The sequence below is a fragment of the Lissotriton vulgaris genome, chromosome 11 (assembly GCF_964263255.1).
Source record: "Lissotriton vulgaris chromosome 11, aLisVul1.2, whole genome shotgun sequence".
Taxonomy (NCBI): Eukaryota; Metazoa; Chordata; class Amphibia; order Caudata; family Salamandridae; genus Lissotriton; species Lissotriton vulgaris.
In genome coordinates, this window is record NC_141699.1 from 987,620,751 (window position 1) to 987,692,839 (window position 72,089).

The 72,089-nt window shown below is 44.9% G+C and overlaps 1 protein-coding gene across 1 annotated transcript; it reads left to right on the forward strand.

Moving 5' to 3' along the window:
• Positions 1-19,173: 19,173 nt before the first annotated feature.
• Positions 19,174-40,457, forward strand: SHOX2 (SHOX homeobox 2). Its single transcript, XM_086944914.1, has 5 exons — positions 19,174-19,595; positions 23,618-23,826; positions 29,357-29,414; positions 31,168-31,256; positions 38,143-40,457. The coding sequence occupies exons 1-5, from the start codon at positions 19,370-19,372 to the stop codon at positions 38,434-38,436; spliced, it is 876 nt and encodes a 291-aa protein (XP_086801040.1). The 5' UTR covers positions 19,174-19,369; the 3' UTR covers positions 38,437-40,457.
• The last annotated feature ends 31,632 nt before the right edge of the window (positions 40,458-72,089 follow it).

Below are 72,089 nucleotides of genomic sequence, written 5' to 3' on the forward strand. Positions count from 1 at the left end.
CGGAAGAGCTTCACATTTCTAGGATCGTTACACTCCAAAATAGGATGGTCTTAGATGTTGTCCTAGCTGACCGTGGGGGGGCATGTAGAATTATCGGAAGCAGCTGCTGTGTATACGTACTTGACAATTCTCCGTCTGTTTATGATGCCATTTCCAAACTGCATAAAATAGCTGCTGAAATACACCCGGACAATGGCACTTGGACACTTTCAGGATGGTTCTGGTCAATGCTCACCACTTGGGGTTGGAAACTGCTAACGATTCTATGCATCATTGTTGGAATACTGTTCTTTGTATGCTTATGTATCCAATGTGGCCCAGCTTTATGCTCTATGTGTTTATCAGCTTGTGTACCATCGAGACGAGCTCCTGCTCATGACAAAATGATGCTTCATAAAGAAGTAACTCAAATAATGTTGATAGATATTGAAGATGAACACCCTGACTATGGTCACTATGAGGTAGCTTCAGCTAAACGCTAAAAGGGTCGTCTGTCGTAATTTGACGATGGCCGAGTTAGCGCTTAGCTGTGCTACACGTTTTCCCGCTTAAATTGACTATACATGAAACCGCCATTTTGTATGTTACGGCGGCCATCTTAGACCATAAGCGGCCTCGTGGCTAGCGTGCCCTATAGTCCGTTGTCCGTACCACTGACCACTCAAGTTTGCCCAGCAACAGGCTATTTTTAGTATTGGTCAACTCGTACATGCGCAGTCCCCACTGACCAGTCGCCCCTCAGGAATGTGCCGCCAAACTGACCAGCGGGGTTGAAACCCTCCAATGAGCTGGCTGTGTTCCAAAAGATGACCTTATATGTACATAACGCTTTGTAACTTTGTGCCGCCTATCTTTTATTACCTGTAAACTGTATAAAAGAACGAGTCACACCGATGTTCGGTGTGATACTTCTTGCATTACCGAAGGGTGCTGTAGGAATGTACCACCACCCCATGGGGTCTTAATAAACTTGTTCTTTGAATTTTACAGTTTCCGTGCTAACAGTTCTTGAATGTAAGTGGGTTATCTTCGGAGCATGTAGGCCTTGGGAACCCGATACTACACAGCTATGAAGGGCATGTGACTCCTACACCCAGTAACCCTCACTGTCTTATGTACCACTTCCTGTGGATTGACTTACATACATGAGATTTTTTGTCAATGTGTAATTTTTACGTATGCTAGCAAGCACACTGACACTCGGCATTTGGAAGGGTAGCGCATATAACAGAAATAAAACAAAATCGTGGTATTTAAATTGTATTTCTGTAAATACTGGAACAGACCAACACATTTGACATTGTTACAGTGCGTGCATATGTCTTATATACAGGAACTGAACCAAGTCAAAAGCATGCCTCTCTTTAGTACCTGTGTAGCGACCAGCTGTGTGCCTTTGTCCCTTCCATTGCACTAGATGTCTCCCAGCCAGGATACTCGAACAAAAGGAGGCCCGATGGCCCCTAGCTCCTGCCTTTGTTTTGGGCCAGCAGGAATTTAAAATATGAATGCCCCCTCCCCGCGTACATGTTGCTACTCTGAATGAAAGCAGACAATGTGCAGGTGCTGCTAGCAGTGTCTCGGTGTCTGAAACCTACATCAGGATGAATACAGCCTATTTTAGTGGGGCCCAACTTCTTGGCAGGGAGGACAAAATCCACCCAGTGAAAAAAGTGGGTGGATGCCGTCCATTCACCTGTACCTCTAACAATATCCCAGGTGTGATCATTGGCTAGGAAGGGATTGGCAGGGATAGAGGCATAACTGGCCAAGCAGTATTGGCATAGGCAGATGGAAAGGCAAGCATGGCATAGCAAAATTACCAGAGGGGAGGTCACTATGTCCCAGGATTTTCAGAGGTGGAAGGGAAGTAAATTCACACGCTAAGCAGGATTGACAGGGGTGTGAGAAGGAGAATAAAACCGGCTAACAGGAACCTTTGCTGACCTGTCCACGGTCTACCAGTGTGATTGCTGCCTGTCTCCTGCTGACAGCGCTCCCCTTCCTGGGCGCTGCCCTGCCGCCGGAGCCTCCTGCCTGCCTCCCGCTGCCTCGCTGGATTTTCCATCACGCTAGCGCGGCCGCAGAGTGGAGTGCCGGCTGGGGACCACATCTCCCATCAGCCCTTGCGGCCCACGCATCACCCAACCGCGCCAGGAGGCGCTTAAAAACGGTGTAAGCCCCTGCTGAGTGGGGAACCTTTGCTGACCTGTCCACGGTCTACCAGTGTGATTGCTGCCTGTCTCCTGCTGACAGCGCTCCCCTTTCTGGGCGCTGCCCTGCCACCGGAGCCTCCTGCCTGCCTCCCGCTGCCTCACTGGATTTTCCATCACGCTAGCGCGGCCGCCGAGTAGAGTGCGGGCTGAGGACCACATCTCCCATCAGCCCTTGCGGCCCACGCATCACCCAACCGCACCAGGAGGCGCTTAAAAACGGTGTAAGCCCCGCCTCGCGGGACGCCGGGCGAAGCCTGGGCAAAGGGCGGGCCCTCTTAGGCCCTCAGAGGCCTGAGGAGTCTGGTCTGGGCCACGTCTCTTGGTTACACCATCAAGTCACAGCACAAGGTAATTTAACTCTGCTGAACTGCATGTGATTAGATTGCGGCTTAACATAGTACGTGCCTAGGCGCTAAGTGGCATCATGGTCAAAAAGACACCAATTTCAACTCGATCCACGTCAAGGAAATTAGCACAGACAACAACCCCACTTCCAAGCTTGACTGCGATCGATAAAATGTTACAAAAAACAATAGGGGTTGTTGTCACTGCCATAGAAAGTACCGAGAGGAGTCTTTCACTACCGCCGAGCATGTGTTTGATAACTCACCCTACGCAAGGAACTAATATACCTGCAAACACCTCCATAATAACGGCTTTGTCACAGGACTCCATTCTATTGCATTCATACGCGGACTTACCTGGGAATGATCAGAACTGTGCTGATATATTACAAAAGTCACTACCCACTGATTTTGCTGTTCGGGAGAGCAGGCTGTCACTAACTCCCAACTTGCAGCCAAGTGAGGTTCCCCCTCCTGTGATTGATGTGTCTAATATCAGAGAGGAGTTAGAGGATTGTGGTAAAATGATGCAGCAGATAAGACAGCTGATATGAGCCCATTACAAAGCATAAGCGGTAATGGACCTAGTGGACCCAAAGGCAACCGGTACCTAGTAGGAAATTGGTAATTGTAAATAGACCCGGGGGGAGACATAGAAGTAAACAGAAGAGATCAACCCAAATTTCCTCGAAACAAGGGATGGGGGGAAATAAAACGCAGCAGAGCAGCCACTCACAATTAAATGAAAACCAGGGTACTGTTCAACAAGACTCATTACCTGTTAATATGGAGGGTCTTATAACACAGCTCGAGCATTTAGTAAAGTCAGTTATTACCCCAATAGTTGAAAGATTGAGGGTCTTAACGGACAAGCTAGAGAATTTAGAAAAGCTGGGAATAGCTAATCTAGATCTGTTAGAACACATTAGCACACAGTATAAGCAACCTACAAAAAATGCCCTAAAGGGGAAGCCTAATAACAACTTGGCTGGTGGCGACACAAGAGTAGTTAGTCCTCTTGCACCAACAATTGCAGTCACCGCCCCGGAAAAATTAACTACCAACATCCCTACTATAACAGGGCAGAAATCTGCTGTGGAACAAAGGGAGAAAGGCAGCTTAGAACCCAATAATATGGACAGGGTAGCACCTGTCCGGAACATCAATAATATAATCCCCGCAATGATAAACTTACCACCGGAAAGCAGTGAGAATGTAGCTATCCTCGCTAATGTACCAAAGTTAAAGCCCACCCAATTAGAAAACCAGCAAACACTCAAGAACAAAACACTACATTATCTCACTATAAACTGTGGGTTTCCGATGCGTGGGGCAAATCAGATTATTTCAACCCAGAGAGTAGGTTGGTTGGGACCCAGTAAAAAGGAAATAAATGGTGACTGTATAGTTATAAACTTCAGGACATCTGACTGGGCCAGAGACTCAATCTTAAATGCACCTGTGCCCTCCAATTGGGAATATAACTCAACTCTACTCCCTTTAGACTATTTCTACAGGGGCCAGTCAGGGAAACACCCTAAAGCATGGATAATCGACCACCACAGAGCTACCTATTTCAATCAATATAACAGAGCCTACGACTTTGCTCCAATATATAATCCTTGGGACAACTTCGTAATCCCGACTTACAAAAGATTCCTGGTGTTTGGCTCACTGGATGCGAATGACTGACTGAGGGAACAAACCACATTATCTCAATCACTTGATGTAACTGTTACTAGGGGAATGGCTGAAACTGATTCAGGGGTGTCTGGCATAAAGAGGGTAGCCGGGTACACTGTAGAAAGGCTAGCAAGTGATGGTTTGCACACAATTGCCAAAATAGTTTAGACCGATGTAACCTCCGTCATAGATACTATCCCGGCTGAGAGTCTAGAAACAGTTGCACCTTATGACACTGCACATGATAATACTGATGAAGGCCTCAACATCATTACCTGGAATATAGCAGGTATTGCCGGTAAAATAACTACCCCTTTCTGGAACACCTTTATTACACAAGGGCATGATATAATTTGTCTCCAGGAGACGTGGCATAGAGCTCAAATACAAGTTGAGGGGTACACATCATATAGTGTGGATGCAGCAATCCCTGTAGCAGGAAGGGCAAAAGGCGGACTCTTGACTTTGGTATCAACTACCCTAACTGAGTTCAGTCTTGGTAGCTGTGTAGAGGTGGCCCGTGCGCGCAGATTCTGCGCCTGGTACATGGTAAAGGTAGGGACCTAGTTATAGTAAACTTTTACAATAAAATCATTGAAGCTAACCGGGGTATGATTGTACAAGACATAGAGCGGGCAATAGAGGGAGTATTAGAGCAACTAGGCGATCCCCCTGTAATAATTTGGGTGGGAGATTTCAACATTTAAGCGTGCAGTCATGCACAGAAGGGGATCTGTGGTCATCGAGGCGAGTACTATAGCGGAGGTAGTACTGCTTATTATCATTTTCCCCATACCAACCTCGGAAGCGCCTTGAATAATTTAGTTGCTAAATCAGATTTATTTGCTAGACTGCACAAAGAATAGAGATAATGTAGAGTACCCGTCATTTAGAGGGAGGGATGCCCACTCCAATATTGACCACATCTTGGTGTCCAATGGATCAGTCTATTCCAACTTATGGGTAGTCGAGCAGACTGTGAGCGATCACAACAGCCTATCACTGGTACTATTTGGTTGGGGGCGAAAAACCCACGCTTATGGGAGACCCGTTCAAGGGATCACAGCCGAAAGACCAAACGGCATGAGAATAAAGTGGGTTAGAATTAACCCTGCCCAATTTATGATGGAAGTTCTCTTATAATGTAGCGTGGAAATAGGTTACTGTCTAGGTTCCAAAGTGACCCCTGGCAATTTACTCATTCATTTTTTTTAAATAACTAAAGTGATTGATGACTCACTTACAGTTAGGAGTCGAAAGCTGAGGAAAACCCAAGTGGTTTGGTTTGATAAGAATTGTGCCCTGTCATTAAATAAACTCAAACTAGCTCTAGATACCAAGCCCAGAGATATAGCAAGAATTAGAGAGGAGCGCCATAATTATAAGATCTCGTTGGCCACCAGGAAAAAAGAATTACAAAATGGTCTAATCTGGACATGGCAGCTGCAACAAAAAAACCACAAATTATTCTGGGAAACCAATAACAGCCCGCTCCTAAAAAACGACAACATCCCTGAAATCACCTCCCATGTAAGCTGTTGCGCCTGGATAGCCCATTTTACTGGGATTTTTAATTCAGATGGGCTGATTTTAGATATAGATATAGTGCCCGGTTCAAAATGGCAAAAAAAGCAGTTATCTGTGACCCTAACCGAGGTCACTGAGGCAATTAGAAAGAGTAAGGGCGGCAAAGCCCCGGGCCCCGATGGGGTGCCCATGGATTTTTAGAAACATGAAATGAACTTATGGGCACCTATCTTGACACAATATTTTAATGCTGCCATAGAAGACAGGCTTCCACCAACATGGGGCCAGTCCATTATCGTACCTCTTTAAAAGAAAGGCCCCAGGTCAGAGGCAAGTAACTACCGCCCCATCTCGCTTCAGGACTCGTCAATTAAAATTCTTAGTCGAGTCCTTTTAGAGAGACTAGAAGCCTGGGTTGAGGAAAACAACATCTTATTCCCAGTGCAGTACGGGTTCAGAAGGGGGATGGGAACGATGGAGCAGTGCGTGAACCTGGAACTTATCATCAGCAAATACACAAAAGCCAAAGAAGGTAATTTATTCTTATGCTTTGCTGATTTAAGTTCGGCTTTTGATTTGGTAGAACATTCGCTTTTATGGCCAGTTTTATTAGAAATGGGTGCTCCTACTGAAATTATTTATTTCCTGGCCAGACTCTATGAAAATTTGTCTAGCAAAGTCAGATTCGGTACTGCTGGCGAATGCACTCCTTTATTTAGAATTAACAGAGGCATTCGACAAGGATGTGTTCTTGCCCCACTTTTATTCTCTTTATTTATAAACCAAATTGATCACATTCTAAGAACAATCAAAGTAGATGCCCCCATTATAAATGGTAACCCCATTTCAATTCTTTCATACGCGGATGACGCGGTCCTTCTCTCTCGGACCCAAAACGACCTGCAATGTCTAATCAATAAGTTTCAGACCTTCACAGAAAGTAGAAAACTGATAATTAATAAAGGAAAAACATTTATAATGTCATGTGGAAGGAAGACAAGAAAGAACAGGACCTTTTATTTAGATGGGGAGAAACTGGAAACTGTAAAAAAGTTCTGTTATCTGGGTATTACATTCTCAGGAGACGGAAGGTGGGCTAATGAACAGGAGAGCGTTTGTTTCAAAATGGTCAGGAATTCTAGTAGCGTTTTTAGATTTGCGGCAAAACTAGGGGGCCGTAGAATACAAGAGATGGTGTCTATTTACAACTCTAGGTGCATATCATCAGCCCTGTATGGGGCAGAGATATGGGGCTACCATACTCAGAGTGGTAACCAATTCCAGTATGAGGAGAATGCCTTCTTGAAACGATTGCTTTGTGCCCCGGCTGCGGCCTCAAATGAGCTAATACACAGGGAAGTGGGCTTAAACTAATCGCCTTGCGCCCCCTGGCCCTATGGCGATCAATCTGGTCAAAAGAAGAAACAAAATTCACTCAGGATGTGATAAATGACTGTTTAAAGCTCGATCACCGCTCAAATATACCTTGGTTATGCCATATTCAATTCTGGTATAAAACACTCTATGAATTTGATATTTTTAAAGAACCTATAATGGGGGCAGGTTTATCAAAAAAGAGCTTAAAGTCAACTTCCTGAAACATAAAAGAAGTACCAGAATGACCGAATGCAGGGCTTGACAAATCCACTCGCCTGCTCGCATTTGCGAGGGAGAATTGATCAGGCCATGCTATTTTTAGGTCCTACTCGCCCTTTCTGGCGAGTAGGAAGACAAACTAACTTTTGTCCTCTGTCTTTGAAAACGGAGCAAAAGTGACAAGATAAGATTTAAAGGAATTTTTATTGCTCACAAAGGGAATGGGCAATAAAGATGCCTTTAAATCGTGTTATCTTGTCACTTTTGCTCCGTTTTCCGAGACGGGGCTCAAGTGGGTTGCAGTTAGGCCGAGGGGATTTTTCAAGGTACTAGACCTACAGGACTAGTACCATTTTTCGGATTTTTCAAGCCCTGCGAATGTGTAAAACAAAGTACGTTCAACTTTTATCAAGAGTACAGCGTTAGCGAAGGCTTTCAATCATACCTTACTGTTGTCACCAAAAGCTTTCATCGCTTTGTATTAACTCGCTTACGCCTAGGAATTGCACACCACCTAGTAGCATTCCCACTGATTAAGCAGCATGTCACATGTTTATGCCCCTGTGATGGTATTTCCAAGCAGAGTAGCTGTCATTTTATGTTGTTTTGCAAATTTTATACTCTTTATAGGAAATTTTATCTGAAACCCATATTTTTAAAATGTGATATACGTAGTACTAAGATAGCGATGCAGCTGATGTTTAATTTAGGGAGCCCAGATATATGCTTCCATGTGGCTACATACATTTTAAAATGCATTTTTGCAGGGAAATCAATCATTGTATGAACTTAATACATGGTTTTTACTTATATGCACTTTAATATTGCCAGTTTGCACATGTATTTTAAGATGAAGGTATACATCGTTTTTAACCCATATGCACTTTGTCATTGCCATTTTGCACATGCGTCGGAAAATGAGTATTCTACATTGTGTTTGCCAATTTTGCACATCTGATTAATTCAGCTATCGTATATTATGACTGTTGTCCCTCATTGAATAGTTAACACATGTTATTTTTATGATTGAGGTTTATATCATGAAAAGTAAACCCCTTATTACGTGTTCCTCAGAACCAAGAAGGAGCACATAATGCTTGTATTTGGTACTTGATAAATTAGGGTCTGATGTGAGAGGGAGTATACCGTTGGCTAAAAGGATTATGAGAGGTGGAAGGGAAGGGCGTTCACTGGCTAAGAAGGACTGGCAGGAGTGTGAGAGGGAGAATACAATTGGCTAAAAGGATTATCAGAGGTGAAAGGGAAGGAAGTTCAATGGATAAGCAGGAATGGCAGGGAAGGAAGCTCACTGGCTAAGTAGGATTATCAGGAGTGTGAGAGGGAGAATACAGTGGGCTAAAAGGATTATCAGAGGTGGAAAGGAAGGGCGTTCACTGGCTAAGCAGAATTGGCAGGAGCGTGAGTGGAAAAATACAATTGACTAAAAGGATCATCAGAAGTGAAAGAAAAGAAAGGCCACTGGCTAAGCAAGATTGGCAGTGATAGGGGCAATTGTTGGAGGTGGAAGTGAGGGATGTTAGTTGGATGCACACAATGGACAAGAGTGTGAGGTGGATGAGTATCACTAACTAATAGCAATATTAGAGTGGTGGAAAGGAAGATCTGGCACCGTAGGATTATCAGAGGTGAAAGGAATGGAACGTTTATGGTTAAACAGGTGGATTATCAGAGATGGAGCACAACAAACGTCCCTTATCTGATTAAAAGGGTCACTGGCTTCTGGGGTGGATCCTGAATGGCGAGTGGAGAATATTGACAACCCTTAGTATGGTTGTATGACGTTACAACGCATACTTTTACCACGCATAACATTACAACGAAACTTTTACAACGCAGGATCCATTACAACGCATGCCATTACAACGCATGCAATTACAACGTAAGTATGGGTAAGTATTAAATTTAATTTTAACCCCTACACTATCCAACACATTCCCTAAGTGTTGGATAGTGTAGGGGTTCAATTTACTATTCTAACTCCAGGGGGGCGTAACAGTAGGGAATGTGTTGGATAGTGTAGGGGTTAAAATTAAATTTAATACTTACCCATACTTACGTTGTAATGGCATGCGTTGTAATGGACCCTGCGTTGTACAAGTTTCGTTGTAATGGTAGTGCGTGGTAATAGTTGCATTGTAAAGGATGTTACCCCTTAGTATCATAGCCAAAGTATTGAGGACAAAAGTATCAACAGGCACGTATGTTCAGGTTTTCTATACCTACTCCACATATGTCTACCTTAATGATAAATACCTTCAAGGTACGTAGATGTGGAGCTTAACATAATTGTAACTGATAGTGGCTTCATCAGCTAAGGAGGGTTGGCAGGCATAGTGGCATAATTGGCTAAGCAGTACTAGCATAGGGGGATAGGAGGACAATTATGGCATAGTTACCCGAGTGTGAGGGGGGGGGGGGTATTGCATCTCAGGATTATCAGAGGTGGAAAAGCGGAAGCTCTTTGGCTAGGCGAAGTCTAATATAGAGGAAGAGAATCCCAGGCTACAATGATTATCAGTGACGGCCAGTGCGGAACAGGAGTGGCGAGGCAAGGAAGAGGGAAGAGGGGAAAAAATTAAGAAAAATTAAAATGCACTTACCTCAGCACGCCATCTCTCCCACGTCCTCTCTACTCTGTCCTCTCCGTCCTCTTCCTGGCTTATATGCACACAGAAAGCACCCAGGTTCCCCATAGCGAATCACAATGCTGAAATGCAGCATTGTGATTGGTCTGAGCGCCATGGTTCAGCACTCAGACGGGAACAGGGAGCCAGTGCATTGCAGCCTGGTGGGGAATATACAAAGTGCTCATGACAGTTTGTTCGGGCCAAGACGGTCGGCCAAACTCTCATGTGCACTTTAGAAAGCAGCAACCACTCCTTTTCCCCAACGTTACGAGAACCCAGCACCACCCTAACCTGGCTGATACTAAAAATTAAATAATAATAACTTCTGTTATATCATTTTATTTTTGGCTTTGCCCTGCTCTAAGAGCAGTGGGGTGACGCTCCTCCACCTTAGCGGAGGAGCCGCCACTGAGGATTTTTGGAGGTGAAAGAAAAAGATGGTCACTGGCTTCTGATATGTTGGCCTTCAATATTTTGCCTATAATATTAATGTATCACAATATTCCTGTACTCGGTATTCCAGACTGCAACTCTGCCTGCTTAGAGAGGACACGTTAGGACCACTGGTTAAGCAGGATTATATGTGGTAGAAGAGGGAGGAGCATCAGTGCGTACCTGACAATTACAAGAGAGGAAAGGGATGGTAGACCATTGGCTAAGCAGGATTGCTAAAGTTAAGGGAGGCTGCTTTAATCGCGCAGTATTACATCCGGTAACTCCTTATGAGCCGCAGAACGCTCAGGGTTCTACACAATATTGATAAATATTGCAGTCCATATTGCCAATTAAACTGTAATGTCAGAGGTCTAGTCACTGGCTATCAAAGTGTTTAGACAAAACAACAGTCTGAGGAGAATATACTTTAGCAAGAGCTCTCTTGTTCCACCATCCTTTGTTGTCCAGGAGAGGAGAACACTTGCTCACTTGTGTTACCAAAGTTGGTACAGAAATTTTTGACATTCCTTTGGCAACTTCTCTAGGGTTCTTAATAAGAACCCAGTCTCCTTTTTGCAAAGGTTGTTCAATGGAATGTTTTCCAGTATCAAATCGTGTTTTCATGGACAATTGTTCTTGTAGTAATTTGGAATCAGGTGTGTAATCAGATTTTAGCTTGTTCTTCTCAAGTAACCAGGTTGGACTGAAATGTGAGTGAGCTCTTCTTTTTCTGAGAAGAGTAAAAGGTGCAATGCCGGTGGTTGAGTGTGGGGTAGTATTGTATGCCCATACCTTGTCATGTACAAAAGCCAAAAGATCTTGTCTGGCGGAGATTGTGGTTTGTATTCCCTCCTTAATGATTTGATTGCCCCTCTCCACCAAACCATTGGAGGAAGGTGAATACAATGCAACCTTATTATGGGAAATGTCATTTATTTTAAGGAAGGAGCAAATTTGCTGTGAAACAAAATGTGTTCCGTTATCGGTCACAATATCTTTGAGAAACCCTTTAATATCAAATATGCTTTTCAAAAAATTGATGGCATTGTCTGTTGTTGCTCTGTTACAGAAACCATAGTAAAGCCACTTAGTGTAGTAGTCAAGTAGTAAGATCAAACACCTATTTTCACTTGGCTAGACATCATAGGGGCCTGAGAAATCTACTCCCACTTTATCCCATGGGTTCTCTGGAAGAGGAACAGGATGTAGTGGAGTGGAAAGAGTTTTCCAGTGTTTGTCGGATAATAGACATTCTGTACAACTTTTAATCATTTTTCTGACTTGTAAGTCTAAAGATGGCCACCAATAAAATTGTTTGATGCGCTGGAAAGTCTTGGTAACACCTAAATGACCTTGACATGTTGAATGGATCATTGAATTGCGTAAAGACTCAGGTGGAACAAATTATTTCATAAAATCATGTCATTGACTAAGGAAAGGTCATCAGAGACATTGGCAAAAGCTCTTAAATCTTGAGATAAAACTCTACGTTCCAGCCATTTGTTTACAACAAAATTGTTAACCTTTGAAAGAGTTGCATCCTTAAGATAAGCTGACTCCATTCATGTTCAGAAATGGGAGAACATTCAGCAATGGCATCAACAACCGCAACAACACACTCAACATCATCATCCATTTCCGGTGTTTTATTTAACAACATCCTTGATAAACAGTCCGCCCTGAAGTTTTTACCACCGGGAATGTGCTTTATAACAAAATGAAACTCATTGAGTTTTGACAATAAATGGACTAATCTGGCGGATGCTTCATTTGAAGTGCTTTTAGAAAGCATGTGCATGAGTGGCTTATGACCTGTATATATCTCAAATTCTCGACCCCAAATGTAGGTTTTGAACTTGTGAATGACCCAGACGCAAGCTAAGGCTTCGCGTTCAATGGTACTGTATTTAGTCTCGGCAGGCTGAAGCGCTCTTGATGCAAATGCAACGGTGTGTTTTTTACCTGCTACCCATTGACTTAAAACGGCACCTAAGCTAGAAAGACTGGTGTCAACACTAATGAAGCACTTGAAACCATCAAGTGTGGGTGTAAGACAGGTGAGTTTTCAATTATTTTTTTGACTTGTTCAAAAATTGACTGAAGATTATCTGACCAAATAAATGTTGTACCCTTTCTTAAAAGAGTCCGTAAGGTTTCCACAATTTGTGCATATCCTTTTACAAACGTGGCATAATATTCTCCCAACCCTAGAAATGAATGTAAGGAATCTCTATCTTTGGGCGGTGTGGCATTCCTAATGCCTTTAATGAGGGAAAATGTTGGTTTTATGCCATCAAGTGATAATGTGTTTCCTAAGTAATCTAATTCTTGTACTGCAAATTTACACTTATCGTGTCTGAGGGTCATGCCAGCCTTTTCTAGTACTCCTAACACTTTGAAAAGAACTTCATCATGTTCTTTAACATTCCCTTGCCTCAGTGGGTTTAAGGTTAGTGGGGGTGAGAAGGTCTCTGCATTCCCTTTCCTTAGTGAATATTATTTTTTTGTAATGACATGTGTAGGTCTCTGCCTCTCCTCTTCCTCTCTGGATATTTTGGTTAGTAGTTATGTGAGGAGGTCTCTGTATCTGCTTTTACTCTTGATATTATGGTTAGTACTAAAGTGAGGAGGTCTCAGCATTCTCTTATCTCAGTGGATATAACCGTTAGGAGTGAAGTGGAGTGGGCTCTTCATCCACTATCCTCAGTGGGTATTATGGTAAGTAGTGGATATTGGAATTAATAAGGAGGTTAGGAGGACTCTGAGTGTCCATTCCCTCTATGGATATTATATTTAGTAGTAGTGTGAGGAGGTCTCTGCATTCCCTTTCTTCTGTTGATATTATACTTAGTAGAGAGGTAAGGAGATCTCTGCTTTTCCCTTGCCTCAATGTAAGGAGATTTCTACATCTTATTTCCCTCTTTGGATATTATGGTTAGTAGTTGGGTGATGAGGTTTCTGCATGCCTTTTCCTTAGTAGACATTGCAGTTAGTAGTGAGGTTAGGAGGTTAGGAGGTATTTGCAGTTTCTTCAATTGAAATTATGTTCGTAGTGAGGCGAGGAGATCTCGCCTTCTCCCTTACCTCTCTCGATATTATGGTTATAGGTGAGGTGAAGAGGTCTCTGCATTTTCTTTACTCAATTGATATTACTGTTAGTAGAAAGGTGAGAAATTCTCTGCATTCGCTTTGGTCTGTGCATGTTTGAGTTAGTAAGGGGTGAGCAGGTCTTTGCATGCCATTTCCTCAGCGGCTTCAAGGGTAGTAGGGTTATAAGGTCTCTTCAGCTCCCTTCCCACTATGGATATTGTGGTTAGTGGTGAAGTGAGGATGTCTGTGCACTCCTTTTCCGAAATAGATTTTAAACATTGTCCTTGATGAGCCTCTGTATTTTAAGTTCCATCTATTTCTTTGTTCTTTCTTTTTACACTCTGTATTCATTGCTTTATTTCTTTTTTCTCTATTTCAGTTTTTTCTTGATTTCTTTCTCCCCTATTCTTCCTTCTCTGTTCGTTTTTTCCCCAACTGTCTTCTTTTTAATTAACATTTCCCATATTTGAAATGTACTCTGAAGGGATGTTGTATGACATAATATTATCAGAACAAAATATTGCACTACAAAAATATAAAAAAAACAGTATTGGGAACCAAAATATTGAGAAAACAAATTTGTTCCCAAGAATATTGTCAGAAAACAGGTAAATATGCTGATTTTACTATACATATCACTGTAATTAATTAAATGTATATATTAAAATGTAAAATAATAACTATAATACAATTAAAATAATTTTAAAAATGGTTTAATGTAGTATTACAATTAATTCAAGATATATATTTATATATATACTTTGAAAAAATAAAAAATAACAATGAACATAAATAAATTAGAATAAAATGATTAATAAGGGTATATAAAACAAATAAATGTGCATTAAAAAAATATATAGAGCACATTGTATAAAAATGTAATAAAAAAGAATAATACCAAAAAATGAATACAAAAAATAAAAATATTACACATTATTTCATTGCATTAAAAAAATGTAAATTATACATTTAAAAACAATAGAACAAATATACTAAAAATAGCCAATAGTAAGGAAAGTGATCAACTTTGCAGAGGTCACATTTTCCATTCCTACTCAAATCCAAACAACAGTATGGAAAGTGTTGGACTTTGCAGCAGTCAAATTTACTACTGCTGCTCCAACATAAAGAAAAATAGGAAAAGTGTTAAACTTTGGAGGGGTTAGATTTACGACAGCGGAGAAAGCTTTAGACTTTGGAAAGGTAAAATGTACTATTGTTACTCTAATGTAAGCAAAAGCAGGGCAGTGTTGGACTTTGGAGGGGTCACATTTACTATTCCCACTCTAATCAGAGCAACAAGATGATTAGTAATGAAGCGAGGAGGTATCTGCCTCTTCCTTCCCTTCTGGGTATTATGGTTAGCAGTGTGGTGAGGAGGTCTCTGCATCTGCCTTCCCTTTTAATATTATAAATAGTATTGAGGAGAGGAGGTCTCTGTATTCTCTTTTCTCATGAGATATTACATTAGTAATGAGGTGAGGAGGTCTCTGTATTCTCTTTTCTCATGAGATATTACATTAGTAGTGAGGTGAAGAGGTCTCTTCATTCCCTATCCTGCGTGGGTATTATAGTTAATAGCAGGGTGAGGAGCTCTATGCATCCCCCTTCCCTCTCTGGATATTATGTTTAATAGTAAAGTAAGGAGGTGTCTGCACTTCCTTTCCTCTGTTATTGTTAGTAGGGAGATTACATGGTCTTTACACTTCCTTTCATCACTGGAAGTTATGGTTAGTAGTTGGGTGGGTTGGTATGTGCATCTCCCTTCCCTCTCAGGAAATTATAAGTAGTAGTGGAGTAAGAAGGTCTCTGCATTCCCTCCCCTTTCTAGATATTATGGTTAATAGTGATGTGAGGAGGTCTCTGCATTCCCTCTCGTCTGAATATTATGGTTAGTAGTGAGGTGAGGAGGTTGCTGCACTTTTCCTAAGTAGATATTACTATTAGTAGTGAGGTGAGGAGTTCTATGAATGTCCCTTCCCTCTTTATATGTTACGTTTAGTAGTGGGGTGAGAAGGCCTCAGTGGATATTCGGGTTAGTGTAGAGGTAAGGAGATCGCTGCATCTCCCTTCATTTGAGGTAGGAAGATCTCTGCATCTTCTTCCCCTCTTTGGACATTATGGTTTGTAGTGGGGTGAGGAGGGTTCCGCATCCCCTTTCCTCTGTGGACATTGTGAATATTAGTGAGTTGAGAAGGTCTTTGCAAATGACTTCCCTCTCTAGACATTATGGTTAGTAGTGAGGTTCAGAGGTATCTGTACGCCCTTTCCTCAATGGATATTACATTAGTACTGAGGTGAGGAGGTCTCTGTATCTCCCTTTCCTCTCTGAAAATAACGGGTAGAAAGGAGGAGAGATGGGCTCTGCATCCCATTTTCCTCTATTTATATTATGGTTAGTAGTGAGGAGGTCTTTGCTCCCCTTTTCCTAAATAAATATTACAATTAGTAGTGAGGTGAGGAGGTTTCGGAAAGTCCATTTCATCTCTGGATATTATGTTTAGTAGTGAGGTGAGGAGTTCTCTGCATTCCCTTTATTCTGTGTCTATTACAGTTAATAAAGAGGTAAGGACTGCTTTGTATCTCTGTTCCAGCAAGGTAGGGAGATTTCTGCATCTCCCCCCCCCCTTTTTGTGTATTATGGTTAGTAGTGGGGTGTAGAGATTTCTGTATTCCCTTTTGTGAGTTGACATTGCGGTTATTAGCGAAATGAGGAGGTCTCTGCATCTCACTTACCTCTCTGGATATTATGGTTAGCAGTGAAGTGCTGAGGTCTCTTCGCTCTGTTTCCTTAATGGATATTATGGTTAGTGGTGAATTGAGAAGTGCTCTGCATTTTACATCCCGTTCTGGGTAGTATTGTTAGTAGTTAGGTGTGAAGGTATCTGCATTACCTTTCCTCAATGTATATTGGGATTAGTAGGGAGGTGAGGGGGGTCTCTGCACTCCCTTTCCTCAGTGGATAATATAATTAGCAGTGAGGTGGGTTGGTCGATGTATCTCCCTTCTCTCTCAGGATATTATGGGTAGTAGTGAGGTAGGGAGGTCTCTGCATTCCTTTTCCTCAGTGGACATTACGTTTAGTAGTACGGTGAAGAGGTCTCTGCATCGTCGTTCCTTCTATGGATGTTATGGTTAGCAGCGAAGTGAGGTGGTCTAAGAACACCTTTTCCTAAATCGATATTGCCATTAGTAGTGAGGTGAGGAGATCTCTGCCTTCCCTTTCATCAGTGGATATTATGTTTAGTAGAAATGTAAGGAGGTCTCTGTTTTTCCCTTCTCTGTATGGATATTATGCTTAGTAGTGGAGTGAGGAAGTTTCTGCATGGTTAATCATGAGGTGAGGAGGCCTCGTCATCGTACATCTGTCTCTAGATATTATGGTTAGCGGTGAGGCTAGGAGGTCTCTGCATCTACCTTCCCTCTCTTGATATTACGGTTAGTAGTGAAGTAATGGGATCTCTGGATTCTCTCTCTTCAGTGGGCATTTTTGTAAGCAGTGAAGTGAGGAGGTCTCTGCTTCTCACTTCTCTCTCTGGATATTATGATTAGTAGTGAGGTGCGGAGGTCTCTGCACTCCCTTTCATCAAGAGATATTATGGTTAGTAGTGAATTGAGGAGTTCTCTGCATCTCCCTTCCCTCTGTGGATGTTATGGTTAGTGGTGAGGTGAGGTGGACTCTGAACACCTCTTCTCTCTCTTTATATTATGGGCAGTAGTGAAGTGAGAGGTCTCTGCACACCCTTTCTTCAGTGGATATTACAATTAGTGATGAGGGAGAAGGTCTCTGAATTGCTTTTTCTCAGTGGAAGTTAGGTTGAGAATTGTATGAGGTGGTGGTCTACATCTTCTTTTCTCAGTGGTATTAGGTTTTGTAGGGGGGCGAGGAGGTCTCTGCATTCCCTTTATTCTGTGGTTATTACATGTCGTAGTTAGGTAAGGAGGTTTCTGCCTGTCCTTTCCCTATCTTGTTATTATGGTTAATAGTGAAGTGGGGACTTGGGAGGTCTCTGCATTTCCATTCCTCAGTGGGTGTTATTAGTAACAGCGGAGGAAGGCAATCTCTACATCTTGCTGCCCTCTCTGGATATTATGGTTAGTTTGAGTTGAGGAGATCTCTGCATTTCTTTACCTCAGTGGTTATTATGGTTAGTAGTTAGGTGAGGAGGTCTCTGCCTTTCTTTTCCATCTCTAGTTGTTATGGTTAATAGTGAAGTGGGTAGGTCTCTGCATTCCTTTCCTCTGTGGTTATTACGGTTAGTAGTTAGGAGAGGAGGTCTCTACCTTTGCTTTCCCTCTATGGTTATTATGGTTAATAGTGAAGTTGGGAGGTCTCTGCATTTCCATTCCTCAGTGGGTATTATTGGTAACAGTGGAGTGAGGACGTCTCTTCACCTCTCTGCATTCCCTTTTCTCAGTGGTTATCACAGTTAATAGTTAGGTGAGGCGGTCTCTACCTTTCTTTTCCCTCCCTGGTTATTATGGTTAATAGTGAAGTGGGCACTTCAGAGGTCTCTGAATTTCCATTCCTCATTGGTTATTATGGTTAGTAGTTAGGTGAGGAGGTCTCTGCCTTTTCTTTCATTCTCTGGTTATTATGGTTAATAGTGAAGTGGGGACTTGGGAGGTATCTGCGTTTTCATCCTCAGTGGATGGTATTGGTAACAGTGGAGCAAGGAGGTCTCTACATCTCGCTGTCCACCCTTGATTAATATTATGGTTAGTATTCAGCTGAGGAAATATCTGCATTCCCTGTTCTCAGTGGTTATTACAATTAGTAGTTGGGTGAAGCGGTCTCTACCTTTCTTTTTCCTCCCTGGTTATTATGGTTAATAGTGAAGTGGGCACTTCAGAGGTCTCTGCATTTCCATTCCTCATTGGTTATTATGGTTAGTAGTTGGGTGAGGATGTCTCTGCCTTTTCTTTCCTTCTTTGGGTATAATGATTAATAGTGAAGTGGGGACTTGGGAGGTCACTGCGTTACCATTCCTCAGTGGGCGTTATTGGTAATAGTAGAATGAGGAGGTCTCTACATCTCGCTGTCCTCTCTGGATGTTATGTTTAGTAGTGAGTTGAGGGGCTCTCTGAATGCCCTTTCCTCGGTGGGTATTATGGTTATCAGTGAGCTAAGGCTGCCTCTGCTTTCCCATCCCTCTCTGTTAGAGCCAGGGGTGAGGAGGCTGCTGCCGCTCCGGTTCACCCTATGCACTGATGCCAGAGGTCGGAGGTGAGCTGATTCTGCGGTTCCCTGCAGTCTGGGAGTTGTTGCAGGGGTCGGAGCCGCTTTGCTGCTCTCCTCACCCGCTCCGGACACTGCTGTGACAGAGGTGGAGGTGAGGTCTCTCCCCGGCTCTTCCCTCGTCAGCCCGCGCCTGGTCCCTCCCCCTGCAGACCCAGCCCCGCTCGCTGGTGCACCTCCATCCCGAGCAGGGCGCACACCCACCCCTAATTAGATGAATCCGTGCGCCCTGTCACTCGAGAGAGCGGCCAATGGCAGCGTGACCCGGGCTGGCAGGGAGGCTGCGGGGCGAGGGAGGGTGTGCCGGCGGCGCGGGGATGCTCCGCGGGAGAGGGGCTTCGCCACACTTCCAAGGGGAGGCAATGCGCTGGGAGCAAGGGGCCGGCTCTGCAAAGTATAAATAGTGGCGGCGGAGCGGCACAGCCCTGGCAGAGCGCGCCTCCACGCTGGGATGAGTGTCCGGAGCTGACGCCTGATCGCAGGACCGTGCCCGGGAGCCCCGAGCCTCGCCCCGTGGGTGTGCTTCCTGGAGGCAGGGAGGCGGGCGCAGCAGCAGCCGAAACCTCCTCAGCATCCCCCGCGGCCCGGGCTATGGAGGAGCTGACCGCCTTTGTGTCCAAGTCTTTCGACCAGAAGGTGAAGGAGAAGAAGGAGGCGATCACCTACCGGGAAGTGCTGGAGAGTGGCCCGGCCCGGGGGGAGGACGGGGCCCGGGGGCCTGGAGCCGGCGGAGGGGGAGGAGGTGGGACCCGCTCCCCTTCACTGGAGCTCGACCTCACCATCGAGAGGTGCCGGGACTCCCCGAAACTCAGCGACGGTAACTACCGGCCCATCACTTTATAGCGCATCCTCGGACCGACCCACGCGGGCGGGTACCACCGACCAGCTGCCACCCTCGGCCCAGCGGGTGCTCCGGGGGCAACACCGCCCCACGTGCACCGCAGGGACGCCGTGTACCTCTGCCTGGCAGACTGCACCTTCCGACCAGGCACACAGCCCCGCTTATGCCCCACCGGGCGCTGCTGCCCCACGGCCATCACTCACCAGACACCCCTGTAGCCCTCACAAGTCTAAATAAGTAGCAGTGATGTCTGCCTAAGGCTGGGCTGGTGAGAGAGCGGGGCTGACCCCTCTGAAGGGCAGCTGCACGCGCCGCTCTTCAGGGGACATTAACAGCTATGTATGTCAATATGCGCGTGCCCGCTGTGAGTAGACACAACTGTGACTTTGTGAAACGTTTTGCATCCTTAAATCTTTCATACAACTTACATGACTTCTTAGTAAATATAATCTCTTCATCTCCACTTAGATTAAGGTATTTATTGTATGTATGGGATAGTATTTGTGTAATTGATAGTAATATATTTCTAATATTTATTGATCTATTTCTGTAATAGCCTTTTTTATTATAGTAATGTGTCTGTATTTTACCATTAATCACAGTAAAACGACTAATAAATACGTCTTATATATTATAATAATAGCAATAGACACTATTGGACCTTTAAACATAATAAATGTAATACGAATGGGTTTAATATAGCGCTTAATATCATAAACGTATAGTTTCGAAGCACTGCTAAATAGCACGTGTTAGTATTGCCCAATGTAATGGTAATCGCCATTAGAGAGGAAAATATTGAACTTTGGGCCCGCCCCTACTCTTCCTTCGCCCCAGCTGCAAACTGCAGCTTTCAAGCCGCTTTCCCAAAGTTTTCTCAATGAATTGTGGTGAGACCTTTTAATAATCAATGTGGCGCGCCCACGGGCGCTTCCAGCGCTGAAACTTTGATCGGTGTATTTTGTGTTTCGGCGCCCATTGTTTTGTTTTTGGGGGTTTTAAGGCCTCCCTCTGGTACTGTACAGCAGGCTCGATGGGCCTGGTGCACATGTAGTGCCCCTTGTCACAGAGTTACACCAGCCTGCAGGAGGCGCATCTACGTGGGGTAGTAACTGCGTGGTGTGTCCGGCCTACGTCACGTTTTGGCCCTACAAAGAACGCCGCACATGTGTGGGGCGGAAACCCTGCCTGCCACTCAAATGTCAGCCGAATGTTTCCATGGGGTCCCCACATACAGTCATAAAATTCATTCAACAAAACTGACTGTGTAGTGCTGTGAAGTCTGGCCCACTGCAGCCGACTTTCGCCACACTCCGGCCCTGCAGTGTCCCGTGCTGCTGTGGGGGTCCTGCCTGTCACTTTATGTCAGCTTAATGTGTCCATGGGGTCCCCACATACAGTGATAACATTCATACAACAGAACTGAATGTGTAGTGCTGCGAAGTCTGGGCCGCTGAAGCCCCCTCACACCGCACTCCTCTCCCTGCAGTGTTCCGTGCTGCTGTTGGGGTCCTGCCTGTCACCCTTATGTCAGGCTAGTGTTTCCAAGGGGTCGCGACATGACGTGATGCCATTCAACAGAAGCAAGATGCTGTACAGACATCTCTGGGCCGGGCGGGCCGTTCCACCACACTTCGGCCTCCTGTGTCCGATGCCGGCTGTCGAGGCATACCCATAAGACGTGAACTCTGCCCTCTCAGCGTTTCCAAGGCTCCCCGCAGAACCTGAAGTTTAATTCATACATACACTCAGATGGTTGTGAGTTCTAGACTCTTTCGGTTCATGCGGGGGCGGTGACAGGCTCTAGAATTCTCCCTAAAAACAGAATTGTATTCTGAATTTTTACGAAAACAGTGAACTCGTGGTGGTTGGGAAAAAACGCAGTGCCCGGCCCCTACCACCTGAGCTGGACAGGCCTGGGGACACGCGTGGAGTGGTGGCACGTGAAGCCCGCGATTCCATTTTAAAGTCGGTTTCATTTTCTTTCGTAAATATCCCCCGAACGGACTGGCACGTGGGCAGAGCTATTGACAGCCCAGGGGGAAATGCCACTCGACCAGTTACAAATGGTTTCTGCAGGATCTTCTAGGGGGTTTTCTGTTGTAGTGTACTGAATTGAACCTGCCCAATGCAGGATTCCCCAGAAGTACCAATGAACTCAGTAACCACTAGGCGACAGCAATAACAATTTTCCTACGTGCAGGTGGAAACAATTTGATTCTATCCGCCCTAGAAGTTTTTTTTTTATCGAAAACCCGAAAGTTAGCAAACTTAATTCAGCAGAAAACGTTTACAGTTTGTCAACATGAGGTTCAACCTCGGTTCTGTGGCACTAGTACCTGTGCCCTGGCAGACAGCCGCACCGCAAGTTACACTCAATTGCTCAATTTACAACTTTGAGGTTGTGTTTGCAGCGCTCTGATGCCCTCCGACCTGTTGTGGCGCTACCTGAGGCAACAGACATCGAATCGTTTGCCTCTTCAAACAGGGCCCGGGCTGACATTTGAATGTCCGCGGCTCCCGTGTGCCTCGCGGATGTCAGCTCTCTCGCAGCCTGTTTATTTTAGGTAATATCTCTCCGGTCGAATCTCATTTGCAAGAGTGAAACATAAATTGTTTCATAAGCAAATCCGGGGCGGAGGAGGTCACGGCGGGTTTAAACCGCGAATCTCAGCTGCAACAACAGAACCTACAAGCGCCAGTAGCTGACATGGGTTACACTTAAAAATGTAAAATCTGAACAGGGAAAACGTCATTTTAAAATAGTCGAATAAACTGGTTATTATGCAGAGAGAGATTATTAACACTATCTTTACATTTCGTAGACTTGCAATTAACGGGTGTTACTGTGTTCAAACTGAGTTGCGCTTATTTTAGAGTCATGTGAAGAATGAAATGTAGAGCCGCCCGGCCTCATTTCATCAAGTGGCCGGAAGGTCACGCGCCATCCCAAAAGCGATGGCTTACTCTATTAATCCGTCCAATCGGTTCCTCCCTTGCAAGCAGCACGCGCTGCACGCATTGAAAGTGAAAGTGAAACTAAGCGGAACGGGTTTGAATGAAGGTGAGAGGTGGGGTGTTTGAGTGACATGAGCCTGTTGCATCTGGGCGGCGGCTCTCGGGGGCACCCGCGGGTGGTTGGTGGCTCCTAGGCGTACTCCGGCCGGGAGATACAGATGTCTTTGCTGCCTCCCCTCTGGCCACCAAGGCTGCAGCAGCCGGGGAGGCCCCAGGACCCTGCTGAGATGCGGGGCGCACATGAGCCCCCTCCCAGCGGGCATCATTAGCCCGGGACATAGCCGAGGGGACTGTGAAACGGAGCTGCCTGCCTCGCGTCACGTTTCAGCCGTAGCTCTCCATGTGTTTTGTAGATATTAAATATTTAGTAAATGGTGGAGGGCTGGAAGCACTGACTGGGGCCTGATCCGCACGCCTGAATTAGAAAGAAGCGCTTATTTGCGTATTATTCCCTCGCATATGATCTGTGATGTTCGCAGACCGAATGTATTGCACGTCATAAAGAATTATAAATAGACACTTACATATGGGAAGCCCTGTACTCTGATTATACTTTCCGTGCTCGGACCAGACCCAGAACAGGCACTTGTTTCAGGGTGTAACTGTGACATCTTAACTAGACTCCTCTTTGGCGCCTCTAAAATAGCTTAGTAGGTTGAGTGCGCGCTGCTAGAGCTGTAAATTCGAATTACTGTGAGATTGGCTAAATCCTTTCTCCTCCCATGGTGATACAACGTGTATCTAGTATTCCACAAAATTATATTATTTGTATCTAAAATCTTCCATGTAAAGGGCTTTTGGTGAAATCGCTTTGTAAATAACATATTGTTGCTTGTTTACACAACAGAGGAGTGGGCCGAGGGCGTGTGGGGGAGGGGAGGGGCTGTGGTCCAGTCCCAGGCCCCCTCGGGGTGATGCATGCTGCTGCGCGGTGCTGTGTACTCTGCCTGGCAGCACGTCTCACTGTGTGATCCTTGCAGTCTCTCCAGACCTCAAGGAGCGCAAGGATGACCTCAAGGCGCTGGAGGACGAGGGGCAGACGAAGATCAAGCAGCGCAGGAGCCGCACCAACTTCACCCTGGAGCAGCTGAACGAGCTGGAGCGGCTGTTCGACGAGACGCACTACCCGGACGCCTTCATGCGGGAGGAGCTGAGCCAGCGGCTGGGGCTGTCCGAGGCCCGGGTGCAGGTACTGACCGCGGGGAGAGGCGAGGGGGGTCGGCCGCGCACTCTCCATCTGACTCTAGCTCACATCCCCAAGTGACAATCTCACCCTGATATCAGCCACCCCTTCTCAGGTCCTGCACTGGGCACCTCAGCTCTGACCAGTACCCTGTGTCCACCTCCAGTCCGTTCTCTCATCTGAGACCGTCTGCTACCAAACCATGTCACCACCTCACACCAACATCAGCCAAAAATGAATAACTCTATTCAAACTCACAGCTGCCCTCCTAACTGCAGAGGCCAAATCACCGGATCACCAACCAACATCCCATATCCCAATCACCAACCAACATCCCATCTCCCAGTCCCAATCACCAACTAACATTCCAACTCCCAATCACCTACCCACATTCATTCTCACAAAAAACTACCAACATCCCATCTCACTATAACCTACCAACACTTCATCTGACAATCACCTACCAACATCTCATCTCAGTATCACCTACCAACACACATCTCACAATCACCACCAACTCATCTCACAATCACCAAGCAACTTCCCATCACCCAATCACCAACCAATATCCCATCTCCCAATCACCTACCGACATTCAATCTCACAAAAACTACCAACATCCGATCTCACAATCACCTATCAACACTTCATCTCACAATCACCAAAAACAACCCATATCACAGTCACCTACCAACATCTCAACTCACAAGCAACATTCCATCTTACAATCACCTACCAACATCCCATCTCACAATCACTTATCAATATTCAATCTCACAAGCACCTACAAAAATCCCATTTCACAATCATCTACCAATGTACCATCTCACAATCAATTCTTATCTCTCAGTCACCTACCAACACATAATCTCATAATCCCAAAACAACATTGTCGTGCAATCACCTATCAACATTCAATCTCATAAACACCTACCAACATCCCATCTCACAATCTCTCCCCCAAAACCTGATCTCTTAATTCCCTACCAACATTCAGTCTCTCAATCACCATCAACATCAGTGTGACAATCACCAAAAGACATCCCACCTCACAATCTCTTACCGACATTCAATCTCACAAACACCAATCAACATCCCATCTCACCTACCAAAATCCCATGTCACAATCACCTACCAACACTCCTTCTCACAATCACCAGCAATATCCCATCTCACAATCACTTATCAACATCCCATACCCACAATCACCTACCAACATTCAATTTAAAAAACACCAATCAACATCCCATCTCACCTCCCAACATACTCTTTCACAATTAGCTATCAACATTCAACTCTCAATCTCAATCAGCTACCAATACTCCATCTCACAATCACCATCAATATCCCATGTCTCATCCCACCCCACAATCACCTATTAAACTCCATACCCACAATCACCTGCCAACATCCCAACTCACAATCACCTGCCAACATCCCAACTCACAATCACCTGCCAACATCCCAACTCACAATCACCTGCCAACATCCCAACTCACAATCACCTACCAACATCCCAACTCACAATCACCTACCAACATTCAGTCTTACAATCACATACCAACGTTCAAACTCATATTAACACCTCACTCCACAAACATGTAAAAAAAAACACATACTAAGCATTACTGTCTCACATGCGAATACGGTACCTCACAAACACATAGCAACAGTCTCAATGTAACGTCCCATCTCAGAATCTCACACTAACTCCACCCGACAAACAGCTTACACTAATCACATTTACAGTCACAAAATGAGTATGCTAGCAAGCCATCCCATGAACCCACATATGCAGCCTATACAATAGGCCACAACAATTGAACTCACTACACAGACTGACAACTCAGCTCACACAAATAATTAGTCTGGAATCTATCTCATGGCAACATTCCACCCCCAAAACATAACAAGAACATACCACCACTCCATCTCAAACTTCGCTACCCACAGCTATTTCTGATTTTTACAAACATCTAATAGCAATCACATACAAACACCCACCCCAGAATCACATAGTACCAATGCACATCACCAACACAAAACGACAACCCGCCTCACAATGTAATACAAACAAGCAATGAGACAAAAACACACAGTGTCCCACATTTGGTTTTAAAAACACCATAGTCCACCTCTCACACCAAAAAACAAGGCATCTTGTAATCACAAACCAACACATCTAACAAACCCTTTAACACGCTGCCTCACGACCATAACCCATTTCCCTGCCTCACACGTACCTACCAATACACCTTGTCAGAACGTCATTCAAACCCCTATCTCAAGTTTTTCCCGCCAATTCTCCTCAGGCCTCAGTCACAGTCACGTGCTGCATCGTGCAATATGTCCAGTTATATAACGCCCGCAGTTTATGTCGCGACCTCCGAGGCCGGCTCTTTTTACAACTGCCTGTCCCAGCTCACCCCACAAAGGCCCACTCACCGTTTCCCATCATGCATTAGCTGACCAGGATGCAGACTTCCCAAAACCCTCGGGGATCACCCCTGACCGCGAGTTAATTATGTTTTCTGTGATTGCATTGAAGTAAAACTCTGTATTTTTAAACGGCAACACTGCCTATGTTCTTATCTGTGCCTATTTTAGGGACACTGGTTTAGGTTAATTTAGACAAAACACTGCACACTTCGAAAACTAGTCTTATTGTCACATAGTGCGCGGGTCTACACGAAGAACGCACGTTATCCACTGTTCCCTCACTTCTGAAAAGTTTCCAGCTACCTCTGTTTTGGTTCTCAGTTTGAAATGTAGAATAATTATACTAGGAGACCGTAATAAATAATATTTTAATATTATAGTTACAGACCCTGGTTATTTAAATATGTTGACTTGACAAATGCAGTAACTATAACTCGGTATGAATCAACGCTTGCTCATTCTGTTTAAACGTTAGTCTGCGCACACTAAATTCTAGTTAGTTTTAAAAGTGACGTGACGGTTTGTGTCAGTGGACGGCCTATTTTTAAATAACTCTCATTGTGTATGACTAGACAATACTTTGTATCACACTACTGATGTGTGTGGAAATATAGTAATTTTACCAAAGTTTAAATACTGTATTTTTGAATTCTTAAATTTGTTTAATTTTTAGCAGCCAGACAGACCGACATGTTTAAATATCTACTGTATGTGTGCAAAATGTATTTTGTTAAATAATTCTATTAACATAGATAGACTGATTACTGATCGACGGCAGAGTATGCTTTTAAATCAGGCTGTTATAATGCATAAAGAAATTGTAGTGTTAAATGACCACCTGACACGAGTATATTTTGATGTAACGCTGTGGGTGTATACGACTGTACTTTTAATTCGTCATTAGTGTGCAGCGATAAACAATCATTTAAATAAATATTAGCGTGCCTAGTGTAACTTTTTGTTAAATGCCTGTATTAGTGTGCGTAGACAGTTAAATTTGAATGACTCTATTAGTGTATATAGAAATCATACTTTTAAACAACACTGCTATTGGGTGTAAATAAAATCTACGTTTAAATGACTTTCTTAATATGCATAGGGAAATATAAAAAACGTATAGGTTGTGCAGACAGACTATTTTGTAATCCAACTGAGTTATTAATTATAAAAGTCCTTTAATAATAATCGTATTGCCGTGTACATGTCGACAGTGCTTTCAAATAACTCTGCCACTAGATATGGGTAGATCGATTGTACTTTTAAAATATTGCATTTAGTGTATGCGTTAACTTCCATAATTCAAAGTTGTTCTATTTCTGTGCTTAAACAGGTTATCTTTTAATGACCTTCTCCTGTGTATACAGACCATGCCTTTAATAATTGAAATGTTGTACGCATTTTGGTGTATATCAGTAGGCTGTATCTTTAAATAAATGTATTAATGTGTGAGAAATGCTCAACAATTAAACGATCACCCAGCCTGCACGCGTGGTCTGAAATGTGCAGTGTTCTGCAGGGCTACCTCCAGGCCAGCGTGTGTGGAATCAGGACGAATCCCCCAGTGTAGCGCCTGATTTATTTATGAAAGCGCGTGTTTTACAAGCGCTATGCTCCCGGGGCCTCCAGCTGCCGGTAACCTCGCGGAAGACGCTGCGGGCCCCGCACATCTGCAGCTGCCCCGGAGAGATACACTTTCAGCGCCTGAATAGACCGCCATCTGCACCAAGCGGGCCTCGGTTCCCAGGGGGGACCCCCAGCCTGGTAACCCGAGCGGAGCACGGGGGACGGGGCTCACAAGAGCCCTGCCTGAGCCGAGAAGCAGAGCCCAAAGGGGGTTTTATCGTTCGTGACGCGATAGCGCTCTCCGGAGACCCGCTAATAGCCTCTCCTTCTCTTAGCACTAGCCTGGCAGTGGTATCACAAAGGCGACCTGTAATCTATATACATAACCACCGTAGGATGATCGGTTAAAACTTTGTCTCCGCCACCAGTGCTGGAAGGTTTTGGACAGAACTCTCCACTGGAATAACACTAACATTGATCCGGAGTACGGCGCAATCCTCTGTAAAGCGCTTAAACGCCTCGTCAAGGGCAGCAAGCGCTATATACATGTACTTGCATTACAGTAATCGTGTGCAGGTTTATCAACAACACCGTGCCCCTTTCTCTGCACTTTCCCGCCCCTGAATTCAATTGTACCAGTACTAGCAGTGCCGGCAAACCGTGCACTTAGCAGTCGGTGCAACAATGTCAAATACATAATTCATACACATCAAACTACTGATATGTGAACAACCAGTGACTTTAGTTCTATTCATAACCGGGGCACACATAGCGCCTAATGCCTCAGGTGTGCTGCTTCTGCGCGCTGTAAATAACCGGTGCTTTTGTTTGTTTTTGTTGGATTGATTTAAAAATGCACATTTAAAAAAACCAAAATGGAATAACAGAACAGACTGTAAATGCATCACGACAACACGGGTAATTAAGAATGGCTTGTATAGTTTTCCTTAAAACTCAAGCAGTGCGCCTCTTCCGTCTTCTCCCAGCCCACCAGGCCGTGTTTTGAGTGGCTCAGCGAGATTAACATACTAATGACACAATTATTTCGCTGTCAGTCGCCCAGGGGGGCCCAGGGAGGCCGCACGCCCCGGTGGCGGCGCCTCTTTCTGGCAGCCTTTGCCGCCAAACACAGCGTTGAGGACGCTCCGGTGTGTCCTGCTCTTGTTGTCGGTGGATATGAAGCTAATTAATATTATAGGCTATTAATGAGCACGCGGGGCCAAGGCCCCGTGGCGCGAGCCTCTGAAGCCATTATCACAAGGCAGTATTGGATGTCAGAGTGGAGGGGGCCCCCCGGGAGCCGGTAATGCGGAAAGAGGAGACGAGGGTCTGGCGAGGCCATTTATCCAGAACCGGGGCAGTATCAGCATCCGTCTGCACATCCGCCCTGCAGAAACCTGCGCCCAGACTCTAGTCTCGGAGCTATACCTCACATCCGCCCTGCAGAAACCTGCGCCCAGACCCTAGATTCGCGGAGCTATCCCTCTGCGCGCACGTTTTCATAAACACTGTTTGTTTCCTCCTCCTGCTGCAGGTTTGGTTTCAGAACAGACGAGCTAAATGCAGAAAGCAGGAAAACCAGCTACATAAGGGTACGTCCAAGTTGGGGGGCGCATTTTTGTTGTGGCACTTTCTAAGAAACTTACAGACGAGAGTCACCTTTCCGATTAAAAATAGGTATCTGAAATGACGCAATGTGTTAGGAAAAGAGCTGATGATTTTAGCATTCTTATTCTAGCCCTTGGTTTCCGATATGAATATTCTTTTGTGTCTTATATTCTTTGCAGAAGTGCTCAATAAATGCGTATTTCTCATGCAACTCTTTACATGCTTTCCATTAAAGCAATATGTCTTTGCGCTTTGCATTAAAGCTTAACATGTTATATACTATCAATAATGCCAGAATCTATCTATCTATCTATCTATCTATCTATCTATCTATCTATCTATCTATCTATCTATCTATCTATCTATCTATCTATCTATCTATCTATCTATCTATCTATCTATCTATCTATCTATCTATCTATCTATCTATCTATCTATCTATCTATCTATCTATCTATCTATCTATCTATCTATCTATCTATCGTTCTATCTATGTTGCATAAAAACACTATATTGTTTATCTCTACTTCCTTCAATATTTACCTTCACTTACTTTATTTTCATATACTTTTGAAAATAATGGGTTCATAAAACTGTTCATTCCATATTCTTATTTTGATAAAAGTACGTGTTTTTAATGCTATGCATAAAGCTATACACTGTGTACGTTGGATGATACATGGTTTTATATACGAAGTACGAAACTCAATTTTTTTTAGATTTAATAAAATCACCAATGTTGTATACAGTTTAAAGTATATCCAAGTTGCATAGATGCACTACATTTTATGTTTTGTACTGCATCACCATAGTATAATAGGAGTGCTTAAATCGCTATTGTAAATAGTTTAGATAAAGCGCTAATTTTTACATCCATAATATAAATAAGCTATTTCTATATATGTTCTATATATTTTCTTCTGTTGTTTATATACCTTGCATAACTGCACTGTTTTATATACCTGGATTTAAAGTAGTACTTTGCACAAGGTGTGCATAAAAGCACTACATTTGTACATTTCTTACATAAAGCATTTTATATACTTTATAATAACTAAAATTGACAAACTTTGTATAAAACACGGTGCTCATATACGTTGAAAGGAAGCACTTTCTTACATACCATGCATACTCGATTTACATATTTTGCTTACAGCACTGCGTTGTATACTTTGAATAAGGCATTGTATTACATATACGTTTACTTAAAAGCAATAAGGCTTATATGATTTGCAAATAGGACTTAATTGGACTGTATGCTTCAAATCTCTATTTTCCATGTACCTCGCATAAAATAAATACATTTGAAAGTAGTTTACAAAAGCAGTCTTATATAAAAATGAAATTACTATTTTATATACTTTGCCTAAAGCACTATAGTCTTAAAAATTTGGAAAGAGTATTGTATGTCATGTATTTTGCTTAAAAGCAATTAATCGTGTACACGTTGCATAAATCACTATGTTGCAAATACTTTGCCTTTGCCATAGTGTAAAATTTGTTCTGCCTAAAAACAATCTAAATCTTGTACTCTTTGTTTGAATGAGCTACATTGCAGCTGCTTTGCTTTTAAGCACTATCTTGTGCCCAATGTACTTTAAAACACTATGTTTGAAACACTCTGCAAAACGTGCATTGTTTCCATCTTGCATAAAACGCTGTATTTCCTTGACTTTTCGTCAAAGCGCTGTGTTTTTGCTCGACAGCATATCTGATCCGTGTGTCTGCTTCTTGCAGGGGTCCTCATAGGAGCCGCCAGCCAGTTCGAAGCTTGCCGGGTAGCGCCATATGTCAACGTGGGCGCTCTGCGGATGCCGTTCCAGCAGGCAAGTGACAAACCTTCCTTTAAGCGAGCAGGTGTCGCCGGCTCGTGCTTGGGGGCGTGCCCCGGCCTGGCTTGCATGCGCCCCCTCCCTCTTAACCTCCCGACCTCCCCTGCAGATGCAAGGCCTGCTGACAATAACCCACCCCGCGGACCCGCTGGGGCCGCAGTCAGATCCCGCGCAGGTCCGCGGACCCTTCCCATTAGCGACACGAGGCGAGCAATTACAGGAGAGCGTCGCCTGGCGTCAGGCGCTCGCACGTGGCGCTCGCCTGTGATCTGCACGCGCCCTCCCCGCATATACCCGGCGTGTAGGAGGACGTACAGTCTCTCATTCCCTGAGGAAAACAGAAGATGAATCCTTTCATTTCGAACCAATTCTCAACATCAACAGTCTCCTTTGGCGTCTATCTGTTTATTTAAATGTTTTTAAATTCAATTACTAAATGTGCCATTGTTAGCTCCCTGTAATACAGTGTCCAATACCATTGTGCCGCAACTGGTTCTACTCGAAATCATTTACAAATCCTTAGCTGCATGTTGGAAAATTATGAACATGCACATTAGACGAAGACTTATACATTTAACATTGCATCTACTGTATCTGAATATATATAAAAAAAAATAACCACGTTCCTTTAAAAAAACTAAAAAAACACATCAGGATTTGGAATTGACGTGTAATATATCACCGGAAGACCAAAGTCCTGTAAAGCGCATTTTTTTGGGAGTGAACTTGCAACAGGCGTTTAAACAACCTTAATGTCCTTCCATAGCCGCATTGAATAACATACCTAGAGCACAGTGTTTTCTAAACACGCTTGGTAATTGAATTTGTGAACTTCGGCTACAGGGGGGAGAACTCCCCTGATTTTGTATTACAATGCCATGCGCCCAAATCACTTGCATTTTCGACTTATAGTTAATTTCAACTCGCACCTTTAGCTAAAAAGAATGGGTGATTTCCCGTGGGTGTTGAAACTATGAGAGAAAAAAAGTGTAAAGTGAGGAATGGAATATTCATTTCATTTTTTTGTTTAAAGGTGACCCTTTCAAGCTAAACGTAATTTCACGTACGACCAGGAAGTAAAGACACATGATTGTAGGGTGTTCCCGAGAAAGACGTGCGACTTCAAGTTCGAGAACACGTGGACTATTACATTTCAGAAACTCTTAGGTGTCTGTGCTTGAGTGCAGGCAAGTAGTGCTTGAGTGCAGGTCAGTAGTGCTTGAGTGCAGGTCAGTAGTGCTTGAGTGCAGGTCAGTAGGGCTTGAGCGTAGGTCAGTAGGGCTTGAGCGCAGGTCAGTAGGGCTTGAGCATAAGTCAGTAGGGCTTGAGCGCAGGTCAGTAGGGCTTGAGCGTGGGAAACATCCTTTACAACGCAACTTTTACCACGCAGTGCTATTGCAACGCAGGTTTTACAACTAAAACCATTACAATGCATTGGGCTGGGGGGCGCTTTAGGATAGGGAATAGATTTAATTTACTATCCAACACCTTTCCTAGTGTCCACGGGGACTGGAGTTGGAATAGTAAATTAAACTATTCACTATCCAGCACCCCAAAGCGCTATGCGTTGTAATGGCATGCGTAGTAAAACCTGCATTGTAACAGCATACATGGTAAAAGGATGCGTTGTAACGTCATACATCCCTTGAGCGTAGGTCAGTAGAGCTTAAGTGCAGGTCAGTAGTGCATGAGTGCAGGTCAGTAGTGCTTGAGTGCAGGTCAGTAGTGCTTGAGTGCAGGTCAGTAGTGCTTGAGTGCAGGTCAGTAGGGCTTGAGCGTAGGTCAGTAGGGCTTGAGTGCAGGTCAGTAGGGCTTGAGCGTAGGTCAGTAGGGCTTGAGTGCAGGTCAGTAGTGCTTGAGTGCAGGTCAGTAGTGCTTGAGTGCAGGTCAGTAGGGCTTGAGCGTAGGTCAGTAGGACTTCAGTGCAGGTCAGTAGTGCACACGGTACCACGGAGAGCCGACTCTGGTTTCCGACGTCTGAAGTAAAAAGCCTGGCAATTGTGCTCTCCTGACTATTGTACGGATCAGAGGTTTCTCAATAGAACCCTTCAGAATAGGGCCTGTCCTATTTAGTCAACCTGTGCACACACTGCGCCTAGGAACACACTTAAACACGCCTCATCTTCATCTCCCAAACTACGACCAACACTCCTGATGCCAGCCAATCCAGGCCTTTACACAACTTCCGCTGCACGAGTCCATACATTAAATAATTCCCCTCAAACAGCATGGGGCGCCACCACGCCCCCCCCCCCGCCAGCCCATCCACACTTTCCTTCTCTGTATACGCATTCTCCTGCTCAAACACTCACCCATGCATTCACTCTTTCCCTGGAACGCACATTCTCCTGGTAAACACTCCCTGCTAGCTCACCCAATCATACGGGCATTGCAATGCATGACAGTGTGCACACAGCTCTCTCTTTTAATCCACTGGTCACCAGCACAAATTCCAAATTAAACATGCCACCGTCACACCATACACACCGACTCTCATGCAAATATCACACACACTTACTCCATCCATATACACGCCACACAGCGACTTATACTTACCAAGCCCCCTGAAGTCTTTTGTGTCAGGGTTCGAGTTGGACAGAACACAGGCCTGGGGAGGACAACAAAGGCCACCCCCATTGGGGAATCAGATCGCTAAGAAGGTGGTCCCTATCTGCACATCGAGACAGTTCGGATCTGGTAAAGATAAGCTGGTCAAGGTATGGGAGACTGCAAGCACTTTTCCTTGCTACAGGCCATGAATGCGGTCATATCAGAGAAATCAACAGTAAAAACTGGCCCAGTAGACCACAAAATAGGCCCACGAACAAACTAAAAACCAGCCCACACCCTTACCTGTCACACTGGCCCACCTGGCACTGCCAGATTACCATCTAGGTCAATCCGACCTTGCCTCACACACGGCCATGAGCACCGGAGTCCTTTGGCACGGCCCTTCCTTGACTCAAACACCCCCTGCAAGGCTTAACTCGCACACCGCTTCCATCGCATGAGCACCCCCCCCCCCGGCACTATACTGTCATCATATGTCTTGTCTTGAGGCGACTGCCTCTTCCACGCTGTTGCTTGTGCTCTTTTATGGATTTTCAGATTTGCTCATTTTGGGGCAGATTTACAAGGAAGTAACCCATCTGTAGAGATGCGTCACTTTCCGTGCGCCACCCTGAAAAACGCTTGTGCCAACGTGGATGCACCATATGGCGCACCATGGCGCAAGGATTGTCAGATGCTTCAAAAAAATTGACGCATCTGTTAACCCAAAAGTCACGCACTGCTGGAGTCGGATCGCAAGCACAAGGCAACTCCAGCAATGCATGGGGAGGCATATTCTCACTACGATGCGTCACTCCTTACGCCTGCATGAACCAGGCATAAGGTTTGAACGCAGTGGCGTCCTAGAAGTGGCGCAGGGAAATCTTGTAGATGTCACTGCGTCACTTCCACAAGTCTTTTTTATGTGGGAAAGCCCGCACTGCATACATTATACCTGACAAAGGAATAATGTGACGCATCTCCCTAGATGCGTCATGTTGTAAATGGGACGCATTTTTACACCACCGCTGCGCCACAAAAAATGACGCAACCGAGGTGCAAAAATGACGCAAGGGGCTTATAAATCTGCCCCTTTGTGTTTTATAATCAGATCCTTTCCACATTTCATATTCCTAAAATCAATTTCTAAAATGTTCCCTTCTTTAGTCGACCCTATCTTTGAAAGCGTTGAGAACTAATCCACCTTAAACTTTCTGAGGCGTAAACCCCGAATACCTTATTTACCCCCCTTGATGCAACTTTCATTGCACTCGAGTACATCACTCAGTATTACTACAAATTCTTACACCCTCAACTCCCACCCTCTTGACGCACCTGCACACATACACTGAGACCAACAAATACATGCATGGGTGCACACTTGGGCGAAAAACGATTTCCCTATTTCGTGAAAGTTCTTCACCCGCAGGAACTTTCTGGTGGAAACGCTCATAGTTTCCACCCTATGACTTTCCATCAAGCACACTTACTTTTTGTTTTGCCTTCTTAGTGTAACTGCAACCAAACCATACACATTGATGCCAATTCACAAGCACATGCATGCGTCCACTTATAAATGAAAAAAAAAACAGTTTCTACGTGTATTGTACCTTCTTCGCGCTTCAAATACCACCTCGTAGACACTCAATTTGTCCACACTCTTTCCCTTGTATTGCACTATTTCCCTCCACACTTGGGCGTTTCTGCCTGTAGTGCCCCTGCTCGGATACACCCTCGTGAAAGGTTCCTTTTTCAGTCACGTGTACCCCCCCCCCCCCCACCAGTGTTTACCCCTCCTCGCAATTATGCACACTCGTGTGTCTTTTATAGATATTCTTTTTCCACTTAAGCGAGCTTCTCTCCCAGCGCCCTCTCTCTGCACCTCACACCCATACATGTGTACTATGCTCAAAGAAACCTTTGCTTTACAGCACCTGTGTAAAATTGACCCATGCACAGAAGTCCCCATGGGAACACACCCCTTGATAAACATTCTCCTTTCCAAACACCCTAACGTCTGCACTTTTGTCCATTTATCTTCACGCCTTCATCCACGAGACACCCCCATACACACTCCCCTCTACTTCTGTACTCCCTCTGCACCTGCACTCTCTTCTGGTCCTGCGCAGACCTTGGTCGCGCGGCTCCCCGCCTTCTCTTGCCCGTATGCCACCAATACACCCACCACACCCTCCCTCCCTCGTGCCCCAGGAATACCCATTTACAATTTTGTTACCTGACGCACACTTCTTTTTACAATTGGCCTTGCAAGCATACTCGGAGCCTCCAATTGACAAGCATCCCACCCGTCGTGTATTCTCACACACCCTGGGACCCCCCACACACCCCAAACCCCGACCCCACCACCACTCCGTGTACACTCCCTCCCTAATGCACATCCTCCGTTTAGTATACATTTCAATTCACATATCATCGCTCACCCTGTCAGGCATAGAGCGTCTCAGACACGCTTCTTACTCTCCGGCTGCACTCTATTGTCCCGAATACAGTCTCAATTCTATACATTATTTATTCTCTCCTTTAATCTCTCTCCAACCCTCCGCACTCTACAGCTACATGTTCCCCATTTTTCATGGCACAGTCACCCTTCTGCCAACGAGCAAAGGCTGCCTCCTCCAATGTAGGCTCCAGGGAGTGGCTATCAAGGATGTCTTAGGTATAGGGGCATTAGCACCCATGGGTGCGAGGGCGCACTGTACCACTTTTACAGCTGTTGTTTTACTCAGCCCTGCTAAGTATCCCGGCTCCATGCGTCACCAGATGCACAAGTCCAGGTTTTTTTCTTTGAATTCTGGGACTTGCATTTTGGTCAAAAAAATCGAACTGGTGCATAAAATAAAATAAAAATGTAACTGGTGCATGAACCTGCGAAACTTGGCAGCAATGTTTATTACCAAAGCATGGGATGAGGGTCGATTTTTCTTGCTCGTATTAGGGCCCAATGGCAATTTTCCTACACCACTGGCAAGCTCTTTATTCTTAACGCACGTTCCCCTCCAGTCCGACAAATACACAGTTACCTCATACGTTATTTATTTATTTATTTATTTATTAAGCAATTTGTAATGCGCAGACTAAACCCGAAGGTATCAAGGCGCCTATCAAAATCAAAGACAGAAAGTATACAGAATATAGAGTGCCACTAATGCTGAATGCCACTAGGGGTATGCAAGTATGAAAAGATGGGTCTTGAGCGCAGATCTAAACGTTTGCAGAGAGGGGCTAGATTTTACTTCTAGAGGGAGGGCATTCCACCACTTGGGGGCCAAAAAGGAAAAGGCCCTACCTCCCCATCTTACCTTTCTGACACGAGGTACAGAGAGGAGGAGTTTGTGACCGGAGCGAAGATTTCTACTCGGGTTATGCCGAGAAAGAATGGATCCCATACTTGTGGGGTTGGGTTTAGCAAGAGCTTTGTACACCAGGCACAGGGATTTGAAACGGATCCGGTATTCAACGGGGAGCCAGTGCAGTTGTTTTCGGGCTTCAGTGGCAGAGGCACGCTTAGGTAGGTCAAGAGCAAATCTCGCTGCTGCGTTCTGGACCACCTGCAAGCGCTGTAGATGACTCTTGTTCAACCCTGCATACAGCGCATTGCAGTAGTCCAGACGCGAGCCCAGGAAAGCAACCGCAAGTTGCTTTCTTGCCTGGGGTGACAGAAAGTGCCTGATTTTCCTCAGTGTGTGAATAATCCCCCAGCAGGTCGAAACAGTCCTGTTGACCTGTTGGCACATACTGAGGTTGGGGTCGATCATAACTCCCAGGTTTTTGGCTGACTGGGTGGGCTCGGGACATGCACCCAGCGAATCCGGCCACCACTCCGCCGACCAGGTCGATTCCTTTCCACCAAAAACCATCACCTCTGTCTTCTCCCCATTCAGCTTAAGTGAATTGTGGATCATCCACTGGCCAACTGCCTCCATGCAAGATCTAAAATTTGCGGCAGTTGACGTAGCTGGCTGGGAGAGAGAGACTAGGATCTGGGTGTCGTCCGCATAGGACACTACCTCCATCCCGAAAGATCTAATAAGTCTGGCAAGGGGGGTCACGTAGATATTAAAAAGGGTAGGACTAAGCGCTGACCCTTGGGGGACCCCACATTGCACAGACAGGGATGGAGATAGGAATGAGCCCAGCATTATCCTTCGTTATAACCTCCTATTCCTCATACCTATCCTGCATGTCACTTCCGCTTCCGCTCCTGCATGCACCTGCTTCATTGTGTCCTTTCTCGCCCCCTCCTCCTGGCCTCCCCCGGTGTTAATGCTCTTCTCCTTTTTTGTCTTGTCTCCTCGTGGTATACCTTTAGGATAGTCATTGCAACGTGCCGCCCTTCTCCTTTCAGGTCCAGGCACAGCTACAGTTGGACAGCGCAGTGGCGCATGCGCACCACCACCTCCACCCACACCTGGCGGCGCACGCGCCCTACATGATGTTCCCCGGACCTCCCTTCGGCCTCCCATTGGCTACGCTGGCGGCGGAGACTGCGTCAGCTGCGTCGGTGGTGGCGGCGGCCGCGGCGGCCAAGACCACCAGCAAGAACTCGAGCATCGCAGACCTGAGGCTCAAGGCCAAGAAGCACGCGGCCGCACTAGGACTGTGACTAGCACCGGAAGGGCCCCGCGCCGTTGCAACGTACTTCCAGTACCCATATCTATAAGCAGCCGGAGCTGGGCTGCTGCCCGCAGAGAGATGGGAGCAAGCGAGAGTCGGCCAGGAGAGACCAAGGAGAGGGCATACGCACTGCTAGATGAGGAGACCCTCTCCATACAGGGGCCTTATAGGGTACCCAAGGGCAGATATGCATTCATTGCCTGGAACATGTGAGCATCAATTCCAAGGCCCAGTGCCCAATCCATGTGCCAATGGCCACCATTCTCCATTCATGGTCATCGACATGTTCGGCACATATATCCACAACAGACACATTCCAAGCACTTTATGGAGAAATGTGCATCTAATCACGCGAATTTGTGCTCAGCTGTCACATCATTGCCCATCTTAACTGTACCATCCCCTTTGCAGAGTGCCCATTAAACAATGTCGGCCTTCAGTTCAATTTGCTAAACTACCTACAAGTACATCATATGTGTCAACGTTAATCTTACAGCAAAAGTAGATTTGGCCCCTTGTCCAAAACAGTAAACAGTACAGTACAGTAAACCTGCCCGTACATGATAACCCGCTGCGGGATGCATATGTCATCAAGGGCATCCGTGATAATCATCAAAACCGTGCCTAACTATAAGGGCACACGCAGCAACACAAGGAGCAACATTTACCCAACAACAAGCACTTCCATATCAACCAATGTTAATCCCTGGGGAACAATTCATCAGGCTTCATCTGGTAGCAGGCATTGGTAATCCAGGGAACAAGTTCTTCATTCATGGATGACGCCATTGGCAAACTGGTCCTACTGTCACCCGACTACTGAGCAGCACAAAGGAACCCTTGGCGTGTGACAACAGTAAAACAACAGTTGTGTCTGTGTCCACCAACACTTGACTAAAGTGATCTATCCAGGCGAAAATATGTCGGACGAGAAAACAGCGAGAAGTTGGAAAGAAACACAAGATGTGCATTCTGGCAAAACAAGCAAAAACTTTTGAAAAACATGAATGGGAGTTAGTTTTTATATTACAAAAAATAACTGCGATTTGCGTAAAGAGGAACAAAATAACATGATCATTAAGTAAATACAGACAAGCAGCTGGGAAGTTCACCGGGTTTGAAACTCGCCCTTTTCTGCAAAGTCCATTTTACTACGAACAACTTGACAAGCGAGGCGGGCCCTCTCTTTTCCTTGACTCAAATTATCGAGTTTCTCCCAGCGCTCCTGGAAGAGAGAGACAATTTCTGGGAGAATTTATAAATGACAATAGACATAATGCCCCGAACGGCAGACTTCGGGTCCGCATGTACTTTCATTTCACATGTGACGCCACTTGAATCCCTTGCACTCTGTCCTCATCTGTTTTTGGGAAAAATGTCACAGATCAAATGTTTTCTGTTAAGTTTGGAGGAGGAACGAGATGTGCATCCGTGACCGGCAGCGAAGGGGCACCTCGGCTGCTTTCCATTTTTTAGACCCCAGGAGGGGACACAGCCGAGTCTAGTGCTCTTTCTCTCTCCTACCTCTCAGCGCACCGAGTGCACCCCCACCCCAGTAACGAGGGCACAGCCCCGTCTATAGGTACTTTGTACATGTACAATATGTGAATACACCGAACAAAGTTTATTTTGGCTAAATCGCAGACTATTAATGGCCCTGTTGATTGTCAGCATTGGCGTTTGATTTGAGAAAGGGGGCCTGTCCACCGGCTTTGTGATTTATTTTAAATAATATAGATATTTAATGTCGGGGATTGGTCCTGAAGTCAATATTTTATATATCCCTGTTTCTTATTGATGTAAAATGCATACAAAAAGCTCTACACTGAATGAAGCGTGGACGGGCTGTGTAACTATTTGTTCTCCATGAAAACAAATTATTTATATTTACTGTACTTTTTTTTCTATTGCGATTTTAAGTTATTTTAAAACACAAACGATACTGTTGTTGCATTGCATTTGTCGTACAATATATTTTGGTTCACTCCGGACTGATTCGCATTTATTAAACGCTGACATTTAGTGACCTGCCTATACTGTTCACTACAGGCCATCTATGCATATGTTTTTTTGACATTTTCTAGGTACTGTTGGTTTATGCTCACTTCCCTTTAAAAATAACAGGAATTCTGTCGGGTCGGCAATGTTTTTCTATTTAGCTGTAGTTAAGCGCTTGTTTAATTTCACTGCATTTTAGAAGAACACGACGCGGACAAAGGCAACGCTTAGAAGATCAATTTGAAATGCAGAATTTATGTAAATTTGACACTTATGCTCGTGCACTAGTAACATTTCTTCTGATGAAAAACACATAGGCTGCGGTTCCTGCTTTGTTCTCGGATGATGGCGTGTCTTCCCTGGCAACATGGCAGGCCCCATCAATATTCACCGCCATTACAAAGTCCTGTTATTAAATCTCTTTCATCCCTGGTGTTGAGCTTTTACACAGTGCAGTCTGGGGCTTTATGTTTTAATACGGTTAATAGCTCACAAGTGGAAGTAACGCACCATCCCTCTAACTCTTTCCGCCTAGTATTCTGTTACCTGGATTGAAACTGCAAGGCTTAGCTAGTTTCATGGACAGGCATGGCACTTACATATATAGTTTGCCTCTTTTTTCGGTTTTATGTTGCAGGAACTCGACCCGAAGGTATCGTGTGGCCCTAACCACCCTCGGGAGGATGTCCCTTTACATGAGCACCAGTTACGCCACACAAGGACACGTTCATTTTTGGTAGGCACTGGGAGATGAAATGATTTGCCCAGAATCACAGGATGTTGAGGAGACGCCGAGGCTCGGACCCGGTTCCCCAGCTCCAAAGTCGGCAGCTCTGGCCGTTAGGCCACATCCCCGTTTTGATTGGGAAGATGGGGGAGGGGAGGTTGAAGCGGCATTGTGAACATTTAGGGGATTCGTCTTTCCACACGGGCACAAATATTGGAAATGACACAGCCATAACTGTGTCTATAGGGATTTTTTTGTTTAAAGTTTTTTTTTCTTTGCATCGTGCACCGGTTTTTGGTTTGTGTTTTTTTTATGCGTTGTAATTTGTGGGTCTGGGTGTGTGTGGGCATTAGACCGTGCTCGTTTATTGTCCACATATATCTCCAAACACGCATTATTTCTGTCTATAAATTGGTATTTGTCTGTAGTTTTTGCAGCTATTTTCACATCTGTCTTCGGCACTGATTGTTTTCTCTTGTGTATCTGGGAGGGGTGGGCATGCCACCAACTTCAGAGAGCAGAGACAGGTGTCTGGCATGGTCCTAAGAGACAAACGAAGAGCCAAGCAATTGATAGACCAACAGTGTAAACCACATACAAGATGACAAGTCAAGAAAAAACCATTGCAAGTTCAGTGAGATGAGAAATATGCCCATTTTGTGTTGTATTCATGCTCCCGCTGTGCTGCAGCAGCTGTCATTCAGTTTGCAGCATGATGCTTGTTTGTTTTACTGTTACAAAGGTGCATAATCGGGGGCTGGGATGTGATCTGGCTGCTCTGCGGCATCTCCTTTAATTGAGGCCTAGAGCTGTGTTAGAAGCCAGACCTTTGACTGAGCCAAACTCGCGCCTGCCAGCTCACCTGTTTATATAGGACACACATCATTTAAACCTAATCTAAATTATTATTATTGGAGTAATTATCCCCATGGTCTCTAGTATGGCTATTCTATGAAGCCTACCAAACTTTTGACAGAAACAATCTATACTGTACATTTCTGTGAATTTGAATTTGAATTTTTAAGGATTTATAGACCGCACGTCCACTATGCACTTTCTTGGCGCTGGAGGGAATACAGAGCGGGAAGGGCGCAGGACTAGGGACTAAAAGCTTGCTGAAACAAGAAGGTTTTGAGGGCCTTGCGGAACTCCATATAGGAAGGGGAGTGTCTGATTGAGGGCGGAAGGGTGTTCCAAAAGGTGGGTGCCAAGACAGAGAATTTCTGGCCTCCCGATCTTTGTTTCTTGAAGCGGGGGATGACTAATGGAGATTTGGTGGATGAACGAAGATCTCTAGGGGGGCAATAGTTGGTAATGGCCGAGTTGATAAAGGCAGGAGCCGTGCCCGCCCTAGCTTGAAAAGTGAGGCACCCAAGTTTGAAGAGTGTGTGCACGTTACGTTATGTTATGTTGTAGAGCGCACTGCTACCGGGGAAGGTATCCTGGCCTTGAGCAGGTGTGAGTCTAGCCAAACCTAGGACCTAGCAGGACAGCTTAAAAAAACAGGTCTTCCGCTTCATGCGGAATGCATGAAGTGAGGAGGAGGAGGAGGCGCTTATGTGTAGTGGCAGGTCATTCCATGTGTTGGGAGCAATATAGGACAACAGACCACCACAAATCCTACCACGGTCACCCAAGGCTTCTTCAGTGCAGTGTAGAGCGACACAGTTTGTAATATTCCTATGAAGTACACAGCATTAAGCTTGAATTCGGATCTTGTTCTTTGACACCACTAGGTACAGCCTTTCATAGCCCAGACATTCTTCTGCGATGGAAAGCACACGCAATATCAGATTTTTCTCAAAAACCTAACTTATCAAGAGAGAGGCAAGGTCTGTGTAATTGCCCCACTTGTCTTTGCCTGATATTGTTTGATCTCTCTACACTCCACATTCCTGTGTGTGGGAATTAGCATCAACCACGTTTGGTTTGCATTAAAATGTTGGACTGTCAGGCAGGAAACACTCACTAGCAGTCTCCCTGAGGATGTACTGTCAGAAAACACATAACTAAAAGAGGGCACAATTTGTAGAATTTCCTTTTTACGTAATTGTGCAGAATTTTGGAACCATATTTCAAATTTACATTAAACGAAAATCTGACATTTAGTTCTTTGATTCACTGCAATGGGGGGGGGGGGGGGGGGGGATGAGGGGGAGTGTAAAAAACACAAGTGCCACGAAACACGCAGCTCCAAACCGCCAGACACTGCACAAGATTATGCTGTCTTAAAAAAAACTTTACTTGGGCCTAATAACTAGGAGTGAACGTAACTCAGGTAATTTGCTGTAGAGTAATTATTCAAAATGACAGCAACATTACACAAGATTATGGGGAATTGCGCAAGGAGCTTAACCCAGCATTTAGTGCTATTTTCTTAGCGCGAAATGCCACAGACCAAAAACAGCAGCAGCCGCTCGCATTGACTAAGTTCATTGTTCCTGTGCTCCCGCAGTAGGATTTTTGTGCGAAATTACTCATAATCATGTGAACGGGCGCAATTGCTTAATTTTTGGTAATTTCGCATCATAACGGCAATGCGATATTACCAAAATTACTCCGGCGTACTATAAAATTCACCCAGGCCTACTAATATCCACCCGTTTATGTGGAGAAGGGCTGTTAGGCTGAAGTTCCATCTGTGCATAGGAGGATGGGGTTGACAGCAGATACAACCAGTGCATGTGATACTGGGGTGACAGCAGGCACAGGTCAGTGCATGTGAAGACAGGCTTTCATGTGTCACATACACAAACGCATGCAAGGAAGAGCTATCAAGAAGCAAAGACGCACCAGTGATTGTGTAGATGGGCAGACAACAGACACAGATCCAGACATTCATGTGAGGAAGAGCTGTTGGGTAATACAATTTCACCAGTGCATGGAGGGTGGGCTGATAGTAGAGCAGATACTGATCACCAGAGCATGTCAGGCTGGGATTCACTGGTATTCACATGTTCTTGTGATGGTACACTCATCCACCAGTGAATGCGAAGATGGGCTGGCAGACGCAGATCACCAGTGCATATGAGGGTTGGCTGTCAGGAAATAAATATTCAGCCGCTCATGTAAGGGAGGTTGTCAGGCAACAGACATAGATTCACACATTTGTCTGATACTGGGCTGACACCAAACCCAAGCTGGTGTTGCGTGTGCGGATGTACAGTTATAAAACAAGCATGGATCAACCAGTGCATGTAAGTGTGGGGTGTCGGGAGAGATGGACCTAGAAGTGTCATCAGCATGTTGCGAAAATTTTTCCCTTTATTGCCAGACACTTTCAGGAAGACACTAGTGCAGGCCCTCGTTCTGAGCCGTATCGACTACTGCAATGGCCTGCTTCTATCTGCCAACGAGGGAGTGCTGGCCAGACTCCAGGTAGTCCAGAACACGGCGGCTCGACTTGTCCTGAATGCCCCTCCTAGAAGAGCATCCAAACCTCTTTTAAACCAGCTTCACTGGCTCTCTCAACGACAGAGTGCTAAATAATATGCTGTATCATTCATAAAAGCATAAATGGACAAGGCCCTGCCTACCTGAAACATAAATTCACTTCATACACCCCCTCCAGATCACTTAGATCCAGCACAAGCCATCTACTAGTAGTACCTCGTATTAAAAAAGCTAGACACGGAGGCAAAGCGCTATCCGTAGTAGGACCCACTTTGTGAAATCGACTTCCACTGACCCTGAGACTCTGCACCACGCACCTACAATTCAGGAAACTCCTAAAAACGGTACTATTTAAAAACGAGATCTAATTCTCACTATCACCCTCTTCCCTGTGTATGCGAACTGGCCTAAAAGCGCAGAGATACTCCGGTTGGAGTCGATTCCAGCGCTATATAAACTCACAAATAAATAAATAAATAAATAAAGTGCATGTGCTGATGGGCTGTCAGCAAACATAGATCCATCAGGGCATGTGAGGATGAGCCTGCCAGGCAGCATAGAGAGATTCATCGGTGCATGGGAGGATAAGGCTGGCCAGGCTTTGATGCAAATTCACCAGACCATGTGAGGTGGGTTGTCAGGAGAGAATGATCCACAAATGCATGTGAGGTAAGCAGTCAGTCAACACAGAGATTCATCAGTGCCAGTGTGGATGTTTTTTTTTTTTTACATAGTTTTATATAGCGCGAACTTAACCCGGTATCGGGTATCAGAGCTCTTTACATAGCACCAGTTGGGTTACATGAGGACACATATTAATTTTTTGTTAGGCATGGGGAGATTATGTGATTTGCCCAGAATCTCAGGCTGTTCAGCGTCATTGCCGACACTCGAACCCGGTTCCCCAGATTCGAGGTCGACCGCCCTAGCCGTTCGCAGTTGTATGTGAAGATGGGCATCGAACAGCATATATGCCTCCACTACTGCATGAGAGGATATGTTGCCAGTGAGTAGACAAAGATCCCCAGGAGGATGAGGATGGATGTCACCGCAGTCAATAATCCACCATCGCATATCATGAAGGGGCAGTCAGCACTCACTGCTCTTAGCAGACAGAGATCCGCCGGTACTTGTTAGAATGGGGTTGACAGTACATTTATTTCAACAGAGTATGTATAGATGGAGTTGTAAGAAGAAGGTGGGCTACTAGTCCTTGTGAGAATGGGAGGTCAGTCAGTAGACATTTATTTACTACAGAATTTGAGAATGGCTTATCAAGCTGTAGACACAGATCCTCCTCTATACATAAGAATGGTGGGAGCAGGAGTATGCAAGCAGAATTAGATCCAGATTTGAGGGAGGGGTTGGGAGTTGGCACTCATTCCCTCTCGTTTGTGAACATTTTCAGCCAACAGACACTGATCCAAAAGTGCATGTGAGAATGAGCTGTCAGTCACAGTACACTGAGCCCCCAGAACGTGTGAGGATGCGGAGTCCTCACAGGAAGTAGGCTCTGATCCACCAGGGAATATGAGTATGAGTGGTCCATCACAATGCACGGAGCCACCAGTACCTGTGAGGGTGAATAGTCCGGCAGAAGACAGTGACCTAGCAAACACAACAGGATGGTGACAGAGTGCTGAAATGTTTCAAATACTCACCCCCAGTCAAGAGATCTGGGTTGAATCCATTACTCTTTTGCTCACCATGCCTCCCCAGTTTGCACCCAGCCATATGCAAATCAGTTTTGACCCTGCTCCCCATAGGAACAGTCCAGCCCAAACTGCCAGGCCAGATCCTCACTGTACAGGCAACAAGCATCCTGGGACCGGTTTTGGGCTATCAATCCTCAACAGCCAGGCTAGTTTGAATCCAGTGGCACAGCGAGCAAGGGACCCACGTCTGGGCATACCAATAGCCACTTAGGGTGAGCATAGCAAACGCAATAGAATGACAGACAAAGTGCTGAAACTTTTCAAACACTCACACCCAGTCAAGAGATCTAGGTTGAATCTATCGTTCTTTTGCTTACCATACCACGCTAGTTTGGATTCAGCCATATGCAAATCAATCTTGAACCTGCACTCCATGGGAGCAGTCCAGCACGAACTGCCAGGCCAAGTCCTTTATGTACCGGAAACAAGTATCCTGGGACTGGTTTCGGGGTAGCACCCCTCATTAGCCAGGCTAGCTTGAATACAGTGGAACAGCAAGCAAGGGACCCACGTCGGGGCATACTCTTGGCCACTCTGAGTGAACATTTCAAACACAACAGGATGGTGGATGGAGTGGTGAAACTTTTCAAACACTCACCCAGGTCAAGACTGATTTGCATATGATTGGGTCCAAACTGAGGTGGCATGGAGGGCAAATTTTTTTTTAATTTAACCCAGATTTTTGACGGGGGGTGAATGTTTGGCAATGTTCAGCATTCCGTCCATCATCTTTTTATCCTTTTGTGTTGCTGTAGGCAGGGATCTACCAGAGCAGGTTAGGATGGGTCATTAGCAGGCACTCATCCATTAGTACAGAGGGTGCAAGGATAGGACTGTCAATCAAGGCTTTTACAATGATCCACCAGTACATGAGAGGCTGGCATGTGATTCAGTGCCTGTTAGGGTAGGGTATCATACAGCAGACAGTGAGCAGCATTTAATGCTTCTGTCCTTTAAGTAGAATGAAAAATGTGGGGGGGGGGGGGGGCTTCTGAAAGGGGTGGGCCCTATATAAAAAGGGCATGGCTTAAGAATATACACAAAATTCCCATAGAGTGCCACCCTACCCACACATTTGCATAGAATCACAACTGAAACTGGCATGCATGACCATTGCCATGTGCGGTTTGCAACAAGGCCAAGAATTGGATGACCAGGTATTCTGTATGCACTTTTTCCCCACTGACAGACACTGAGAGAAACTTGCACCGCCTTCAGCCACAACATAATCATCCCCCGTAATGAAGACATTGTGCGACTCAATTCAAATCATGCACTAGACAAGTAATATACTACCTGGAAAAACCTGTAACACAGCATCCTGGAAATAGCAAACACTCATAGGAAATGTCTAGATCACGAAGAGCATGTGAAATATAAGCAGGAACGACATTGATTACCTTAACATTTTTTAAGCCCATTGTTCAGAGCATAACAAGTTAAAGCCATGAATACAGGGCCCGAAAGAGACCCGTTTTAAGTTACTACCGGGTATCAGACCTCGAGGGCCCGCCCACTTAAAGCCCTGGAATCAGTGCTTAATTTGAGCGGGTGGTGTCCAGTGCTCAGCACCAGCACTTCATTATCAACACATGGACTTTTTATGAGCACCAGTTAACACCTTGGCTGCTTGACTCATTCCCCTCCTGTGCTGGAGGTCAATGTAAATGGGTGTGGTCATGACGAGCTCAGCTCGTCATGAGCATCAAAGGGGTTAAGGATATTCATAGTATGCATGGGAGTTTATGTGATTTACCGAGAATGTTGGACCGACGCAGAGACTCAAACCTGGGTACCCAGCAAAGAAGACGGTACCTCTGCCCAGTACGCCACATCGTCTTCCAACTTTCATGGTTAGTAGTTGGTTCTGTTTAAGGCAGTGCTAAAAGAAGAAATGGGCCGATGCAAGCTGCCTCCTGACAAGAGACTGGGCACTTATTTATTTTCTACTAATCAACCACTGCCTGGAATGCTTAATAGGAGACTGCTGCTCAACAGCTATAGCCACAAATCATACTTAATTCCTCTCATGGCCGAACTGGGAACCAAAACCAGCTCTGCAAACTGCTCGGCCGGCCCCCCGAGGGGGAAGGGGTGTGCAGCCAGGCTTTTTACTATGGCCGGTTTTGACTGATTTTGTTATAGGTGGACGAGATTACGGGCCCCCCGTAACGAAAACGACCACGCAGGGGCCCTAAACCAGCCCCCACCCTAGCAGTCCACCGGGGAAACGCCCGGTGCCCGCTACGGCCAGTCCAGCCCTGAATCCTCCTATAATAAAAAATGCGCAGGCCTTGACAGGCGCAGGTGGCAGTGTTCAGCGTGTAACACCCATGTCTGCAAACAAACACGAGCACAAACCTTTCGCCTTGCATTTCCTTGTTAACACGTGCGTCATGAAAATAAAACAGTAGGCTGATGTTTCCTTGGAGAAGGACAAGATGGCAGTCTGAGATGGCATTTGGTATACATTTAAATATAAAAATACTTCCCTAGTGCCTCGTGATGCTTATCTGAAGGCTGCCCACACATGCATTTAGGTAGTACTCCTGTCCATTCTGCTACGTAATATTTGGAACCTACGGATTTTCACCCAGGCTAAGCCCGTGTATTTTGCTCCCTGAATCCTCTAACACTCCTTGTTAGACCTGTATTACATTATAAACCAACAATTGCGTTTAATATTTATGGCTGCTGAGTCCTTAGCCCACAGTTGTTTAAAACAAACACAAGTTAATTTCTGTTAGTAAATAAGAGAATATTTTAGATAAAAAGAATGAAGCAAAGTGATCATTTGCGTTGAGAGTGCTCCTCCTACTTTATTCAGTTTGAAGCAGTGACGGCTGGCCTCAACAAGGGTGGGGAACACAAAAAAAAATGAATTCACTTAACCCTGCAGCGCGACATCCTCCTCCCTCGGGTGTTTTCCAGGAAGCTCCCGATGCAGGAAACTGCACTACCCAATCCTGGCGCTGCTTTCACAGCATGAAAGCAGCAACAGGAATGGAAAGAGCAGGCTCTACCAGCGCTCCTAGAGACACTGGAGGTCTGCGCTTTCTGTAACCTAGGTGTCTAACGCAGCTCAGTTTGAGAACTTTAAAACGCATGTCTGGATGGCAGTCCGAAGACATCTGGCAAAACAGGCATGCGCATTTTAAAGTGCACAGCTTCCTGCTTCAGCCACTATGCAGCGCAACCCTTGCCTCGTCCTCACACTGAGTTCGGGATGGCTCTGGGGCTTGTGGGGTGACGTTCCTCCCCACAAATGGAGGAGCCGTCCCTGTTTGCAAGACTCTCCACATTGCAGTTTTTGCTTCTTTAACCCCTTCGCTGCGGGGGATATTCCCCCGGTGTGCTGGGGGGGGAGGGGGGCGTGCACAGCGCTCCCATGCTCATGACGAGCTGAGCTCGTCATGAGGCACGGCGCTCCTGTGCTCATGACGAGCTCAGCTCGTCACGGCCACAACCGTTCCCGTGGAACGCTCAGCACAGCAGGGGAATTATCCCCGCATGCGAGCGGTCCGCGGCTCATGACGAGCTGAGCTCGTCATGAGCACCGGAGCGCCGTGGCTCATGACGAGCTGAACTCGTCATGAGCTTTTAAGGGGTTAATACATTGGATCCAGACCCTTTCCATTAGAGCTGTCCAACTTCCTGCCCTCTCCGCGTGACTCCATGCTGTCTCTTATTCAACGATGATAGTGCATCAGTCCCTTCACAAACACAAAGGAAATCCTCTCATTTTCCAGGGTCCATGTCATCAGTTTCAGTGGAGTAGCTATTAGTAGTGCATCAGGTGCAGCTAAAGGGTGCAAGGGTTCGAGGGCCCTTTGTCCCCTAGCACCCCCTATGACGGTCTTTAGCTGCCCAAATGGAGAGAAGGGCCTGTTTTCCTTACTATCAATATTGCCCTGGACAACCTTTCTTTTCACTACTTGTTGGAGAAGTTTTGATTGTAACACTAAATAGAAATGATCAGAAATAAAGTTGTGATAAGTAGGTTTGTGTGAAATTTGAATAACTTGCTTTTGCACAATTACATAAAATTCCTGCAACATTCACATCTGTCCCTTTGTGCTATATTCTTTTGTGGGAGTGCACCCTTGCATCAGTTTCTTCGCATGAAGAAGTATTTTTTTCTAAAAAATATATTACAAAAAAACCAAAAGCACCTGCAAACAACAGTCCCTCCCGTTCCGTTATTTCTGTGTGTTCACGTTCATTTTTTACCGTGAATAACTCATTCACGGTAACATTTTTATTTTTTGATAATCGATTTTATTAGCATTTATAAGAACAAAAACATAAGAAGACAGGAATGAGAAACACGATACACCAGTGTCAATCATCAACAAATAATAAGGTAGCCCAATCCCAATACAAGTCAGACCTAGAATAAAACCACAGAGCAAAAAGGAAGTCCACAGCATTTCAGCCACTTGCCCCATACCCTCTCAAACTTCTCAGGGCAGCCTCAGGCCTCAAAAAGAGGTTCTTCCTGGGCCGCGTACCAGTCCACCCCTCGGCGCCACTTACGTACAGTGGGAGGCTTTGCATGTGACCAGGCCGCTGCCACGGTAACATTTTAATGTGAATGGTACAAACGTAATACTATGACTTAATTTTGGTAATTTCGCACAAAAATCATAGCACAAAATTCCAGAAGCAACGATAATTATATTGCAATAATGTAAGTTTCAAACAGACCTAGTGATAAGCCACAGCCATCACTTGCTCACTTGTCACCTTCCCTCACCCCAACAAATACCTCTTAAATACCTGTGTGTCTGCTTTGAAACACTCACTTGGGTTACCACTATTCTACATCCGAACAGTGTGCTTTGAAAAATGCATTATTGGGGCCTTCAGCCCTGCTGTGTTAACATGTCACTCACTTTATGGATGGTGATTACATGTTCACAGGACACTTAATCTTAAAAAAAAAACTTCCCATCATCTTTAAGCAGATGGTAAAACGGCATATAGTTTTTTTTTATATATTTTTTTTTAATAAACACGGCATATAGTTATATGTAAAACAAAAGAGATCGAATAGACATGGGAAGGCTAATTTCAAATAACAAGGGATTCTTGCCCCATCTTTAAAATATCGAGCAAACCATGGGGCATATTTACAAGAAAGTGGCGAAGCATGTCGTTAAGCCAAGCAGGCTAATGACACGCTTCGTCACTTTAGAAACGAAGGGCTGTACCATATTTACTACAATATGGTGGTGCCCTGCGTTTCCCCCTGCGCTGGCGCTAAATTAAGCTGCCTAGCGCCAACACAGGCCCCCTTGCACCATAGTGCGAGGGTGCCTGTGTTGAGGGGAAGATTGTTTATGTGCAGGAACAACATAAACAATTTTTAAAATGCCGGTTTGTTTCGGTGGAACGCCCACCACAACACCCATTGCCCGCCCCTTTCATGCTAAGTGTAGCGTGAAAGAGGGCCTTATTTACAAGGCAGCGTTGAGCCATGTTAAGTGGCTTAACGCTGCCTTGTAAATAAGGCAAAGCCCCTATCCCCATCACAACGTCATTAAAAATGACCCTGTGGTGTCGATAGGGGCGTGTAAATATGCTGCCATGTATTTTATAATAGAATTTCCCAAACACATTGGCAAAAAATCACCAATTTAACTGGGAAATCCAATTATCTGGGAATTTCTATTTGACATTTTCCTAAAAATGTAAACTATTTTCATTTCTACGTAAGACACTTTGGAGTTTCGTATCTTGAGGAGATCTTGAGTCATATTCTGTGACTACACCTGCAATTGAATTTAAGAGCAAGCATGTGAATAAAACAGGTTATAAATCTCATACAATCTCAGGCCTTAGACAGTAAACGTATTTTTCATCCATATACCGCATTTTAAAGTCGCCCACATGCCAGCTTCTACCATTGGAACCATCAAGTGATTCATACCATGTACACTGAGGCTAGGGGATAGAACTATGGAGATGAGCCCCCCTGCGAAGCGTCGATTTCCTTAGGTGTACCAGGACATTATATATTGGTTCTTCAATTTGGAAGCATCTGTCCTTGCCCCTCAGCTATTTTTCAATCCATGACGCCGCTTCTTAAGTTATGCAGATTTGATAGGTCCAGCACAACGTGGCTACTCTGATCTTACTGTGCCAGCCTCCACTCATCAGTTTTTTTTTTATGGTGACTGTAAGTTTATAATTGTGAATCCACTACTTAAAAGTCATGAAATAGCGGCCACCGTAGCAAGCACGTGCTCTCTGCCACCAAGGAATCAATGCTGTAAAACTAGCAACGTCGGCCTCCAAACCATCACCACGTCTTAGGCAAATATCAGCTTGAAGGAATTTGAAAACAAACGAATTAGACAGTGGTGGCTTCTCCGCTAAGGCGAAGGAGCGTTGCCTCGCTACTTTATGCAGTGTAAAAAAATAAAAAAATAAAATGATAACTCGAGGTTATTATAATTAAATTTTTCCCATTGCAGCATCTTTGTGGGCGGGGGGGGGCGGCTCTCGGAGCAGGGGAGGAGTGGTTTGCACTCCCTATGTGAGCAGAGTGATTGGCTGCAGTCATGCGCACATAGCATGTTCTCCATTGCAGCCTGCGTGGAGAACATGCCCACCCCCCCAACTCCTGGCTGAGCGCTGTGTCACGGCGCTCCTACCAATCACAATGCTGCATTGCAGCATTGTGATTATCTGTGGGGAGCCCTCTGCTTCCTGTTTTCCCCAAGAAGCCAGGAAGAGGACGCAGGAAAGGCGGCGGCAGCCGGCCAGCTGGGTAATAAGTGATTTTTTTTTACCGTCCCCGCCCCTCCCCCCACTTCATCCCACTGCTGCTTCCAGGTAGCAGCCACTGTAATTAGATAAACAATATCCCCATGTAATTCTGACCATGACCCTCAAGTTAACTTGCCATTTTCTTACAGCATAGTGACTGTACTCTTAAGTATATGATGATGATTAGCATCATCATCTTCATCAGTCTGGCTTAGCACTTCAAACCAAGCTTACTTGATTCCCAAGCCAAGGAATCATTAATAAATAAATATGTATAAGGCAGAGTCGAGTGCTTATAATATTAGGGAGCAGAGGTATTCAAAGGTTAGAAAAGGAAGGTCCACAATATGTTTCTAAAAGCCTCTTTATTTAGAAGAAGCCTCAGATACCACGAAGGATCATTCCAGAGTCTGGGGCAAGGAATTCCACTGTCTGCTTTCCAATTCCAATTTACCTATGTAATAACTTAAGGGCAATGGGTGATTGATCACAAAGAACAACCAGGAGTGCATTAATGCACGAACTTGCATAAGCAGGCCCGTTAATCCATTTAAAGGCCAGGCGGGAATCTTGAAGCTTCATTCACTTTGCTATTGGAAGCCAATGGGGCAGACATAGTGCCTGAAATATAGAAGATATATTTAGCACCCAGTTGCCATATGGCTGTAAGGCCTAAATTTTCTGCAGGTGAGCCTGTGAATGTGAAAGACCACTAATGAGTAGAAAAACAATGGTCCTAGACCTTACTTAATTGGCAGAAAAGATCTGATTACACAGTTAATAAGTAAAGAACATTTAGAGCATGCTCAGAGAACAACAGTCAGCTCATAGTACTTAATACTTTAGGAAAGGAGAATGCAACAAACCAAATTCGAGGACTAAAAGCAATTTAATTAATTGCTTCTAGACATCAATTGAGTACAAATCACAATTGTAAAAATGCTGGTTGCCCCAAGGGAGGAACGTGCAGAAGAAGGGTAGGGTGATTGGGAGTGTTTGGGAGATTTGGTGATGGAAAGGAAAAAGGTCCTTAGGATAGGGACATAGAGAATATTTACAATATCTTACAAGCGGAGGATCGGTTCAAAATCACCGTCCTTATTAGCCTGGCCACAGTGGTAATTATAAGCACACTTGTTATAAAGTTCGTTCAAGCAGTATGGATATATATTCCAACTATAGCACGTAGGGTATGGAGAATCAGGGTTCAGGCTGAGTAATTAAAGGGCGTCGACGTTTCGACTCGTCTTATGGCCATGTGGATAAGTTAGACCTTGGCCGTGCGAGTATTCATCAGGACATATTGGGGCAATGTCAGAAGGGCTGTCCATGACCCTAAATGGATGAAGGGGAGAATGAGGCTGTTACAATAGAAATTATGGCTGTTAAGAGATTAACATCACGATTGAAGTTGGGGCGCTTACCCACTAAGTAAAGAAAGGTCCGCGTTGTAACTGATTCACAGCGGATGGGTCAAGTCAAAAGGGACCTGCAAGGCAATAGGGTGTAGGTATCAACCCGGTGCTCAATACAGATGGGCAGGTCACCAAATTAGTGGCCAGTGTGTTAAATTACCTGTGGAAAGCTGGACGTTGAATTCCCAGGTGAGGGTAGGTTGGTCCCAAGTTAATTAACACCTCTTTTCTGCCTACAATCAAAGGTAATTTTTTTAAGTGAAGGAGTTAGGTCCTTGAGGTGTGGGAATGGCTGGACCTTATTTATCAATAAAGAAGAAAAAATGCCAACCCACATTGTTTGGTTTGCTCTGAATTATAAGCAACAGATCAATATTAATTTTGATATGTTAGGTATATTTATTTTTACCTTTTCTTTAGATTCTTTTTCGTGAAAAAATCATTGGTTTATGTCAGAAAGACAACACAACACATATAACACATATGTAAATAAACTTATACAAAACATTTACCAAAAAACATTATTACATAAATATATACATTCACTGTACACAACATGACTTATGCATTTCTATTTTTAACTGTTCCAGAGACAAATATTAACTCTTAGTCTTATTAACCATCAGTGATTTGCAATGATTAGAACAGTAGTGAACAAAGTCACGATCAACCAGAGATAATAAACAATAATTCTGTGAATCAATAATTATAAATATTTCTAGTTTTTATCTCCGTTCTGCCGACGCGTTTCGAACACCATACAACAGTTATGGGTTCTCCTCAGGGCCTTGTCACTTCTATCTGCATGTGTGTAAAGAAGAGAAAAAACAGCAAAAAATGTTTTAGTGTCATTCCCCATAGCCTCCTGTTTTTGCTTACTTCCATTATCCTGCATATTACTCCATGTTACCTTTCCTGTAGCCGTTGTTCTCGTATATCTGAATCTGGGTCTTTGAGCTGCAATCTACAGGATATCAATGAATCCTATTAGAGCCTAACTCAGTTTTAACCCTTAGGTTACTTCACAAAAAACACTGCATGACATACCTTTTTCTATCTGTGTCTGGGCATCCCCATATGGCTCGAAATCACTTATGACCTACGGGCAATACAAAGCTTATTTACTATTTGTGGGCTTGTGTGACCACTCAGATATGTTAAACAGCTCTCAAGTGTCTTCATACCTTACTAGGTCCACCAATAGCTTAAAGGGCGTCTCACTTCGTATTCACGTTCTTTTATACATGCGGGCAATCTGTCAGGAATAACATTGTACAGGTTCTAAGTTCACTAGCTTGGATCAAGGAGGCTGTATAAAGTTCACAGCGCGTCCGTACTGACCTTGTTTAAGACGGTCTGACGGACTCCCGCTAAGTACGCCACGTTGTTCCCCTCGGGTTACTCTCAAATGGGTGCGCTGTTGAACATAAAAACGGTGCGCGATTTAAGTCCCCGTTTGGTTCTCAGAACCCTTCGGATGCAACCCATAACCCATTCTGGCTCTCCTTCCCTCTTTGTTACTTGCTACGGTGTCTCGCTCGCTTCACTGTGGAGGGCGGCGGCCGTGTAGCCTGGTTAATTAAAGCGGTCATGTGACCTTTGTGTTTCTGGGAATTGTAGTTCTACATTTTTGTTCGCTCTAGCGACATTATATGGACTCTATGTACAATATTAACTAGATCAGGGTCAAGTATATTTGCATGTGTTTTTAATGCCCGAAAACCTGGAGACTTGTATTACATTTTGCCTCACTTATAGTTTTCCACTCCTGAATAGGAAATTACCAGCATCACATGGAGCCCTATGGAAATTCTTACATTTTGCATTACAATTTTGATACCTCAGAAAGAGTGTTCAATCCATTTTGCGTGTTATTAAATTTGAGGATCAGGTATGCTTCTTTTCTAAGCAACGTGTCTTCAATATCAATTTGACCTTTATTTCCTGATGGCACTATGGTACTTAGTACGGTCCATCAGAAGTCAATTTCACTGTGATTTGAGTCCAAAAAATGTTGGACCATCGGTGCACTCACCACCTTCTTTTTAATTCTGGACCTATGTTGGGTGATCCTACTATTAACCTGCTGTGTGGTTTTGCCTATGTACATTTTTTCACAGGCACAAACGACTGCATACACCACATTACGTGTCCTACAGTTTGAGAAGCCATTGTTTTTCCACTTTATGCCCTTATGTTCGAATTCAACCCCCTCTATTGTTGAATCGCACGATATGCAGTTACCACATTTGTGATGACCCTCAATGGGTTTGAGACCCCATCTCGAGAGTAAATCACTTTTTGGTTTGGGGGTTAGTACATCCGCTCTAATGACGCATTGGCCAATGCTCCTGTTTTTTTTGTAGGCGAATATGGGCCTTGGGAAAGCACATTCAAGCTCTTCCAACAAATGCCAGTTCTTAAGGACCATTTGTCGTACTCTTTGGGTATCCGGTCCGAACGTGGTTACACATACCAACCTGTCCAGGTCGCGTTTTACTTTTCGTTCAAGTAGGCACTCCCTTGGGGTGTAGTGTGCCCTTTTCCTTGAGTGACTTAACAGTTTTTTTGGGTACCCTCGATTCTTCATCTCCTCACAGAATCTTGTTGCATGTTTTTCATACTCAGTCACCTCAGAGCAGTTCCTTCGAATCCGAAGTAGCTGCCCATACGGCAAGTTGTCTTTTAGACTTCTGGGATGTGCAGTTTGATGGTGAAGGATCGTATTTTTATCCGTCTTCTTTTTAAAAAGAGATGACTTCAAGTACCCATCCGTGCAAGTTATTTCAATATCAAGAAATATCATCTTTTCATTACTGGACTCCAAGGAGAATTTAATGTCCTGGTGCCTCCTATTGATCCACATGTGAAAGTCCATCAGCTCCGCGCGGCTCCCCTGCCACAGGAGCCACACGTCGTCGATGTACCTCAACCATTGTTTAATGTGTTTACTGAAGGGGTTGTTGGAATAGATGAATCTATTTTCATACTCAGCCATATACAATATGGCCATTTCTGGCGCATATGGACAGCCCATGGCCGTACCTTTGATTTGCATATAAAATTGGTAATTAAACCTGAAATAGTTTTTCTTTAATGTTACTTCTGCTAATTGCAGAATAAACGAGGTTGGGACTTGGTGTGGTCTTTCCCTTCTTTCGAGGTATAGTTCTAATACCTCTAACACGGCGAACGACGGCGAAGAAGTATCTGCCAGCTTCCAGGAAGGTATGATAGCCATTAAAGATTGGATGGCCGAGAACTGTTTGCGCCTCAACTCCGACAAAACGGAGGTTATGATCTTCGGAAAATTATCCCCACACTGGTCTAATAAGTGGTGGCCAACCTCGCTTGGAGCCCCCCCAGAGCCAGTACACAAAATCAGAAATCTGGGAGTTGTCTTTGATGACAACCTGAGTTTCATTAACCATGCCAACCAGGTAGCCTCCTCTGCTTTTTACAAGCTTAAGATCATCAGGAAAATATTGCCTTTTTTACCCGAGAGTACAAGGAAAACAGTGGTGACTTCTTTAGTACTCTCGTCCCTCGACTATTGTAATGGTCTCTTTGCAAATGCGCAGGCAAAGGTGGTAGCCAAATTGCAGCTCGTTCAAAACGCCGCGGCAAGGCTGCTAGCACGTATCCCCAGATTCCAGTCGACCAAACAGGCAATTAGAAACTTGCATTGGTTAACTGTGAGGAATCGCATCAGATTCAAGACCTTGTGTCTCACGTATAAAGCCCTCAAAGGTCAAGGCCCAGCGTTTCTTAAACAGAAACCATGTTACTATCTCCCGAAAAGACCGCTCCGATCGGAACAGAGACTTCTTCTGGTGGTGCCTCGCACCAGGACTGTTAAATGGGGCGATCGATGCTTCATAAACTCCGCAGCCAAACTCTGGAACACGCTTCCAATGGAACTAAAATTGGCACCCTCATTGATCCAATTCAGAAAACTCGCAAAAACATGGTTATTTGACCAATAACTGTTCAATATCTCTTCTCATAAGGTAGATTGCTTGATTAACTGAGATTGCCAGCTTAAGTCGCAGCGCCGAGACACCCACGGGTATTTGTCGCGCTTTAGAAATGTTTAAAAAAAAAAAAAAAAAAAAAAAAAAAAAAAAAAACCACCTCGTCCTGAGGGATTTGGGTGTACAAGGACGTGACGTCCATTGTCACCATCAGTTCTGTGGACGGATCAAACTCTATTCCTTCATTTTTTAGCAAGAAATCAGTGGTCTCCTTCAAGTATGATTTTACAGTGCCAACAAAAGGTTTAAGAAAAAAATCTATATACTTCGAGAGTGGCTCTAGGCAAGACTCACACCCTGAGACGATTGGTCGTCCTGGGGGCTCGTCCGGATTCTTGTGAATCTTGGGTAAGAAGTACAAGATGGGCGTTCTCGGAAATTTCTTTATCAAGAATTCACTTTCTTTGTGGCCCACTAACCCATTCTCCGATCCGGTTTGTATGATTTCACAAATTTGTCCCTGAATTGCTCTAACTGGGTCCTCAGGAAGTTCTCTGTACCACTCAGCGTTGTTAACCTGTGTTGCCCCTGCTTTATTTTATCTATTAGAGCTTCCTGTAGAAGCTAATTTAGTAAGTATTTTAGGATGGCGCTGGCAGCTTGCCGGCGCCATCGTAAAATAGTTACAACATGCCCTTCCTGTGACTCATTCATTAGCTCAAAAACAATCGTGAGCGTCGTCGAGGCAGGTGTGCCTTCTTCCCAAATCTACAGTGGAAAATCAGCTGTGATGCTGGATAGAGGCTTTTGCATCCTTGACTTTCACGAGCGCAATACCCGTGCTGTTCCTGTGACCAGGAGTTTCTTTCTCTTCATCTGCTGAACTGATCTTTCTCTGACCTTTTAGACACACAAGAGGCATGTGAACTCGCATTGAAGCCCCGCACGTTTGGTCCCGCTCACACACTCGCGGTGTGCACCGTCTTCCCGCCATTTACCCACTATGATGGACAGCTCACTCAGGGACCCCTGCGCCCTTCGGGGCGATTGCATAGTAACACACACATGGTCGCTCAAACTAGTTGAAGCTCAAATTCAGTGACTCATTCATTATCCCAAAAACAATCGTGAGCGTCGTCGAGGCTGGGCAGGTGTGCCTTCATCCCAAATCTATTGTGGAACATCAGCTGTGATGCTGGATAGAGGCTTTTGCATCCTTGACTTTCACGAGCGCAATACCCGTGCTGTTCCTGTGACCAGGAGCTTCTTTCTCTTCATCTGCTGAACTGATCTTTCTCTGACCTTTTATACACACAAGAGGCATGTGAACTCGCATTGAAGCCCCGCACGTTTGGTCCCGCTCACACACTCGCGGTGTGCACCGTCTTCCCGCCATTTACCCACTATGATGGACAGCTCACTCGGGGACCCCTGCGCCCTTCGGGGCGATTGCATAGTAACACACATGGTCGCTCGAACTAGTTGAAGCTCAAATTCAGTGACTCATTCATTAGCCCAAAAACAATCGTGAGCGTCATCGAGGCTGGGCAGGTGTGCCTTCATCCCAAATCTACCGTGGAACATCAGCTGTGATGCTGGATAGAGGCCTTTGCATCCTTGACTTTCACGAGCACAATACCCGTGCTGTTCTTGTGACCAGTGGCTTCTTTCTCTTCATCTGCTGTAACTGATCTTTCTCAGACCTTTTAAACACACAAGAGGCATGTGCACTCGCATGGAAGCCCCGCCCCAAATCCGCAGATCCGCAAATCCGCAAAATCCGCGGATTTTGCGGATCCGCAAAATCCGCGGATTGTGGATCCGCAAAATCCACCCATGGTTAGTTTTCGGGCATTAAAAACACATGCAAATATACTTGACCCTGATCTAGTTAATATTGTACATAGAGTCCATATAATGTCGCTAGATCGAACAAAAATGTAGAACTACAATTCCCAGAAACACAAAGGTCACATGACCGCTTTAATTAACCAGGCTACACGGCCGCCGCCCTCCACAGTGAAGTGAGCGAGACACTGTAGCAAGTAACAAAAAGGTAAGGAGAGCCAGAATGGGTTATGGGTTGCATCCGAAGGGTTCTGAGAACCAAACGGGGACTTAAATCGCGCACCGTTTTTATTTTCAACAGCGCACCCATTTGAGAGTAACCCGAGGGGAACAACGTGGCGTACTTAGCGGGAGTCCGGCAGACCGTCTTAAACAAGGTCAGTACGGACGCGCTGTGATCTTTATACAGCCTCCTTGATCCAAGCTAGTGAACTTAGAACCTGTACAATGTTATTCCTCGACAGATTGCCCGCATGTATAAAAGAACGTGAATACGAAGTGAGACGCTCTTTAAGCTATTGGTGGACCTAGTAAGGTATGAAAACACTTGAGAGCTGTTTAACATATCTGAGTGGTCACACAAGCCCACAAATAGTAAATAAGCTTTGTATTGCCCGTAGGTCATAAGTGATTTTGAGCCATATGGGGACGCCCAGACACAGATAGAAAAAGGTATGTCATGCAGTGTTTTTTGTGAAGTAACCTAAGGGTTAAAACTGAGTTAGGCTCTAATAGGATTCATTGATATCCTGTAGATTGCAGCTCAAAGACCCAGATTCAGATATACGAGAACAACGGCTACAGGAAAGGTAACATGGAGTAATATGCAGGATAATGGAAGTAAGCAAAAACAGGAGGCTATGGGGAATGACACTAAAACATTTTTTGGTGTTTTTTCTCTTCTTTACACACATGCAGATAGAAGTGACAAGGCCCTGAGGAGAACACATAACTGTTGTATGGTGTTCGAAACGCGTCTGCAGAACAGAGATAAAAACTAGAAATATTTATAATTATTGATTCACAGAATTATTGTTTATTATCTCTGGTTGATCGTGACTTTGTTCACTACTGTTCTAATCATTGCAAATCACTGATGGTTAATAAGACGAAGAGTTAATATTTGTCTCTGGAACAGTTAAAAATAGAAATGCATAAGTCATGATGTGTACAGTGAATGTATATATTTATGTAATAATGTTTTTTGGTAAATGTTTTGTATAAGTTTATTTACATATGTGTTATATGTGTTGTGTTGTTTTTCTGACATAAACCAATGATTTTTTCACGAAAAAGAATCTAAAGAAATGGTAAAAATAAATATACCTAACATATCAAAATTAATATTGATCTGTTGCTTATAATTCAGAGCAAACCAAACAAAGTGGGTTGACATTTTTTCTTCTTTTTTTACAATCAAAGGTAAGGCTGGAAGGAAATTAAGGCTAGAGTCAATCTAGGCAGGTAAGGCGTGTCAGCTGGAGAGGCAAAAGGTAAGAGGCATGGCTGCTCGAGCGCATCCAATAATTACCTGGGGGCTTCTAATTGCCAGTATCTGTGTGTGAACGGTTCGTAGTCGGCGCGTCTAAGCACGAGAGTGTGAGCACGTCGGCCTCGAGGACGTTTAAGAGCACGGGGGCGTCGCCCAACGTCATGGAAATAGATGAAAGACTAGCTTTCAGGTTATGTGGAATACGAGTCTCGAAGTGGACTCATTCAGTCATAACAGGGTGGAGAATAAATCCAGGGATATGGAATTACCCTAGTGGTGACGGCAATCAGTAGTCACGCAATTAAAAACCACAGAAATTACGATTAACATCCCGCCAGTAAGTTGTGTTTGAAAGCACAGACGGGGACAGTTTACAAACATTAAAATAAAATAACAGACAATTTACAGTGTGATAAAAACATGATTAGAAAAGTCATTAATATCAATACAAAGGGGCCCATTATGATGTCAGGCGGATTGCCCCCGCCAGGCTGGCGGTAGCCACTGCCGGCCTGGCAGGGGCAATCCGCCCGACATCATTTCCAGAATTCCCCCCGCCATATTAGAATGGCGGGGGGACCGCTGCGGACGGAAAGACCGTCTGCCGCTTTTCCGCCCCGGTCGGCTTGCGGCCGGGGCGGAAAATGTTTTATACGGTGGCGGTGTCTATGAGACACCCCCATCCATATTAGGATACCCTTCCTGACAGGCTTCGAAAGGCATGCAGAGACTCCCTATGGGGGCCCGTTGCAGGCCCCCTGGGAGTCTGGGGGGTGGGGGGTGCACATGGGGGGTACCGTGCGGTGCCTGTCATGTTGTGCTTTCAAATGCACAACGTGCATTTTTACCATTGCGGCAGGCGGCGTTTCTGCACCGCCCGCCCCAATGGTAAAAATACAGGATGCGCCCGCCTGTGTGGCGGGCGTATCCTAATGCTCATGGCGGGACCGCCGCTCCTATGGCGGGCGGTCCTGTTTTGAACGAGGATGGCGGGCGGGCAAAGTCCGCCCGCCATCCTAATGGGGGCCAAAGTAATGACAACATTAGGGATAACCTAATCTTGAGTGACCATAGGCACATTGCTATTGAAATTGAAACATGGTTAAGATGGAAGTAAAACCAAGCAATAGAGATTCGTCCAATCCAATGTATGGTATCAATCAGCGCAGCTAGGGATGAGTGAGTGAATGCAGATGTGTGCAGTTGCTGGTTACAAGTGAAACCTCATATATCCAATAGCACCACTTGTCTGTTTATCTCCTCCAGTTCATTTAACCCTTTGAGACCGTATCTAAGGAACGTATCCACCTACACTCTCGTTTACTGAGAATGCTGCTCAAGTCGCCACCCCTTGGGTTGGGCATCACCTTCTCAATGATCCACCACCTAAGACTGGTAGCCTCATGCTCAAAAATGGTAAAGTGATCAACTAAAGGCGCGCCTTTTACTTTACAGCGGATGTGGCTGCAATGCTGTAAGATGCGGCATTTTATCCTCTGAATGGTCTGACCGATGTAAAGGAAGCCTGGAGAACCGGGCCTTATGGGCCTGGCGGCGCAGAGCACGCCTTAATCCCCGAGTTCACCTGCCTTGTATAAAACAGAGTCACGAGATACTCTTTTGAGCGTGGAAGCCAGGTTTATTAGCTGCAGCTAAGCACAGTTATCCCAGAAGTTACACGCAAGGTGGGTTCTAAGGAGACTGCCAATTCAATCCGTGGCGCACAGTCTTTTATAGCAACATATTTACAGCATCTCACTCCTTACACATACAAAACGAACCAATGAGAAAAGTTGATAAACAAGCTATCAGGTGTCTCAAATACGCCCCTCTCTCAAACCCCGTGTGCTACCCCTCCCAACAAATTAATCAGTGATTGCGTCAACAATCCCTTCTTGCAGGTGGCAGGCGTATTTGTGTGCCTCAAAGGATAGATGTGTAATAGGAGAATACAAGGAGAGAATAGCGAAGGCCAGTCTGATAAGATAGTACAAGGAAAGAATAGGAGAAGGCAAATAGTCGGCCGAGACAGGGATCAATCGAGCCACACATGGATTACCGAAATCAGCCAGACCCTGACATCGGGTTTCGTGGACAAGGGCAGTGGAGTTACTTTTTAACTGAAAGGACACGTAGCAGCTGGAAAAGCAAAAACGCATCGTTCGCCGTGCTGCCTGAGTGAGGGCAACACAAAATGGCGGCTAGATACGGGACGAAGTCAGAAATCGCAAACCTCAGACCCTCCTTTTTCCATCACTCACGCAAAACACCAGGGACTCAAGTTAATCTGAGTCGATGTCAATGGCCATGAGGTCATCGACCTGTTGCTGTAGCATCATTCTAATATTCTCTGTTTTCTGTGACACAGGTTCGGGACACACATAGTGGCACAAAGACCACAGATGGCAGGTCCACACTGTACACAGAGACAACAAGAGAAAATGATGGCCAAAATCATTCCAAGAAAAGTTAGTATCTTCCATCCCCATGTGGACAGTAGTCCCCAAAACCATCCCAACACAGCCCAATCTCCTGTGTCCTGATGTATAGACTCGGAGATGATATGTAACTTGGAGATAGCTTGGTATACTGTAGGGGCATTATCAGGAATGTAAACACAGCAACTAGACCCGATCAATTTACAAACTCCTCCACGATCTGCAAGGATAATGTCTAAAACTATCCGATTTTGCAACGTCATAAGATGATCCGCCTGAAGTTCGGCTGTCAGATTACTCAAGGCTCCAGAAGTTGCATTTATGGTAGCCTCAACAATGCGAACTAATTGTCTGATGTCTCTGCTATTGGCCATTGGGCTCCAGAAAGGAAGCAACCCTTTAATAAAGTCACCTCCCTCTTGTCCTGCTGTGTCTTTCTGATCAATAACTCCCCTACCATACCTTTTCTTAAAATGACCTGAAGGAGCAGTATATGTTGGAGGAAGAAGAAAAGCCACATAACAGGCTCCTGAGAAATAAGTAGGAAGCCATATATAGGCTCTATCATGACAGATAAAATATGTGCCTTGTGATGGCACTAGTGGTGAGGGAATCTGAGGTGTATAGACATAAGGTTGAGAGCAGACACTCTTTTCCTGTTGATTTTTAACATTCTGGCCATTAATTTGTAAGCAGAAATTACCTCAATGAGGTACAGTCCAGATTGGCGGGGAGCTCCTTCGCTTAGCCTTATCAGTGAGGCTAGTAACATATCGGGTTATATTCCATCCATCATATGCTCTTTTCTCATCTATGGGAATCTTACTAATCTGAGCAATTTTAGCCATAGCCACTATTCCCTTAATCAAGGAACTGTGACTGAAGTCTGCTCCACCACCATATGGACTACCAGGAGGATACTGTAGCTGATTCTGATAAATGTTAGAGAACATAGCCAAATAGGCCCAAGCGGAACCTTCATAGGAGAATGAAAAGACTAAATACGGCATACCTCTCTCTGAATTATGAGGCATGAGCCCAGAGACCCAACAATTAGTAGTATTCATCACCAGTTGGTGCTGATGCAATAACTGAATAAATGAATTAATGAAATATTCGGTTCTCCTAGTCTGCTCGTGTTCTGAGAGTGTATAAAACCGATGTGGAGAGGCAGTAGTAAGGAGAGATAAAGAGACAGAGGTTGGGAATGGTGATGGCTGTATAACATAAACAACTCAACTTACACATGCTAATAAAGTACATAAACATATCAGAATACATAAGGTTATGTCACATGGACTAACTTACTTTTCATGTTTACAGTCTGATCATTAATTTCCACTTTAACACCCATATTTTAAAGCGTTGCTCACGGCAATCTCCCTAGATCACTTAGCTGTGGTTGTTAGCCGTCCTATGACACTGCAAGTCCTGCAGACCTATGTCACTACTCAGGTCACAGCTTAAGACTCCTACCGTGACCCTGCAACTTGATGGATAGTGGAAGAAAAAACATTAATGTCTTTCAAAAAGTATAATCAGAAAAATAGAAAAAGAAAAGTTCAATTGTCTTTAATCATTCTTGGCCGTAAATTATATCGAGTCTTATTAGGGATCGTCTGGTCCTTAAACAAAGCTTCTGGATTCGCTGTGTTCAAATGCAAATGTAATGGCACGGGTTCTTGTAACACGTCGTCGTCTGCTTTCTCAGAGTTTGTTTGTTCCAGGCGTGCACTACTGAACGGCACAAATCTAGGTACTTTTTCACTTTCGCTGTCACCTATTCCCTTACGGATCCATTGGTCAAAAGGTAAAGGCAAAGGTACCCTCTTACAGTGCACGCCATGGATCCAGTTTTTCTTTCCAACGACTTTTACTGCTGTACGTGTTGTCAGCAAAACTTGTCGCAGTGAGCCCCAACGAGGTTCCAAATTCTTTTTCCGCTGAAAGTTTTTCACGCAGACCCAGTCGCCAGGTTGGATGGAGTTACCTGGATCTGCGGAGGCCTCCGGCAAGGCATTTTGAACCTGTTGATGAAGAACACGTAATTTAGTGGTGAGGTCATGCAAATAGTCAATCAGCATTAGGTATGGAATGTCAGAATACTTCTTAGGTCGAGGGACTCCCCAGACATTTGCTGGGCGCCCAAAAACGACCTCATACGGACTGAGACCTAAACGAGAATGCACAGTAGTTCTCGTGGACAGAAGTGCCAATGGTAGGGCGTCAGGCCAAGCGAGACCTGTGCTCACCAGAATCTTTACCAATTTAAGCTTGAGAGTGCCATTATAGCACTCTACCAATCCTGCTGACTGAGGGTGGTTTGCCGCATGGAATTTCTGCCTGATACCAAGACCTGTACACACTTTCTGCATAATTTGGCCTACAAATTCACTCCCATTGTCAGACCAGACAATGCGCGGCAAACCAAATCTCGGGAAAAACTCCTTCAAAAGAACTTTGGCAGTAGACAAAGCAGTATTGTCCTTTAGGGGGTAGGCCTCTATCCATCTGGAAAAGGCACACACCACCACCAGAACATACTTGAGGTTATTACAACGATCCATATGGATATAATCGATTTGTAATACCTCGAAAGGATACGTAGGGGGAGCAAAATGACCTGCTGGAGTTGGGGTTCCCTTTCCTGGATTATGCATTAAACAAACAATGCAATGCTTCACCACATTTTCTGCACATTTAGGAACTCCTTCATTCTGTCATACTGGAGCCAAAATCTTACATATGCCTTTTGCACTGATGTGGGCTGGACCATGCACCATAGTAACTACAGGTAGTACATAGGCGTCTGGTAACAGCCATCGCTGATGTTCTGACAATTCCGTCCAACACCCAGTCACGTCCAACATTCCCGTACTTTATCTCCACTTACTCAGTTCTTTCTCAGTAGCCTCTTCTTGAATCATTCTCACACTTTCTATTGTGTCCTCACACATTCCTCCTTCTCTGACCCATCTTGCCGGGCCCGCAACACACATGCGATTTGTAGCATCTCTCGCTGTCTCCTTTGCTACTTCATCTGCAAAAGCATTCCCGCAACCGACATCATCAGTAATCTTTTTATGAGCACTACACTTGATTATTGCTATTTGTGTAGGCAAAGCAAGTGATTCGAGAAGGTCAGTCACCAACTGACCATGTTGTATTTTAGTACCATGGGAAGTAAAGAATCCTCTTTCCTTCCACAAGCTACCGAAACTATGAGCCACACCGAAAGCATATTGGCTATCAGTGTAAAAGTTCACTCTTTTTCCTTTCGCCAACACACATGCTCTCGTCAAGGCAATTAATTCAGCTGCTTGGGCTGAATTCTGTGAAATGCGTGCTGTCTCTACTACCGTATACAAGGTAGTAACAGCATAAGCTGTAGTTGTCTCGCCATTTGGAAGCTTGAAGCAAGACCCATCCACCCATAGGATCCCATCCGGATCCACAAGTGATGTGTGTTTCAGATCTATTCTACCTTTTGTTTCCTCATCTGTTCGGAGAAAACAATCATGCTGTTATTGAATGCCTTTCTCATCTGGGATGGGCAATAATGTTGCAGGATTCAAAGTATTACACCGCTTGATGTGTATATGGCTAGCCAAGAGCGTCAGCTCATATCCAGACAAGCAAGCACTCGTGAGGTGTTGTGTTTCTGTCCTATTCAAAAGGGTATCTACTGCATGTGGTACCATAACAACAAGAGTGTTATCCAATACCAATCCAGCAGATTGGCGAATGGAGATCGCTGCTGCCGCTGTAGCTCTGAGACAACTAGGCAATGCCTTGGTTACTGGATACAACGTAGCCGAAAAATAGGCACATGGCCGTTGTTTGTCTCCAAATTGCTGTGTTAAAACTGACAACGTGCAACCTTCTCTTTCATGAACGTAAAGTGTGAAAGGCTTACTGTAATCTGGAGTACCTAACACAGGTGCAGAATACAAAGCAGTACGGTAATCAGACAAACTCTTTTGGCATTCGTCAGTCCAAGGGAGAGGTTGTGGCGTATCTTTCAACGTAAGTGCCAACAGAGGTTTAGCCAGCAAAGATACATTCGGAATCCTTTGTCTACAATGAGAGGTAATGCCCAGAAAGTAAGCATGGGCGGAAAATCCGTTCCGCTCGCGGATTTTGCGGATTTTCGGGAAATTCGCAATCCGCGAGATTTGCGAATCTCCCGCAAAATCCGCAAATCCGCGAGCAGCGGATTTTGCTCACACTGTTCGCGTGAGTTCGCGTGAGTTCGCGCCCCGCGAATAAGTGCAAAATTGCAGAAATACGATTTTAGCAAAACTGAAAGTAACTACTTACCAGGTTCAAAAGTTCAGGCTCATCATTAGTAGCCATTTCCTGTAGTGCTTCCTGAGGGGCCCCTCCAGAGTTCAGTTGCCAGTTGAAACTATTATGTGACCCTGCTCTGAACCTCAGAATAGTTACACATATGCCACAAAGGTCCTGAATTACAGCTAAGGGAGACAAGCAGGAGCCAGGCTGGAAGTTAAAATCCATTAATCAGCCCCTAATTCATTATTGTCAGTTGGGGCAGGGCAGGTGTTGTAACTAATTTTGCAACAATGAAAGCACTTAGCAAGTGCAAAAGATCACTAATCAGAGCGCACTAAGGAAGCAGGTGCCAGCTAAAAAAATATTCTGTGACACATTAATCAGCCCCAAATTAATTCAGGTCACTTGAGGCAGGGAAGGTGTGCTTTGCTTTGCCGAAAATAATGTACACTGGACAACCAGAGGGTGTGGTGATGAAACAGAGGGTGGCATGGGTGGGCCAGAGGGTGGCATGAGTAGTCAGAGAGTGGCAGTGGTGACAGAGAGTGGCAGTGATGAAGAAGAGTGTCCCAAACAGGCTGGACACGTAGAAACAACAAGTTCGCAAAACTTGCGACCCGACAGGTAAGTTCGCAAATTGCGAAATTGTAAAAACCCCCGCGAACTGGCAGAAACAAGGGCGAACACAAAAAAAAAATCCGCAAATTCGCGGGAATTCGCGGATTTTGCGGATTGCGAATCCGCAAATCCGCAAAATTCGCGAACGCGAGATCCGCAAAATTCGCCCATGCTTACCAGAAAGGCACCTACCTCCCTTTGTGTGGATGGCTCAGACATTTGTGCAATCGCTTGAATTCGTTCTGGGGTCAACCGTCTTCCCTCCTTCGACAAGAGATGACCTAAATAGGTAAGCTCTTGACGGCAATATTGCAACTTAGAGGGGGACACCTTATGATGCAGATCAGACAAATGACGCAACAAAGAAACAGCCACATCCTTACAGACATCCTCCGAATCAGCAGCAATCGGCAAATCGTCAACGTATTGAATCAAAGTGGCACCTGGAGGTAAAATGAAAGCATCAAGCTGAGATTTCAAATAAGTATGGGCGGAAAATCCGTTTCGCTCACGGATTTTGCGGATTTTCGGTAAATTCGCAATCCGCGAGATTCGCGAATCTCCCGCAAAATCCGCAAATCCGCGAGCAGCGGATTTTATGGCTTGCTCGCACTGTTCGCGTGAGTTCGCGGCTTCCCAGTACAACTTCGCGCCCCGCGAATAAGCGCTAAATTGCAGAAATACGATCTTAGCAAAACTGAAACTACTTACCAGGTTCAAAAGTTCAGGCTCATCATTAGTAGCCATTTCCTGTAGTGCTTCCTGAGGGGCCCCTCCAGAGTTCAGTTGCCTACTTGCAACTATTATGTGACCCTGCTCTGAACCTCAGAATAGTTACACATATGCCACAAAGGTCCTGAATTACAGCTAAGGGAGACAAGCAGGAGCCAGGCTGGAAGTTCAAATCCATTAATCAGCCCCTAATTCATTATTGTCAGTTGGGGCAGGGCAGGTGTTGTAACTAATTTTGCAACAATGAAGGCACTTAGCAAGTGCAAAAGATCACTAATCAGGAAGCACTAAGGAAGCAGGTGCCAGCTAAAAAAATATTCTGTGACACATTAATCAGCCCCAAATTAATTCAGGTCACTTGAGGCAGGGAAGGTGTGCTTTGCTTTGCCACAATAATGTACACTGACTGGACAACCAGAGGGTGCTGTGATGAAACAGAGGGTGGCATGGGTGGGCCAGAGGGTGGCATGAGTAGTCAGAGAGTGGCAGTGGTGACAGAGAGTGGCAGTGATGAAGAAGAGTGTCCAAAACAGGCTGGACACGTAGAAACAACAAGTTCGCAAAGCTTGCGACCCGACAGGTAAGTTCGCGTTTGCGAAATTGTACAAAACCCTCGCGAACTGGCAGAAACCCGCGCGAACACACAAAAAAAATCTGCAAATTCGCGAGAATTCGCGGATTTTGCGAATTGCGAGTTTGCAAATCCGCAAAATTCGCGAACGCGAGATTCGCAAAATTCGCCCATGCTTAATTTCAAAGCCTGACTGTAAATGGAGGGACTTTCGCAATAAACTTGAGGAGCACGCTTGAATTGGAAACTTCAGCCTCCGAGAGAGAAGCCAAAAATATCCCTACTTTCCTCAGCAATAGGAATACTAAAGAAAGCATTCTTTAGATCAATAACAGAAAACTATGCCGCTGAGGCAGGTATCATGGTAAGCAAAGCGATGATATCTGGGACAACAGGAAACTGGAGGAAAACAATCTTGTTGACCTCCCGAAGATCAATCACAAAGCGATACACAGGAGGCTGAGAAGGATCGCTGGGTTTAAGAACAGGCAGAACAGGACTGTTATAAACATTACCTCTCGTTTCTTCGACCACACCCTTCTGAACCGGATCATAGATAATAGCCAACAAAGCTCGTTCACCATCATTAGAAATCTTGTACTGTGGAATACGTGGCAACTTCGCATCAGGCTTAATGGTAACCATATAAGGAGGAATCTGCAACAAACCAACATCATTCGGACCCGTAGCCCAAAGTGTAGCAGGAAGAGATTGCATCTCAGGCGGAAATCTATCTTTCGATAGGTATGTAGGAGAAACCAATTTCTCACCAAAAGTAAGACGCACACCAGAGGGGGAACAATACAACGTTGCATAGAGACGTTTCAACAGATCCGAACCCAGCAAGTTTTCTCCGCAACCAGTCGTTAGAATAAGTGGAGCTTCCAAATCATAAGGACCAATCGACAGAGGCAAAGGACAAGAAACTGGGTTAGCAAATGGGGCACCAGAAAATCCTACAGAAACGTTCGTTAAGCCAGACAAAGGTACCCCAGGGAGTTTTGAATGAATGACAGAACTTCTCACTGCACCAGTATCCAAAAGAAATGGCTCTGCAACACCCAAAGCAACGACTTCAACATAAGGTCCATTCTGATCCACTGGAACTGATACGACTCCCTTACTTTGTCCATGGCTGTCCTAACTAGAATGAAAATCCTGAACCTCACTCTCAACACAATAATCAACATTGTAATATTGCGCAGACTGAGTATATTGCTGATCAAAATAATTCAAAGAATTCTGAGAGGGAAAGGAACGCTGTCCCTGAGGCAACGCACCTCGCCCTCTACCCCTAGGTGCTGATTGAAAACCACCACGGGCTCGCGGCCCTTGAAATCCACCATTACGCTGCAATAAAACCGGACAGCTATTCTTAAAATGGCCTTCCTCTTTACAATAGGCACACTGATTAGGACCAAGCAAAGGTCGTGGAACAAAAGGCTCGGGTTTCCGTGACAACCTCTGAAGCTGAGGAGGTTGCTGAAACTGACGCTGGCCAGAGCGAGGGGGATAAGCCTGTTGAAGAAGAACCTTCGTTTTTATTTCCTTAGTCTTCTTCTCCATCTTATCTTTCTCTTCCTTGTCCCTATTCTCATAATACTGAGCAGTGGCTAATATTTGGGCAGACGAAGAAACAGCCCAAGAGCTTTCA

Excerpts from the sequence above, each read along its gene's own strand:
- SHOX2 (XM_086944914.1), top strand. The coding sequence starts at position 19,370 with ATGGAGGAGCTGACCGCCTTTGTGTCCAAGTCTTTCGACCAGAAGGTG. Across the intron at positions 19,596-23,617 it reads CTCCCCGAAACTCAGCGACG|TCTCTCCAGACCTCAAGGAG; the intron begins GTAACTACCGGC and ends TGATCCTTGCAG. Across the intron at positions 29,415-31,167 it reads GGAAAACCAGCTACATAAGG|GGGTCCTCATAGGAGCCGCC; the intron begins GTACGTCCAAGT and ends TGCTTCTTGCAG.